This window comes from Lithobates pipiens, unplaced genomic scaffold (assembly GCF_037356315.1).
Source record: "Lithobates pipiens isolate NorthernLeopardFrog02 unplaced genomic scaffold, aLitPip1_a1.2 Scaffold_18, whole genome shotgun sequence".
NCBI lineage: Eukaryota > Metazoa > Chordata > Amphibia > Anura > Ranidae > Lithobates > Lithobates pipiens.
The window spans coordinates 443,122,505-443,194,593 of record NW_027507758.1 but is presented as its reverse complement, the minus strand read 5'-3'; the positions used below and the strand labels follow the sequence as shown (position 1 = coordinate 443,194,593).

At 45.5% G+C, this 72,089-nt stretch overlaps 1 protein-coding gene across 1 annotated transcript; it reads left to right on the top strand.

Moving 5' to 3' along the window:
- The first annotated feature begins 12,611 nt into the window (after positions 1-12,611).
- On the top strand, positions 12,612-41,062 carry SELENOT (selenoprotein T). Its single transcript, XM_077488182.1, has 6 exons — positions 12,612-12,805; positions 22,421-22,531; positions 29,204-29,330; positions 35,047-35,134; positions 38,613-38,768; positions 40,394-41,062. Exons 1-5 carry the CDS (start codon positions 12,657-12,659, stop codon positions 38,738-38,740), a joined length of 603 nt encoding a protein of 200 aa, XP_077344308.1. The 5' UTR covers positions 12,612-12,656; the 3' UTR covers positions 38,741-38,768; positions 40,394-41,062.
- The last annotated feature ends 31,027 nt before the right edge of the window (positions 41,063-72,089 follow it).

Below are 72,089 nucleotides of genomic sequence, written 5' to 3'. Positions count from 1 at the left end.
GCCTATTCCGAGTTTAAGGACATCTTCGATAAAAAGAAGGCTGACCGTCTACCACCACACCGACCATATGACTGACCCATTGAACTGCTACTGCTCTGAGATCCCTTTTGGACGAATATTCCCCTTATCCGAGACTGAACTAAAGACTCTCAAAGCCTACATTGACAAAAATCTTGAAAAGGGGTTCATTCAACCATTTTCTTCGCCAGCAGGGGCGGGTATTTTCTTCATGGAAAAAAAGGACGGATCCCTTAGGCCATGTGTTGACTACAGGGAACTTAATAAAGTGACAATCAAAAACCGCTATCCACTTCTACTCATCCCTGAGTTATTCTAGCGCTTTCCGATCTGCCAAAATATTTTCCAAATTGGACTTGCGGGGGGCCTACAATCTCATTAGAATCTGTGCTGGGGATGAATGGAAGACAGCCTTCAGATCGAGATTTGGCCACTATGAATATCTTGTTATGCACTTTGGCCTGTGCAATGCCCCAGCCACATTTCAACATTTATTAAATGATATCTTCAGAGACTATCTTGATGATTTTATAGTGGTATATTTGGATGATATCCTTATTTTCTCTGCTTCTCTTGAACTCCACAGGGTCCACGTGCGGAAAGTCCTCACCATCCTCCGACAACATCAGCTGTACCTTAAGGCGGAGAAATGTGAATTTGAAATAACTACAGTTAAATTCTTAGAATTCATAATTTCTACCGAAGGCATCTCTATGGACCCCCAAAAGATCAAGGCAATCTTGGAATGGCCTGCTCCAAGGGATAAGAAAGCCGTGCAAAGGTTTATAGGCTTCGCTAATTTCTATTGCAGATTCATTGCCGGGTTCTCTTCAATATTCGCCCCCATTACTTAGCTAACCCGCCCACACACCCGATTTAATTGGTCTCAAGAAGCCCAAGAAGCCTTTACCAAACTAAAGACTTTGTTCACCTCAGCCCCTATTTTACGGCATCCCGATCCAGTACTATCCTTTGTACTGGAAGTAGATGCCTCCGAGACAGCCACAGGAGCCATCCTTTCGCAACGACAAGGGCCTAAAGCTTTGTTAAACCTGGTGGCTTTCGCATCTTGGAAGCTGAGCCCACCGGAGAGGAATTATGACGTAGGCGACCGAGAACTATTAGCCAAGCTAATGCCAAGCGCTTATGACCCCTTCAAGCCCGTTGGGCGCTATTCTTTTCAAAATTTCAGTTCCATATCTCGTACCGGCCCGGATCCAAGAACAACAAATCGGATGCGCTCTCGCGCATGTTCCCTGAGTCCTCCCAGGTAACAGAGCCTAATACGATCTTGTCGCCCCAAAACTTCCTTATACTTCCACAGCCTGACTTAATTATGGCCATCAAAATGGCTTCAGTCCATTGCAATGACCCAGTCCTATCTACCTTGGATAAACATGACAATCTGTTTTGGGCCCGAAAACAAGGTCTTCATTCCCCTTGAAATTAGAACTCAAGTTCTAAGGACTTGTCATGATCACAAATTGGCCGGCCACTTTGGGACACAGAAAAAAGCGGAACTGATTTCTTGTTCCTTCTGGTGGCCAGGTTGGAGACAGGACTGCCAGACTTACATTGCCTCTTGTGTACTGTGCCAGAATAACAAGGGTCCCAAGATCAAGCCCTGGGGCCTGTTAAGGCCCTTGCCCATTCCTAACCGGCCTTGGGCAGATGTGTCAATGGATTTTATTTTGGAGCTACCGCCCTCGGAAGGATTCACCGCAATTATGGTAGTAGTCGACCGTCTTTCAAAGATGGCCCATTTCATACCTATGGTCGGTACCCCCTCTGCTCTGGAAACTGACAATCTCTTTATTAAGGAGGTTGTCAGGCTCCATGGGGTTCCCAGCAGTATCACATCAGATAGAGGTCCTCAGTTCATCTCTAGATTCTGGAGAAAACTCTGCAAGACACTGGAAATCAAGATCTGTTTGTCATCGGCATATCATCCCCAAAGTAATGGGCAAACTGAACAAACAAACCAAACCCTTGAGCACTATCTTCGTTGCTTTTGTTCAGGATATCAAAATGAAAAGGATCCAAAGGATCCAGGAGACCATACAGAAGGCCCAGGATGATTACAAGAAATACCATGATAGGGGAAGGAAGGAGAACCCTACCTTTAAAATTGGCGAGAAAGTCTGGCTATCTGCCGCTAATATTAAACTTCCTTATCCCACACGCAAGCTGGGTCCCAGATTCATAGGACCGTTCAAAATCAAGAGCGTAATAAATCCTGAACTATCTCTCCTTGGATCGTACAGGATACACCCTGTTTTCCATGCCTCCCTTTTTGAAGCCATTGGTCCCTAGTCCTTTTCCTGGAAGAGAAGTGCCTCCTCCTCCACCCATCAAGATAGATGGAGAAGATGAGTTTGAAGTGAAAGCTTTACTAGGATGCAGGAAAATCGGTAGGCAAATACAATACCTGGGAAAATGGAAGGGGTATCCTTCAGAAGATAACTCCTGGGAACCATCCAAGAATCTTCATGCTCCCAGATTAATGAATACATTCCATCAGCAACATCTGGAATTGATGGCTAGCTTGGGCGTCCGGAGGCCGCCCCTCGGGGGGGGCACTGTCATAATATGCGCACGGGTATGGCACTCTGGCGCACAGTTGTGCGCAATAGGGATGCGCTAAAGCGCACAAGCACACAGGGCGTGACCCCTCGCTGACCTATAACGGAAGTGAGGTCATCCAAACACACTGCTGGTTCGTCTTCAGCTTCCTGAGATTCCCACGTCTGCTCTTGTGATCTGTATTACCCGTTGTGACCCGGATTGCCTCATTGACCTTGCTTATCTTTTCCTGATCCGACCTCTGGCTTGACCTTGTATTCTTGCTTTCTGAACGTGTTTTACCCTCAGCCTGCATCTGGACTTACCTGCTATCTCCTGTGATCGACCCCTGGCTTGTCTTTGGATTACCATTATGTCTCAGCGTTCCTTGTACTTGTTGTCTTCTGATCTGGACTGTACCCCCGGCCTGCCTCCTGGATTCTGCCTTTGCCTTACTACCATTGCTTCTGGACCTTCCCACGGGACATCACCTATCAGCTCTGCTCAAGCTACATGCTGATCTATTAGCAAGTGACTGTCCTACTGGTAGTTTGTGCCTCTTGGTGCCAACCACCCTCTGTGCCACCTTCAGGGGTGGTCTGCGCCGAGTTGCAACAGCGACCGCTCTCAGCATCTTGGCCTCAGTGAGTACATTTATATGATAGAGGGAGGAGTGTGAAGAACATGAAAGGTGCTCTGTGGGGATAGGAGGATACCCACTCCACCTCCCTTCCATCCACTGGGTCTGGGGGAGTGAGTCCAGAGAAGGCCACCATGGGAGAGGGAAGCAGGAGAAGCTGTGTTGGATTCATAAAGCCAGGTTTCATTAGGAGTAAGTAGATTAAACAGGTTAGTGGTAAAGAGGTCATGGACAGAGGTGAGTTTTTTGCAGACAGAGCGGGCATTTCAAAGGACACAGGAGAAGGGAAGGCTGGTTTTGGAATGGAAACAAAATTGTATTAATTACTGCTGCTGCCAGAGGTCACAGGATGATGGGTGCCAATACAGTTGCAGTTAAATGATGGGGGCCAAGGGTTTGGGGATATATATACAGAAGTTAGGAGAAGCAGAAGGGTGATATGGATATTAAGGGACATGCCTCAACATTCTGAAGTTTTATTAGCATGTGGGATTATAATTAGGAGGAGGTGATGAGTGCAGTAAAAAGGGGAAGACAGAAGTGAGGGTGATATATACAAGCTGCGGGATGAAGGAAACAGAGTTTAAGGACAGATGACACAACTGTGAGAAGGAGAGGTGGAGAGCTGCATGGGGAAATGAGGTCACCCGTAATCTGTCTGGTGTTCTGCATAGTAGTTTGTTATAGATTTTCACTTTGTGAAATCGCTGAAGTGCAGAGCGGAAGTGCCACTTAACTAAAGACACTTTGACAGAAAACCCCAACATATGCCACCCAGCCATCTGCTTCCCCCATAAAGGTGGGCTAGCTTTATACTGTGGTGGGTGGAGGTGGAATTTGACAAATAATCAATCAGGAGTTAATAGGCACATACCTAGCAAAGCAAACTTAAAATCAAACTACAAAAAGACCAATAGAATGTGCCTGCTTGTTCTATAAATAGATTGAACTTGTTTGTTCTAAAATTATATTGTATGCTGATAGTTCTATACATTGATTGTACCCTACTGGTTCCATAAATAGATTGTACCCTGATAGTTCTGTAAATATATGTTACCCTGATAGCAGGGCTGGACTGGGACAAAAATTTGGCCCTGGATTTCATCCAGACCAGCCCACTTTAATTTTGAGTGTCCCCAACAGCATCCCCTTTACATCAGTGTCCCCAAAAGCACCCCCTTACATCAGAGTGTCCCCATCAGCACCCCCTTACATCAGAGTGTCCCCATCAGAACCCCCTTCGCTTTAGAGTGTCCCCATTAGCACCCCCTTACATCAGAGTGTCTCCCCTCTCCTCCCCCTCCCACGTGTACTCACAGTTCTGAAGGCAGCTTCTTGTTCCTCTCCCCAGTCATGTGATAAGTGATAAGGGGAGAGAGGAAGGAAAGTCTGCCGGCTGTCTATCTCCCCCTGCAGACTGGAGGGAGCAGAAAGCCTAATCCTCTCTCCAGCAAGTGTCAGCAGCTGCTCCTTGGTGACAGAAGTGAAATCACGACCACTCCTATCAGTGAGCAGCGGCTCCAGGACTTCGCCTGACCGGCCCACTGAGCCATTGGCCCACCAGGAAACTCCCTGTAGTCCCGATGGCCAGTACATGCCTGCCTGATAGTTCTATAAATAGATTGCAACTGTTTGTTCTAAAAATATATGGTACCCTGATACTTCTATACATAGATTGTACCCTACTGATTCTATAAATAGAGTGTACCCTGATGGTTCTATCAATAGATTGTACCCTGATAGTTCTATAAATAGGTTGTACCCTGATAGTTCTATAACCTGTTTGTTCTAAAATTATATTGTACCCTGATATTTCTATACATAGATTGTACCCTGCTGATTCTATTAATAGAGTGTACCCTTATAGTTCTACAAATAGAGTGTACCCTGATAGTTCTATACATAGATTGTACCCTGATAGTTCTATAAATAGAGTGTACCCTAATGGTTCTTTAAATAGAGTGGACCCTGATAGTTTTATAAATAGATTGTACCCTGATGGTTCTATAAATACAGTGTACCCTGAGGCCGCGTACACACGGGCGGATTGTCTGCCCAACTAAGTTCGGCAGACAATCCGACAGACAGTCCGTTCAAAATTTGCATGAACGGACTTGACCACACACGATGAGCAGACAGTCCGCTGAAAGCGTGCGTGATGACGTGTACAGCACGTACGACGGGACTAGAAAAACGACGTCCTATACACTGCAATGCAACCTTCGGCCGTGTAAACCCTTTCTGAGCATGCGCCATACTTAGTCCGTCCAACTTGCCTACACACGAGCGGACTGTCCGCTGAAACCAAGTTTGGACGGACAAAACCAAGTTTGAACGGACTATCTTACGGAAATTCCGTAAGACTTTGTTCGTCAGACTGTCCGCTGAAAAAGTCCGCTGCAGCCCACACATGAGCGGATTGTCCGCTGAAACACTGTTCAGCGGACTAAGTTGGACAGACAATCCGCCCGTGTGTACGCGGCCTGATAGTTCTATATAGGGATGAGCTTCGTGTTCGAGTCGAACATACGTTCGACTCGAACATCGGCTGTTCGCCCGTTCGGCGAATTCCGAACATTATGGGCCGTTCGCACCAAATTCGTGTGGCGCTCACGGCCCACAATGCACTGCGATGGCGCAGTGCATTGCTGGCTCATGATTGGCCAAGCATGCACTGTGACCCCGCATGCTTGGCCAATCACAGTGTCGGCAGCGAGGAGAGCCATGACTGGCCACAGGCAGGATGCCTATGGCCAATCATAGCTCAGGCTGTGTAGTACACGCCCCACACTATATAAGGCCGCCAGCGCAGCGGCCTTGTGTAGTGTGTTGGCGTCTGTAGCAGTTAGTGGGTGTTCTGTGTACCTTCAACACAGTATACACCGATCATTATCGGACGATTTTTCGTTCTTGCTCTTCTGTAGTGGTTGTTGTCTGCGTGCCCTGACCGCAGTATACACTGCTATATTCACCTATATAGCTAACTAGATTTCTCTTTTTTAATAGAGCTTGCAGTCAGTGTTAGGAGATTGTGCGTGCTGTCTATATGCTCTGAACCCAGTATACACCGCTATATCCACCTATATAGCTAACTATCTTGCTCGTTTTAAATAGAGCTTGCAGTCAGTGTTAGGAGATTGTGCGTGCTGTCTGCATGCTCTGAACCCAGGATACACTGCTATATCCACCTATATAGCTAACTATCTTGCTCGTTTTAAATAGAGCTTGCAGTCAGTGTTAGGAGATTGTGTGTGCTGTCTGCGTGCTCTGAACCCAGTATACACCGCTATATCAACCTATATAGCTAATTATCTTGCTCGTTTTAAATAGAGCTTGCAGTCAGTGTTAGGAGATTGTGCGTGCTGTCTGCGTGAACCCAGTATACACCGCTATATCCACCTACATAGCTCTTCTCTATGTGAGCCATCTGCCATCTGAAGGAGTTAGTGGAAGTTGTGTGTGCCTCCAGCACAATATATACTACCCAATTGCTGGTTTTCCCAACTCCGTGCAGGCCATTACCATGTCTGGAAGGCCAGCAAGGAGAGGCAGACAGGCGCGAGCCGATAAAAGAGGGCAAGCAGGCTCTGTGTCTAGAGACAACAGAGCTGGTCGTGGACGTGGTGCATTGTCATCATCAGCACGTGGCCATGGGACACGCTTGTCCTTCTTTTCGGCAGCTGGACATGTTGAACCGCAACATGCCAACGACTTGGTAGAGTGGATGACCAAGCCCTCTTCATCCTCCTCATCGTCTCTCACCCAGGCTCAGGGTACTAGCAAAGCAGCTGCCAACGCATCGTCTTCCCTCCTCTCAATGTCATCATCAGTGACTCCTTCCCTAGACCCACCACGTCCTCCTGAGGAGTCTCCTGAACTCTTTGAGCACAGTGTTGGGTACATGCTCCAGGAGGATGCCCAGTGTTTTGTAGGCTCTGATGATGATACTCAGCTAGAGGAAGGCAGTAGCGTGAATGCAGAGAGAGGGGATGCTCAAGAAGGACAGCAATCTGGCAGTCATGTTCCACAAGCTGCAGCATACTGCCAGGTTTGCTCCAGCGATGAAGAGGGAGGGGATGATGAGGGCACTGACTCCACGTGGGTGCCTGGTAGGAGAGAGGAGGAGGAGGAGGAAGAGAAGGAGGAGGCACACGTCCAACGAGGCAGGATGCCCTCCGGGGGCCAGCTTAGGGGCAGCACACCGACTCAATCACATCGCAGAGCTCCGCCTGTGCAGGGCGCTGCCTCTGCGCGTTATTCTAAAAGTTCTTTGGTGTGGGCCTTTTTTGAGACGAGTACATCAGATCGCACCGCTGCTATTTGCAACATATGTCTCAAGCGTATCTCGCGTGGCCAAAACATCAGCCGCTTGGGCACCACATGCTTGACCAGACATATGTTGACCTGCCATGCAGCTAGTTGGCAAGCGTACCTCAAAGACCCACACCAAAGAACAAAGCGGACCTTTCCTTGCTCCTCATCAGCTGGGATCTCCAACACCACTAGACCTTCAGTCCTCTCTGAAACCTTCTCTGAGAGGAATGAAGGTGTACAATTAGGTGTGTCCCAGCCAAGTGCTTCCGGGCACTCTGCTAGCAGTACACCCACGTCCGATTATAGCAGGCAAATGTCCCTGCCCCAGCTGCTGGACCGGCGAAAGAAGTTCACTCTCAGCCATCCACATGCCCAGCGGTTGAATGCTAGCTTGGCTAAATTGCTAGCACTTCAACTGCTGCCTTTTCAGTTGGTAGACTCGGCCCCCTTCCGTGAGTTTGTACAATGTGCGGTTCCTCAGTGGCAGGTCCCCAAACGCCACTTTTTCTCATGGAAGGCGATTCCGGCTCTCTACCGGCAATGTCCTTGCCTCGCTGGACAGGTCTGTCAGCGGTAAGGTGCATATTACCGCTGACTCATGGTCCAGCAGGCATGGACAGGGACGTTACCTGTCTTTCACGGCCCATTGGGTCACTCTTCTGGCAGCTGGGAAGGATGCAGGACAAGGTGCAGTAGTGTTGGAGGTTGTTCCGCCACCACGCCTCCAAAATGCTACTATTGGTTGTGACATACCTCTCTCCTCCACCCCCTCCTCTTCTTCTTCCTCCATGGCCTCTTCCAGTGCTCTGTCCTCAGAACCAGCGGAGCTCCGTAGGCGTTCCAGGGGCTACGCAAGTACGCAGGCAAAACGATGCCATGCCGTGCTTGCGCTGGTTTGTTTGGGGGACAGGAGCCACACTGGGGGGATGTTTTGTCAGCTCTGCAGGGGCAGGCCGAGAGGTGGTTGATGCCACGCCAGCTTAAGCCAGGAATTGTGGTTTGTGACAATGGCACCAACCTCCTCTCCGCCCTCCGACAGGGACAACTGACCCATGTGCCCTGTGTAGCTCACGTCCTTAACCTGGTGGTGCAGAGGTTCTTGGGCAGGTACCCAGGCTTACAGGATGTCCTGAAGCAGGCCAGGAAAGTCTGTGTGCATTTCCGCCGATCATTTAATGCCTGTGCTCGGCTGGCTGAGCTCCAAAAGGAGTTAAACCTGCCCAAGAACCGCCTTATATGTGACATGCCCACCAGGTGGAACTCAACGTTGGCCATGCTGCAGCGGCTGCACATGCAGCAGAGGGCCATCAATGAGTACCTGTGCGACTATGGCACCAGGACAGGGTCAGGGGAGCTCGGTTTTTTCTCACCACGCCAGTGGGGCATGATCAGGGATGCATGCACTGTCCTGTCACCGTTTGAGGAGGCCACAAGGATGGTGAGCAGTGACAGTGCATGCATCAGTGACACTGTACCTCTTGTCCACCTCTTGGAGCATACGCTGCGTGGAATAATGGACAGGGCACTTGAGGCAGAACAGAGGCAAGAAGAGGAGGACTTCCTTGCCTCTCAAGGCCCCCTTTACACAGACAGTGTTCCTGCTGTGCCACCCATCACACAGGAAGAGGATGAGGAGGAGGAGGAGGAGGAGGAGGAGGAGAGGAGGAGGAGGAGGATGATTGTGTCAGCATGGAGGTGGAGGCTGGCACTTAGCAGCAGCAGCAGTCTTGTAGGGATTATTTACAGTCCCAAGAAACCCGTGGACTTGTATGTGGCTGGGAGGAGGTAGCTGCGGATCATGTTGTCCTTAGTGACCCAGAGGACTCCGGACCGAATGCCTCAGCTAACCTACGCTGCATGGCCTCCCTGATCCTGCAAAGCCTGCGGAAGGATCCTCGTATTTTTCGGATCAAGAGAGGGACCATTACTGGCTGGCCACTCTCCTTGATCCACGGTACAAGGGTAAGGTTGCCGACCTTATCTTGCCGTCGCAGAGGGAACAGAGGATGAGACATCTCCGGGAGGCCTTGCAGAAAGGTCTGTGCAATGCGTTTCCAGAGACTGGGAGGTTACAAACTCCTGGTCCTGGACAACGTGTTGCTGAGGCATCGGTCAGAAGGAGCAGTGGAGAAGGTGGCCGTCTGACCGATGCTTTCAGGCAATTTTTTAGTCCGCAGCCCCAAGGTATGATCGGTTCCAGAAACCATCGCCAGCGTCTGATTTACATGGTGCAGGAATACCTAGGGGCAAGGTCAGACTTGGACACCTTTCCCACCGAAAATCCTCTGGCTTACTGGGTCTTGAGGATGGATCACTGGCCAGAGCTTGCACAGTATGCAATTGAGCTACTGGCCTGTCCTGCATCCAGCGTTCTTTTGGAACGCACCTTCAGTGCTGCTGATGGCTTTGTTACCGATCACAGGGTGCGCCTGTCCACTGAATCGGTTGATTGACTGACCTTCAACAAGATGAATCAGTCTTGGATCACCCACAGCTACCAAGCACCTGAAGCTGATGTAACCGAATAATTTTTTAGAAATATCACATCCCTTCAAGACTGCCTATGCTGATGCTGAGTGACTGTCCTGTTATGTTGATTGTCTATCCTCTTCCTCCTCCGCTGATATGTTGGAAGAACATTTTTGGTTCTGGGTGATGCCACCAGCCCAATTTTTCTGCCCCTGTTTAACAGGGGCGTTTAATTACAATTTTTGATGCAATGCTTTGCAGCAGGGCTCATTCCTGCACTACAACTAGAGTATATGGGAGAGGTTGCAGTGTCATGACAACCGGCACCAGTGCCTAAGGCACAATTTTTCTGCCCCTGTTTAACAGGGGCGTTTAATTACAATTTTTGATGCAATGCTTTACGGCAGGGCTAATTCCTGCACTAAAACTAGAGTATATGGGATAGGTTGCAGTGTCGTGGCACCAGCACCAGTGCCTAAGGCCCAATTTTTTTTGCCCCTGTTTAACAGGGCGTTTAATTACAATTTTTGATGCAATGCTTTGCGGCAGGGCTGATTCCTGCACTAAAACTAGAGTATATGGGAGAGGTTGCAGTGTCGTGGCACCAGCACCAGTGCCTAAGGCCCAATTTTTCTGCCCCTATTTAACAGGGACATGTAATTACAATTCTTGATATATTTCACAGGAGGGCTTGTTCCTGTGCCCACCCAGAGTAACTGTGAGGACTTATAGTGTTGTGGCACCAGCACCACAACCACCAAAGGTCAATTTTTCTACCAATGTTCAACAATGGCATGTAATTACAATTCTTGATATAATCGTTCACAGCAGGGCGCTCCAGCGCCCACCAAGAGTCACTTTGAGGGCTTACAATGTTGTGGCAAAACCAACACCTTGTTCCGCCATTTCTGCAGAGCATATAGGGCAGGCCCCTACTTTCAAACATCCAACTTACAAACATCTCCTACTGCAAACGGAAGGAGACAACAGCAAGTGAGATGAAAAAAGACGGACGACAAAACAAATTATACAGGGGTGATAACCCTTCCCTATGTTTTCCAAAAAGCTTAAAAATAGTTTTTTTGACTGGAGCTACACTTTAAAAATGTACTAGTTGAAAATTACAAACAGATTCAACTTAACACAACAAATCTACACAGTCCCTGTCTTGTTTGCACCGCCTGTATACTGCTGTTCTGTGTATATAGGGCCTGGGGGCCACACGTATTTCCTTTTTTTAATATGGGTACGGGGTTCCCCTTAATATCCGTAGAAGACCCAAAGGGGCTGGTAATGGGAAGGGAGGGCTACCCATGCCATTTTACTCAATGATTTTCAACCATATTGCAGGAACCAGATATAACATTAAAACCGCAAGCAGTTTTAAATGACGTTATTTCCGTTAAATGTCATTTTGTGCAGGGACTGTTCTAAACACGGGAAACACGTGGCACTTCACAGGCATACTATAGACACCCCACAGGCACGATATTTAAGGGAATATTTCACTTTTTTTTCATTTTAATTGTCATTAAAATCAGTGCTCCCGCCAAAACGGCCATTTTTAAAACTTTTTTTTGCATTGACCCATGTCCCCTGGGGCAGAAGCCATGTCCCCAAACCCTTTTTAGGACAGTATCTTGCATATTAGCCGTTAAATATAGCACTTTTAATTTTGAACGTTCGAGTCCCATAGACTTCAATGGGGTTCTAACGTTCGTACGAATTTGGGGTCCGTTCGAAAGTTCTGGTGCGAACCGAACCAGGGGGTGTTCGGCTCATCCCTAGTTCTATACATAGATTGTACCCTGATAGTTCTATACATAGATTGTACCCTGATAGCTCTATAGAGTGTACCCTGATGGTTCTATACATAGGGTATACCCTGATGGTTCTATACATAGATTGTACCCTGATAGTTCTATACATAAATTGTACCAATGATGGTTCTATACATAGGGTATACCCTGATGGTTCTATACATAGAGTGTACCCTGATATTTCTATACATAGAGTGTACCCCGATGGTTCTATAAATAGAGTGTACCCCGATGGGTCTATAAATAGATTGTGCCCGATGGTTCTATAAATAGTGCTTTTTTACCACTACTATTCCTTTATATTGGCGTTTGGAATTTACAAATGCAGCGATTTAGAAATCGGATGAAAGGTTTAGTGCTGGAAACACTTTATGATAGATAAAATGTGCATTTTATATACATCTATATAGAGCAGACCAAAATGAGGGACACATGAGGAGGACAGAAGGACACAGACACCCCTGATTTGGAGCAATGTCCCTCACTGGTAATCAGGGACAGTTGGGGGCTGTACCTTGCTGGTTCTTTAAATAGATTGCACTTGGTCCTGCTATGAATAGATGTTACCCAGCTTGTTTTAAAAAATGCTTTATATTGTTACTGAAGCTTTCAAGTTGAACTTGGCTTTTAAGACATAAACCCTGCTGCTACTAATTCCGAACGAATAACGAAATGTCATTTTCTACTCTTAGGACACACTATATTCCCACAGTTATCATGGCCGAAACACGCCGCTAGTACCGCCCCCTCCCCACACGTGACTCACTGTGCGGTGTACGCGCTGACGTCACGAAGGGCTGTACCCTGCGCTTGTAGTAGCAGTTGAGGTCAGGATGTCGGTGAGATGTGTACCGTGGTTGTTGCTGGTAAGCGGGGTACTGGCCGGCGTACTGAGCGGGGCCTCGGCGGACGGTAACGGCGTATCGAGCAAGAAGCTGAGGATGCAATACACGGCCGGCCCGCTCCTCAAGTTCCAAATCTGGTGAGTGCTGGACGCCAGGCCCTCTAATACCTCTCCGCCATTATGACAGCCTGGTGCTGAGTAATGAAGGCGGCTGGGAGCTTCCTCCTTGTATAGTAATGGGGGAGGGGAAGAATGGGCCTTTGTGCCCATCCCCCTGCCTCATGGATGAGGGTGATGGGAGGTAAAGAGGAACCTAACTTCCCCTTTGCTTTTTCCTCCATCTCCAGTGTGTTGTCTTAGAAAAAGGCAATTGGCTGCCCAGGGAACCCAGCTTTGTCTAGTGGGGTCCTCTTCATGGGGTCCTCTTCATGGGGTCCTCCCCCGCCACCTTCTTATCTAATGTCACCAAGAGCTGGTTGGCTTCTAACAATGCGCCCTATTAGTTCTGATGACCACAGATTGTGTTCAGGTTGTAGAAAGCTCACAGATGTGAGTTTGTCATAACGTAAACTGTTGTCAGATTTAAATGGCAGCCAAACTTTGGGTGGGGGGGGGGGGGGGTGCGCCCCTTACCTCCAGAGATACAAACCTTTCCACCATGACAGTCCTCTCCCCCTCTTTACATCCCCAAATCTCTGACACCGCCTGGGCTGGTCCTCTTTATATAGTTGAATGGATCTGTACTCCCAGCATCCCTGCTCTACAAATATGCCCTCGTCTTCAAGTCTATGGGGAGTTAGTGAAGAAGATATTGACATAGGGGGCCACCACCATCAGGATAAGTAAGCATTTTAGGGGGCAGGGGTGGGTCGGTGGTCATTTTGTGTAATTGTAGTTGTCCTTTAAATGTTTTATCTGTTCTCAAAGCAGATCCATACTGAAATGTTAAAGTGGAGTTTCACCCATTTAAAAGTCAGCAGCTACAAAAAGTGTAACTGCTGACTTTTAATAACCGGACGCTCACCTGTCCCACGGTCCAGCGTTACAGGCGCAGGAAGCCCCATTCATCTCCCCCCTCCTCTGAGCTGCCGGCATTCTAAACGTGGGCACCTGGCTTTACAGCTGGGAGTGCACTGCAGGAGCTGCGCTTGAATGGCTGGCCAATCTTCTGGGACCTGTGACGTGTCCCAGAAGATTGCAGGGATGGGGGAAGAGGTGAGCTTCCTTGCGGAGCCCCGGCAGGAAGTGGGAACCAGGTGCCCCTAAAAATAGGGTACCGGCCCCCCCCCCCCAAAAAAAAGACATGCCAATTGTGGCTTTTCTGGGCGGTCACCAACACTTAAAGCGGAAGTTTCATTTTGGGGAGAGCTCTGCTTTAACTTAAAACTAAACTTTGCCCAAAAGGGGAAGTTCTGTTGTTCCTCCTGTCACCCTCCTCTGCCACATTTGGATATTCTTTTTTTGTGGGGAAGGGGGGCACCTAGCTTGGACAGGTACCAGATCCCACTTCTGTTCTAAACACCTAGAAGATTCTTCCATCCACACTATTTAAGCCAGCCATAGACCGATTGAAATTTGGCCAGTTCAGCAGCAACCTGCCAATTTTTGATCCATCTATATGGGCAGGCGGTTTGTCTGAAGTCTATCCATCATTTGACTTCAGTACAACCAGAATTTTTTTTTTCCCCCTCATATGATCCCTGCCAGCAGCTATAGCCGCCAGCAGTGATCATTGTATTCCACCAGTGGGGAAGGCTCCCTGCTGGCTGAACACAATAGCACTGCGGGAGGGATTCCTCCATCAGCACCAATTGTGATCAAGCAATTTATTTCCTTCAACCTGTGTTTTGAAGGAAATAAAATTGCATAATGTATGGCCTGCCTTAGCATTGATTTGGGGAGGGGTTGTGAAGACTGATTTCTCTTATCCAGCCTGCAGGACTTTGTGAGAGAAATATAAAGTGTAAATGAAAACCCCCTTCGGTCCTTTCACATGGGCTTTGCTTAGCTGGGCATTGCTCCGCTGATCCCCACTGGATGAAAACAGATGGCCTGTGCATTTTTGTCCAATCTTCCAGATGGTTGTAAAATAGGTTCACCATCCGTCTGGACTTCAGACAGGATAGCAGTGGGTGTCAACGGACATGTCGCCGCTGACATCCGCCACTCCATAGAAGTGAATGGAGGCTCCGATCAGGTCCACCTGTCAGTTTTTTTCAGGTGGACCTGATCAGAAAGCCTGTGTGAAAGGGGTCTTAGGGTTAGATGATGACCTCCAGCTAGCAGGAGCATTATTAGTGTCCAATATAATTAGTGATGTTTAGATACAGGCAGTCTGAGAGACTAGCGGCATGATGGGAGTATCAGCAGGAAGCAACCAAATATGGCCGCTCCAGTGATGAGTAATTACTAAGTGTACAAGTCTTTTAATATGTTAATACAGATGGCACAAAAGCCCCTAACTCTAGTCTAGTGTATAGGACAATAAGTAAATCTCCTTAAAACAGGTACTTTTATGTCTCGTACAATCACTTATCCCAAAAATAAGAGCAGTATTCATTTCAGGGCAGTGGACAGAGCAATGGAAATCCTATTAACACAATGAGAGAGCTTACATTAAAATAAATGAAACAGGTTTCTTTTTAACACCCTTGCTGGAATAGAGAAGTGTGATAAAAGGCCTGGAACACTTGCACTTCATGAAGGTATTTTTTCATCTCCCATTGATGATCTCATGAACAGATGTGTGGGTCTATGTTCAGATGACATCTGTTGAACATGGACAAATCATGAGTTGATGTTGGCTGATCATTGGTTGTTGGTAGGGCTGGGGAAAAAATCGATTTTAATCTTGAATCGAATTGCAAATGCAAACTTTTTTTTTTTTCCTTTGAGTTTCTGTAGCAGGGGGCGTGTCCGGAATGGCACTTGACACTGGGAGCAGACATGTACACTGTGTCTGAGGCTCCCCACCCGCACAATCCTCCTATTATTGCCCTCACACACGACCCTTCTGTGTCCCCTAGCCTCTCTGGTGTGTGTGACCGTGTGCAGAGGAGAAGTTGAACAGTCAGCCACCCGCGACCCCAGCCGTCGCGGACTAGGCCGCAGCCGCGGCCTCACCTTAATAATCCTGCCGCAGCCGTGATTTATGTTATCAGTTCCTAGCAGTTAAATGGCTTGCATTTGGATTATTAATAAGAATTGTGCACAAAGGAATGTCAATGAATCTTCTAGGCTGTGAACAATTTAGTAAATAAATGATTTCTCAATTACTTAAATACCAACTTTCTTCCAAAATGTCAGTAAAAAAGGCAAGCTTGCATTGTTCTATAGCCAATGTTCTACAAAGCATCCTGTACTCTTTGTCCAGCGTGCCGTCTATTTCCCCGCTATCACTATAGTATACTAAGATGATGATATACCATATAATAAAATAAATTTGAATTGTAAATCAAGTTTTAATAAAAAAAAAATAGCAGCTTTTTTTTCTTTGGGGGGGGGGGGGGGGGGGTGAGGAATTACTCAGCCCTAGTTGTTGGTCACAGCATTGGAGGAATCCTGAAAAGGTGTATCAACCCTTCATCTCCCCCCTTATCCAATCCTATAGGGCTGCTAATATGCGAGTATAGGCCCACTTTATTAGCCATCTACATTTTTCAGACATTTGTAAAACCAGTTCATTATGTTTCATGAGATCTCTCTGGGTTCATAGAGATATATAGAAATAATAACAATTTGCTGGTAGTCATTTGTCCTGTCTAGGACAGCTGAGAACACAATATTTACATAAACAGACTAATCTCTCCATCTGTATATACATTGCATGTATATCAACATGGCTAGTTGCAAAACTTGACTTATTCTTGTTTAGTGAATGTTTGGACAAGAGGAGAAACAGTACACTGATTCTGGATTTGGGGGAGCGTGTAGTGCTATCTCTCTTCTACCACAATGCAACACTGGGTGCCTAGGTGGGCAGTCCCCTAGGCAGAGTAATGCCATGTGGGTTAGAGTCCTAAAGATGGTCATAGACTATACACATTTTGCTGGTTCCCAAATAACTGGTCACAATTCATTTTCTGGGTGGTTGTCTTCCTGCTTCTGCCTGACATCCTTCGATTGAAAAAATCAAAAGAAGCTGGTTATCAGTTGTCAAACGTGCATCCAATCAGATACAATCTCGGTATTTTAACAGCTACACTGTCAGAATACAAAAGCAGCAGCAGGAGATTAGTGCATCTACTCTGTAAAGCTGGTCGTACATTATACAATGTTCTTGTTCAATTTCTTTTAGATTTACCTTCATCTACGTATTGTAAGGGCCTGCCTGATGGCATACAAATGGAAAGTTTTTAAGGTTGGACCTCACATTATATGGTTTTGGTAAATCTAAAGGAAAATTGTACAAGACATTGTATAATGTATGGCCAGCCTTAGTGGCTGCATGGGGAAGACAAAAATCAGGTTTAAAGTGGGGTAGGGGTACACACTATAAGAAAGTCAAGAAAAATTCTGTATGAGGCACGATCATTTTCTTTTTTTTTTTTTCTTAAGTACTCACTGAATTTTCGAAGGGGCAAATTTCAAAATTTCTCTCTTGCATGAACAGAGCTACCGTTTTTTGTTTTCATATACGATAAGCCTACGCATGGTCGTAAACAACAAAAAGTCTATAGATTGTGAAATTTTGTACAATTAGTACCTCCTTGAGTTTGACCTGCTGTGAAACATCAAGGAAAAACGGATGATTGTTGGTCCACTTTTCTTAGTGTGTGCTGTGCTCAGCCCTGACCACCTCCTAAGTGAAGTCTAACCAGACATAATTGGAAATTGCAAAAGGCATTTTACCTTGATTTTGCAGGTGACATAGGCAGGATCAAAATATGTGGCTTGTAGGGGTGTTTTTGGATTCTGTTACTTTACTCTGAAAGTGAAAAACCAAGGTTCTCTTTATAAATGCCTGAATTTCTATAGCCATCTTTATTTTAAAATTGCATGTGTATTTTCAAAATCCTATATATTTTTTTTTTTTTTTCCATACAATCTATTTATGGATCATGATGGCAAAATACTGATTGATGCAATCACTGGTGCTGTTTTGTAAACTTGTCTCCAATATGGTTGCTAAGCTTCTGTTACAGGAACAAAAATATTTCTCTGGAAGAATCCACAAGAGAACAAATAGGAGCAATATAAATATGTAACACTGCTAAAGCACTCCTTCATTGCCAACAATGCCTAAATATTGAACTTTGTCTTTTATCTATGTGTACGTGTGTGTGTATATGTATATATATATTTTAACTGAAGGATTTTCTTTTTTTTTTACATCATCTTGGTATGCTGCTTTTGAAAGATTTGCCTGGAATGTTTTTCAAATTTTTTTTTTTATTTTCCAATTTACTTGCTATATTTTTTTGTTTAAAAATAAATCGCTAAGGGGGGACCGCATCCAATGAAAACTGTTAGAAAATAGTTTTTGACATTTGAGCAGACTTTAGCGGTACCAGAAAAGAACAATATATCGTTTTACAAAAATAGTTGTTTAAGGTTACAAAATGAATAAAAATATATATACAGAGTAAAAACAAGAGAAAATAGAGCTCTCATTGGTATAACCACAAGTCTATATGAAAATAGTAGTTTCCATGTTACTAATGAGTCAAAGGTCAATGTTTTCGCTATTGCTTCTTCAGGACCTATTTCCATTGACAAAGGGATTCTGTATGGGAAAGAAAAAAGTATCAAAACTTCATCGGACGGATAGCCAATGCAGATAAATCATATCAATATAAACCCCATAAATAGTATGGGGACAGTGGATATAGAGTGTGCCATTCGCATAGCAGAGGGTACACTCCCATGTGTGGCATGCCGTGTGCTGCCCGGAGGCAGCCAGATCAGTGAGACACTCCCTAGATCAAGACAATCAATAACATCTGATGCCCCATTCTAGGAGGAGGACAAAATGAAAATAAGCCCCCACATATACGGTATAGTGTGTGTGTGTGTGTGTGTGTGTGTGTGTGTGTGTGTGTGTGTGTGTGTGTGTGTGTGAGATATCAGACATCTTGACATAGTGCTCACAAAGCCAAAAAAAAGTCCACAGAATAACTGCACCAGGATCAGTTATAAAAAGTATGTAGAGCAACCCTCCTATTGGCTCCTATTGTGCAATATAAATATACAAGCTACTGATTAATACTTAAAATAACCTATCGTGTAATAAGGCAGAAAACAAATGGCAAAAGGTCAAATACCTAAAAAGAATGATTCTGGACAAAAGTCAGTAATCGGTTGGATTATGTAGGAACTTCCCAGTAGTATACAAAAGATCACCTAAGACCTACATGGACCAGGTAATATAACAGTTACCATTAATTAATAGTCCACTCATTGCAGACTTTAACAAAAGCAAACATCACTGCATTCGAAACTTGCCAATAGACTGGCATAAAATGGCATCCAATGATTTGCATTAGCAGGCATTTGGAATCGTCAGTGCTAGCGATGACTAGAGATAGAACTCTGCAGAGCAAAGTAACACACATTACTCCCCTATTAAGCTAAACCATTATGGTAGCCATGATTATGTCCACAATGAAAGTCCCAGTGTATATACTGACCTGCTCCTACGTGTGCTTGGATCAGCATGCCGCCACAAACACTTCCTGCATCTAAGCCTTAAGTAGGGCTGACGATTCGCACCACATGACAGCATAAAGCAGCTGACCATAATCGGCTGTGAGGGCCATAACATCCTGTGTAAGCAAGTGGAGCATTAGCATATGTTAAATGGGAAATCCCCCATATGCTAAAGCAATGGTACCATCCTATCCCACACATGCATCATGGGAACATCAGTGAATATCAAAAGCCAAAAGTGTGCTCATGCGCACGAGCATATAATATATATTTAAAAATTTGATACGACCAAACCATAGCCTGGGCAGCAACACACCACCACAGACATCGCAGGGCTGGGCAAATTGTGCCAGCCCCTATATAATAGGTCTGATATAGAGATGAATCTCATAATGGGATTCCTGTCTCTCCTACCACTGCAACACCACCACCTTGATACTGCAGGGGCTAATAAAAACCAACTGCAGCCAGATATTGTCCATGCCGGGGGGCCCCCAAAAAAAATAACTCGAAAGTGAACCCCGATCCAAAATGCATCCAGGGAACACCACGGCAAACCGCACATGAATACACTGAGCTAAAATATAGGGGATCAAGGCCAAAAAGCCCCCCAGTTCCATATTAAGCTAATGTTTGAAAAGTTGCACTGGTCATCCAAACTTCCCATATTTAAAGTGGTTGTAAACCCTTACAAACCACTTTGACCTACAGGTAAGCCTAGATTAAAGCTTAACTGTAGGTCCAAGAAATATCTCCCAAACCTATATGGTTTAGGACAAATTTGACCGAAGACGGGCACCGCTGTCTAGGGCGCACTGAGCGTGGCATCCTCGATGACGAAAATGCTGCGTGTCTCTGCTCCCGTGCGCATGCGTGGGAGTGACATCATCGTGGCTTCGCCGAATGACAGCAGTGGAGCTGCAAGACCCACGAGAAGATGGATGCGGCGGACTACAGGGGACATCGGTGACATCGCTGGCTCCTGTGTCAGGTAAGTGACACATAATGGGCTACTATGCGATGCATAGTAGTCCATTATGATTTGCCTTTGCAGGGAATGAAAGGGGAAGTAAACTCATCAGGGTTTACTTCCTATTTAATACCATATAGTAAAACATTTAATAACAAAGTCAAGTCTCAGTAATATAATACCTAATCGGCCTTCCTGATATAATCATAAATCTATTCGGACCTATATAGCCAGATGGGGGAGAGCCAGAGCCGTCATTATGTTGGAATTATTTTACCATACTTTCTTGCATAAGGAACAAAAACATGGACACTAATGTTTTTCCATGTATTTTCTTAATATTGGATCCCCATTGAGAAGATGCCGATGTGTTTTTATTTTTTTCCCCACCATATCATGGTTATTGGAGTAGGGTAGTGATCTTGACAGTATCTTCCTGTTTCTGTTTTTTTTTTTTTTTTTTTTTTTTTTTCTCATTAGAGGCGTCTTCCACACGTGTGTGTGTGTGTGTGTGTGTGTGTGTGTTTTTTATTTATTTTTTTTATTTCCTTTTTCCCTCTGCAGTAGGAAGCATGCCCTTTTATTGCATATAAATACATTCCAAGTAGAACTCCTAACGTGTTCTATATATTCTCAAATTTGAGCTTTTTGGCTATCACCATAAACGTTACATTTGGAGAGGAGCGAACAATGCCAGTAAACTTTTGATCAGGGTAATTTCTGTTGTCATTATGATATAAAAATTTATCAACAGTTGATGATAAATGGCTTCAGCCAAATACTAACCATGAGTGAAATACGTTTTTGTGCTATCATTCATATTCTCTGAGAAATGGCCAAGAAATCATAAATTCTGCCAGGTTATGTAAACTTATGAGCACAACTGTACCTAGAGCGTTTGCCACCTGGGGTGAACCCTATATCTGGTGCACCCCCCCAACTTCAAAATGTAAACACCCCACTGTGCCCCCTGCATACCACTGCACCTATGGACCCCTTTACATTATACAGTCCCTGCACACCGGACCCCTGCACGTTACACATTGTCCTTTCATATCTTACTGGGGCATGCATGCATGCATGCAGAGCTGAACAGAGGGTGGCAACTGCTGGAGTTAATGTTTCATATTAACAGGCTAATGATTGGTTGCTAGGACCATCTAGCAACCAATCGCCTGCTGGTTAACTTGAAAAGTTTAAGTCCACCAGTTTCTGTCTTCTATTTAGTGCTGCTCACTGTCTCTCGCCCCATGCTGTGAGTGGTGAAGTGAATCTTGTGGCCGGCCCTGGGTGTCAGTCACTCTGTCACAGCGTGCCACTCCCTGCCTTGGCTGTCACAGCACCACTGCCTGAGCTGTCACCACTACACTCACGGATGGGTGGGGGCGCCAGGCTGACACACCCCCCTGTTGGTAGGCCACTTGCAAGAGACAATGGGTAGCTGTAATGAGGATTGTTATGGACAACGCACCCAAAACAATCTGTTTTTGCATTCAGCAGTAATGCAGACCTTTCTGGTGAGATTCAGAATCAAGTGATGTTAAAGTGGAGGGCCACCCTAAAAATAAAAATGGCATTAATATTCTTAAATTAAAAAAACACATTTGAAAATTTTTTATTTTTATTTTTTTTTTTACTTGCCAGAAAACCCTGTTGCTAGGCAGTCTTCCTAATCTACCTCTTCCTATTATGCTGCACTTCCTCCTCTTTGACGAGCGGCCCGTTGCCTTCTGGGATGTGTGTCTCCCAGAACACAACAAGGCCATTCACAAAGGCACCGCGCGACTCGCACATGTGCAGTAGGAAATGGGCAGTGAAGCTGCAAGGCTCCACTGCCTGTTTCCCTTAGTGAGGATGGCGGCACCGGGACACAATATGAGGGGCATATCGGCCCCCGGGGGGGGGGAAGACATTGCGGGCACCCTGGACAGGTAAGTGTCCTTATTAAGTCAGCAGCTACAGTGTTTTGTAGCTGCTGGCTTTTCAAATGTGTTTTTTCTTAGTAGACTAAGTATTGAATGTGTATATAACTGTTTTAGAAGATGATTCTGTAAAAATCAATTCCAGCAAGAAACATGTCAGGGGTGGGGCACCATAACATAAATTGCTAATGAATTATATTTGGTTCTTTGCAGCATCTCCTGAGGTTATCGGCGGGTGTTTGAGGAGTACATGCGGGTTATAAGCCAGCGGTACCCAGACATCCGCATTGAAGGAGAAAATTTTCTTCCTAACCCAGTTTATAGGTGAGTATATGAGCACAGTCATGCATTTACTGCACCATTCTGTTTGTCTCTTAAAGATACTAAACTGCAATTGACACTATTTTCTGCTATGATTACTATAGAGGAGGTTCCTGGTTTATTTACAATAGTGTTTTTTTTTGTGGCAGATTTTTAGATGGAACTTTAGTCAGAAAATTAAGTCCTGCTAGATCACTTCAGGCTGGCACCTTTTGCAAGTATAGCTATGTAAAACAGTTAAAAGTACCTATACTGTTTAAAGTCTGGTAATGCACTCTCCCACTTTGCTCTTCACATGCTCAGTTGCTCTCTATATTTCAGCATTGTGCTAAAAATGTAGAGGCCGATCTGCTGACAACAGGTTACTGCTGCTCAGGGGCTTTAGGGTCAACAAAATGGCAGCCTCCAGCAAGCAGTAAAAGGAACAATGCTGAAGCAATTTACAGCACACTTATTATTGTAGCATAATTATTAATGTGGAATGTACTGTATGTCCCTTGACCACTTCAATACAGGGCACTTTCACCCCCTTCCTGCCCAGGCCAATTTTTAACTTTCAGCGCTTTCGCATTTTGAATGACTATTGCGCGGTCATGCAACACTGTACCCAAAAAACATTTTCATCAATCCCCCCCCCCACAAATGGACCTTTTTTTTTTTTTGTTGGTATTTGGTCATCACTGGGTTTTTTTTTTTGCTAAACAAATAAAAGACTGAATGTAAGAAGGGTTCCCCCCCCCCCCCCCCCATCAGGAGAGCAACTATTTCCCCTCTATTCGTGCCTTATCAGCACGAATAGAGAAAAAGGCGATAAACAGCACTTCCTGGTTAGTGTGACCAGCTGTGATTGGACACAGCTGATCACATGGTAAAGAGCCTACGTCATAGGCTCTTTACCTAGATCAGAGATGCAGTGCACCACTGATCGCTGTTCTGCGCACCCAAGCTTCTTATCCTGCTCTACATCATGAAGCCCAGTCAAGATAACACAACCACCCTGTGGCCATCATTCTACATAAGGTGGCCGGGAAGTGGTTTAACCCTTTAACGTTCTCCACCATTTGATAGAGCACATTTTGAGTCACATGACTCATTGAATAAGTGGACTTTAAAGGCTTAAAGTACAACTAAAGCCTCCTATATGACAGCCTTGAAGGGATATTTAGCTTAACCGCTTTCATTCTTTAAGAAAATCTGTTTCCATTTTGTGTCTCTAACATCCACTTCACGAATAGATATGCTCAAGTTAGTAATCTAGTTTTTGTTTTTCATGTTACTGTTATCATCTTTAGTTATTTAGTTTCTTGTAAAGCACATGATTTTTGAGAAATCACTAGTTTCACTTTTGTCATAGACGGTACTTGTATATGATTGGATAATCTGTATGACGCGTTCAAAGGGCGGTACTTTCTGAAATCCCATTTAAATATTCACACCAAAGAATAAAGATTAGATTTGCTCGGAGAGACTTTGTTGTTTTGTGTCATTGTCTCAATGGGCTATGGATTGATCGTCACATCTTACTAGAGATAATCGAAGGGTTAAACCACCTCTAGATAATCTGCATTTCCCTTCAAGTCTAAAGTTTGTTGTCCTCCTGGGCATAGAAGATGTATAACCTGAAACCTGGTTAAGGGGGGCCTCTGTTTCTCTGGCTATCCTTTCGCCCCCCCCCTTGTTTTTTTTTTTCCTTCCACCCACACGTTTTGGCTTCACTGGGAGCAGCTGGTAGGGTTCTCTACTAGATTTCTCTTCGGGCCCCTTGTTTGCATGTGCTGCTTCCAGACATAACCAAGCCACCTCCTTTCCATACAATTTACTAGAGCTGCACAATTCTGGGAAAAACAAGAATTACATATTTTTTGGCTTAGAATAAAGATCGTGATTCTTGTGGGCTAACTTAACTTTTTTTTTTTACAGCTGTCTGCTTGAGCAGGGATCTCTGCATAGAATTGGAAAGATGCTGTAAGATCACGAGGGAGGGAAAAAAATGCGTTCTTGATTCTTAACGATTAATCGTGCAGCTCTACAAAGTACATTCCTAGTCCGAGTGTTTGGGTGCATGTACTGTCTGCACTGTAGGGCACTTTTGGCAGAGGGGTTTGGTTTGTACGCTGGCTGTGTTCCTGTTTGACCGCATGATGCACAGGCATTAATCCCAGTAGGGATGAATTCATTTCCAGGCACTGGAGTCTCTCTGGTTCCAAGCCTCATTTTTGGCACAGGGGAAGTGCCTTAATTGGGTGTTCCGTCAAGCAATGGCTGCTGGGATGCCACAGGTGGAGGAGCTAATACTACATGGTGGTTTCTCCAATGCAGACTGCAGCTCAAGCAGATGCAGGTCCCCTTGGCATTAACAGGACCCGGGATTCACAGCTGGATTCATCTATTAGGTCCAGCAAAAGGAAAGGGGAGAAGGTCTTCATTCTCTAGCAGTAGGGGAACGTAGTAGATTAAATCTTTAGGGGTTAAATTTTTTTAGAGGATGTGGCAGGTACTTGACATTCAAGGTCAAGGGTCTGTTTTTTTCTTTTTTTTCTCCCATACAGGCATGTATTGGAGCTTAAGGTCACTTTTTCACACGAGTGTTCTGTCTTTTTTTTTTTTTCTTTTTTTTTTTTTTTTCTATCCATTTGTTGATAGATGAAAAATGGATAGTAATCCTTTCCTATGGGCATTCTCCTATTTATCTCAGTTTTTCATCTGATTCCGTTCATTAGTGTTCCGTTCGTTTGTGTTATGGTGTTCCATTTAAAAAAAATAAAATAAAACTTACAATGGGGCATTCATTGTTAGCTGTCTCTCCTGTATACTAAAGCCGGATGCTGGGAGCTGTTATAACTTTACAGGTTAGTTAGAATGGGAATAGGTTTAGGTATAGTTAGTATGTGATTGGAATGCTACTTTATGTGCTATGTTACATATTTCTTAACTGTACAGTACCTGTGGTTTAAAGGCCTTCAGGTTATTGGACACTGGCAAAGCTTTTAAGGACAGGACCCCTGGACCCCCCCCTCATAAATTAATTTCACTCTGTTAGTCCTCACTGACGTCTAATCTAACCATAGAAGAAATGCCTCCATAGTTATGTAGTCTGATTGATTGAAAAGACACCTAGTTCAACCAAAAACCTCCTGGATTTGGTGTAACCTTGGGAACCAGACCCGGACCCCACATTGTCGGTACGGGCCTGTAATTTTTGCTCTGAGCAATAGGTCCTGCATGCAGGATGCTACACAGGTTCAGGGCTGTGGTCCTATTCCTATGGAACCCAGAGGTAGGCCCATTGTGATGAGTGAAGCCTAGACCCTATATAGGGAGCAGCAACATAGACAAGGTAAGGCAGGGCCCCCCTGCTTGTTGAACCATTACTTTAGCCCCTAGTTCTAAATAGTATGCATTTATACCTTATGGCTGTGAAAAGCATTTGAAATGGATTAGCTTAATGGTTCAAGTTTGATGCTAAAACTTAACCACTCCAAGCTTAGTATCAGTTCGATGACCAGGTGTGACATCGCACCACAGGTTGCAGACTTTAACGCTACCTCCGTCTAGATCCCGTATAAGGTACTCTGGCATTTCCTTCTGCACTTTTGCTATGAGGATTTGCTACAGGATAGTCTTCACCCATGTTTCTGCACTATGCTTCCTGGGCACACTTGCCCTATTTTCTCACCCTACTCTGTGAGTACCCCACAGGGGAATACCCTCCTCTATAACAATGGTGGACACCAGGTGAAAGGTAGATGAGGCAAACACTTGCTTTGCCAAGGGCCAGTATGGCACTCCTTCCCAAAGTGACAATACTTCCCTTGCATCAGTGCAGGGACCAGTCTCTGCATCCGATTCTAGCTCTGTTTTAGGCAAGCAACCTACCAGGTTTTTCTACCCGATGTCGCCATTTGATAAAACCATCACTGTTCAGGCCTTAATGTCAGCCTTCTTCAGCTCCACTCTCTGAGTTGGATTCTTATATTCGAAATAGTTTGAAGAGGCTGCAGAACATTTCTCTCCACTTGGCTCCTATGCTCTTGATGATCGTGCTTTAAGCAATATGCTTGCAAAAGTAGATGTGCCTATTTCTGCTATGTATAAAAGCCTCAGCATTGTAATTTATTATCCTCCCTTTTGCCATGCTCTTTTGGGTAAAAAACACGCTAACTCAAAGACATTCCCTTGTTCACTAACAAATAGAATGGGCAGTTTATGATGGTCAGTCCAGGAAAATGATCAAACTCTATCCAGTGAAGAAATGGTCTGTTCCAGTGGCCTGCAGCCCTAAACATCTCTGTACCAACTGAAGATATTCTTTCAAAGATTCTGCTGAAAGAAAGTTAGATAAGCTGCTAAAGTAACCTTTCTTGACAAACTTGCTTGCCCATTCCCACCTACTCTCGACCTCTTCCTAGCAGGTTTACACCTGGGACTCTGTGCGGCTGTGGATGCCATGGTCCCTCCTGCCTAGAAGGCTTGTTAGGCACTTTGCTATTATTCCTCCTTCATCTCCGGCTGATTGTTGGATGACTTGCATTGTGCTGTTTTGCCTCACACTGACCAGGCTGATTACAGAGCGTTTTACATGCAAGTGTGCTGCTTTTTAATAAAGGTGTTTCCTGCTATTAACCTTAATGCCCTGTTTCCATTTCTGTTTCTTGCATGAGGGGAACCATTTTGGGTCTACCACAGGAGCTGGAGGGGGTTAACTCCATCCACCTATCCCACTGTTTTGATTTTGCACACCTCTGAATTGCGGACATTGGCCAGCACTGCAAGCAGCTTTGTATTGTAGATCAGAAAGCAGGCTTTGTATAAGGCAACACAGCAGTGCATTATCACAGGGCATTATAAGAAATTCAGTTCCTTGGGATAAAAAAAAAGTTACAAACTGATTAATAGGAGTAGTCGGAAACAAATGTAAATTTACCACTTCAGCTCCCGTAGGATTCGCCCCTATCTGACCGGGCCATCTTTTGCAATACGGCACTGCGTCGCTTTAACTTACAATTGTGCGGTCGTGTGACGTTGTAGCCAAACAAAATTTGTCTTTTTTTTTTTTTTCCCCCCCACAAATAGCGCTTTCTTTTGGTGGTATTTGATCACCCCTGCGGTTTTTATTTCACGATAGAAACAAAAATGAGCGAGAATTTTCAAAAAAAAGCACAATATTTATGCTTTTTGTTATAGTATCCCAAAAAATTTAAATAAATAACTTATTTTTTTTCCTAAGTTTAAGCCGATATGTATTCTACATATTTTTGGTAAAAAATCACAAAAATCGCATTTTGATTGGTTTGTGCAAACGTTTTATAGCGTCTACAAAATGGGATAGATTTATGTAATTTTTATTTTTTAGTAGTAATGGCGATCTTCCTTTTTTTTTTTTTTCTCCCCGGGACTGTGACATTGTGGCGCACAGATCAGACACTTGACACTATTTTGGGACCATTGACATACAGCGATCAGAGCTAAAAATAGCAATTGATTACTGTATAAATGTCACTGGCAGGGAAGGGGTTAACACTAGAGGGCAATCAAGGGGTTAGGTGTGTTCTAACTGTAGGGAGGTGGGACTGACTAGGGGAGAAGACCGATCAGTGTTCATACTTAGTAGGAACACACGGTCATACTTAGTAGGAACACACGGTCTGTCTCTTCTCCCCTTAGAGAACCAGGAGGCCTACTCAGACGTGCAAACTTATGCACTTCCGCAACCGTCCTCCCCCACAGCATGCCCGGCACCCCAAACCACCTGATACAGGCATCCTGTCTGGAAAAGCCTGTCCAATATCATTTTCCCCACTGATGGAACACTCTGAGCCTTTATCAGCGTGGAAGAAAAACAGCTCCTGTGTCTTTCTGCTGTTTCTACTGAAACTTACTCTCAGGTTAGAAATGATGGACCCAAGTTTCATCTACAGTCACAAACCTGGTGTTTACAAATCCTCTTTACTAAATGATCAGCTGTGTCCAATCAGAGTGTAAACAGGAAAAGCCATGTGTCGGCTTTCCCTGACGTCTGACAGACGTCATAGGAGAGTCAATCGGCTGCTTTCCCGTCGGGCTGTCTGCGCTAATTACTAGCGCAGAACACTAGAGATTGCCACCATGAATGCCAATCAGTGCCCACAAATGGTGCCAGCCAGTGCCTCCTTATCAGTGACATCTATCAGTGCTGCATTCTAGTCACACTGATGTATAAGTGCTGCATATTGGTGCCCATCATCGGTGCTTGTTGGTACCACCTCATCGGTTCTGCCTTATCGGTGCCCATCAGTGAAGGAGAAAAATTTATTTATAAAATTTTATAACAAACTTTAAATTTTTTGAAAATATTCAATTTTTTTTTTTCCGAGCAAAAAATAAACTCCAGCAGTGATTAAATGCCACCCAAAAAAGTGCTATTTGTGGGAACAAAATGATAAAGCCATTTGTTTGGGTACAGTGTAGCATGACCATGCAATTGTCATTCAAAGTGTGACAGCGCTGAAAATTGGCCTGGGCAGGAAGGGGCTAAAGTGTCTGCCTGGTATTGATGTGCTTAAATGTGGAAATAAATATGATTTTATATTTTGACCATAGATGTACTTTAAGCTCACTCGTTTAAATAATTTTTAAAAAGGGGAGTTTTATTTTACTATTCTCATCCCAGTGATATTTGCTATTTCTTTCTTTCAGACACCTTGCATCGTTCCTGTCTATCTTCAAGCTAGTATTAATAGGATTCATAATTGTTGGAAAGGACCCCTTTGCTTTTTTTGGCATGCCAGCTCCAAGTCTTTGGCAATGGGGACAAGAAAATAAGGTAACTGCTGCAGTATTTTGAAGAATGCCAGTGTGGACCAATTGAAAATTTGGAACAAAGCTAGACTGCAGGGAACAGAATGGCATCTGCTTCTGCCCTGACAATGCTGCCTGATTTCGCAATGAATCACAATAATTATGTCAAAACAGCTAAGTATAAGGTCCCATTAACACTAGAACTTTATATAAATCACAGCAGAACTGTGTGCTTCACATGCAGTTCTATTCAGTGCAATTTCAGCCTCTTTCATTTTGAATGGGCTGAAATCACACTGCACCAAAAGTAATGCATGCACTACTTTTTGAAAGTTACCATGCAATCCAGTGCGGGCAAACGCAGTGCGTTAGGGTGTGGTTAACTTATGCTGACCTCCACATCAGATTACAAGGCCTTTTTGCGATCAGAATGCGGTGCTGCCTTCCAGTGTGAGCGGTCCATAAGCTTTGCTGTTTTTCATGTTTGAAATAACTAGGATGATGTGATTATGATTATTTTCTTGCACCTGCAGAGTTTTAAAATGAAAAAAATAAGGTTAGGGATAAAACCATAGCCTGTTGGCATATATACATTGATGGTAATCAGCCCACTTAATATGCAGTAGTGATTTTGTTGCTGTAGTGAGTGGCAGTTGGGGCTTTTGCTATTGACAGGGGCGATTTCTGATATCTGACCAAAGACGACCCCCCCCCCCCCCCCCCCAAAAGGGCTGATGATAAAAAAAAAGATAATTGTAATTACTGGCACAGTTCACGCGTCTTCAGTGCTTTATATTAGTGCCACTGTCACATGACATAAAAAAAAAGAGTAGTTGGGGGTGCGGGGGAGAGTATCAGTACTTGTACTCTGTCTTAAAGTGGTATCGGTGCAACCCTAACTGTGATTATTAAATGTTTAGCTATGTGTCGGAAGTCCTCAATCTTACCATAGAAAAAGATAATTCCTATTTCTAGCTGTTGCATCATCTTGCCCTGTGCACATTCAGGCAACAGACATTAGCTCTGAGAACACTATATTGCTAATGCAAACCATAAATCTACATCCAGGGAAGTTTGCTTTATGATATTGTATTTCTTCATGCTTTTTCTTGTCCCACATGAACTACTGGTTTTGTCTGTTGCATTTTCCACTTGTCAGTTGGGCTGCTTTTGGACACCCCAGGGTTAATGAATGCTGTCATCTCTTGTCCTATACAATTGAGCAAATAGATTTTTTGACTCTGCAGTAAAATCCGTTTTAAGCTGGGTTCACACGGAGCAGATCCGTTGAACGGACTCCGCTAGCTCAGCAGGGGATCGCACCGTTGATCCCTGCTGAGCCGGCTGGGTGACAGGTTCGTCTCTGCTCACTGTGCAGGGACGGACCTGTCCGAGTCCTGCTGTTCTCTATGGGGAGATCGGATGAAAATGGGCCTCTCGCAATCTTTCCGTCTGTCCAGAGGTACGCGGCAGGGATGCCCGCTCTCCCCGGCCCTATTCGCTATTGCGATGGAGCCACTTGCAGAGGCCCTCCGCACTTCTCCCTGTGTCAGGGGGCTGCGGATTGGCTGGCTAGAGGAAAGGGTCACTCTATATGCAGATGACCCCCTGCTCTTCCTCAATGATGCGGGTCCGTCTCTTGAGGGAGCCCTCCAGATTCTCAACTCCTTTTCCGCTGTCACGGGCCTCAGGGTCAACTGCACAAAATCTCTTCTCTTCTGTTCCCTATAGACCAAGCGGCCTGTGACACAGCTCCTCCTAATGTTCCCCTCCAGTGGGTAGAGACCTTTAAATACCTGGGGGTCGTGGTCTCCAGACAGGCCTCGAACTACCTACCCCCTAAACCTCTCCCCGGTGATGCAGGAGAATCGGCAACGTCTGAGGGCATGGGAGTCATTGCCACTATCATTGATGGGACGTATACATTTGTTTAAAATGAAACTATTGCCCAAATTCACATCTTTATTCTGCCACTCTCCACAGTGGATACCTAAAATCTTTTTTTTCTTTTTTTTACATGTCTACACCGCCTCCTCGCCGCATTCCTGTGGGGACCTCAGTCCCCCAGATACAGCTGGACCACACTGACACGCCTGATCTCTCAGGGTGGATTGGTATGCCCGGATCTTTATAAGTACTATTTGGCCACCCAGCTAGTTACGGCTGCTTGGTGGCTCAATCAGGACATCTCCAACCCAGCTACCCAGATTGAGACAGCGGTCCTGGGATCCCTAGAGGCGATCAAATTTTTGTTTTTTCGGGGCCCCTGGTTGCTGGAGATGTGGTGGGATCCCTGGGGACTTCACCCATATCTTTTGGACCTGCCCAGCGATCTCCAATTACTGGACCGAGATTCTAGAATCTATCTCGCGGATCACCCTTTTGCCACTACCACCAACCATGGCTGTTTGCCTACTAGGCCTAGTTGAGCAATTAATTCCTACAGTGGCAGGACGTACACTTGTGGGACTCTTACTGGTTTTTTTTTTTTTATGCCCGCATAGCCATTAGCTGGCGCAAACCAACCCCCCCCCCCCCCCCTCTCTCTCTCCCTATGGAAGCAACTTGTCAACAATAACCTGTCTCTGTATAAAGACACATACGCCAATAGAGGTTGCTCCAACAAATTCGACAAGGTCTGGTCCAAGTGGTTGGCGGACCCCTCCTCTGCTTTGGAGGTCCCTCAGTAGAACTAGGGCAAGGTGGCTCTCATGCAGGCAACGCCTGTGCACACGGGAGGGGCCAGTTCTTACACCCTTATCGGCAGATGCTGTCTTCGTTGTCTGGAGATCCAGGGACCTGCATGGCTATCCACTTAACCTCACCATATGATGTATGCTGTTATACATGTACGACATAACTAAAATGGGGCTCCCACGGGGATCCCACCGTTTTTATGTACGACCAATGTTCTGACTAACCGTCTTTTTTTTTTTTTTTTTTCTCTTTTTGCCTTTGTTTTGTTTTGGTTTTTGTTTGTTATGCTGGATGGAAACCAATAAAAAAGATATTTAAAAAAAAATAAAAATAAATAAAAGGTAGGAAAAGCATGTCTCCTCCTAGTCACTCCCATCCCCACAGTTACAACACACTGAGGGAACACAGTTAACCCCTTGATTGCCCCCTAGTGTTAACCCCTTCCCTGCCAGTGACATTTACACAGTAATCAGTGCATATTTATAGCATCGATCATTGTATAATTGTCAAGTGTCTGATCTGTCCATCGCAGTACCGTTAAAAAGGCAGATCACCGCCATTACTAGTGTAAAAAATAAATAAAAATGCCATAAATGGTTTGCACAAAAGTTATAGTATCTACAATCAATATATGCTTATTGCGTTTATTTTTGGTAAAAAAAAAAAAAATGTAGAAGAATATATATTGGCCTAAACTGATGAAGAAGTTTTGGTACAGCGTCAAACGACCGTGCAATTGTCAGTTAAAGCGAATCTGTGCCAAATTGTAAAGTGCTTTGGTCAGAAAGGTGTACAATCTTCCAGGGCTGAAGCGGTTAAAATGAATGGGACTGTCGAGTTGACAGCGGGTCAGAAGGGCCACTGCGGGACAGATGACGGTTGCGCTTTAAAAAAATTATGTTTTAAATCAAGCCTTTTTACTAGTGCTTTTAAATCGACTTGAATTTAATCAAATCCACCCTTTACTGGTAAATCAAGAATCCTTTTTTCCAGCCAGTTTCCACCCTAGTTCTTGTCAATTTTTTGCTTTAACCACTTGCCAACCACAATATTCATGCATACCTTGTGGTTTACCAGGGTTATGGAGTGACTCGTTGGCAATGAACTCTAAACGGGGTAACCTATAAAAACAATTTTTAAAGCGTTGCCTATGGAGAGTTTTGGGTACTGTAGCTTATCGCCATCCCACAAGCGTGCACTTTTTTTAAACTGACATGTTAGGTATTTACAATTGGGGTATATATCTCCTCCGAAATAAAAACAATTGCAATGGTCGCCATTTTATTCCCTAGGGTCTCTGCTAAAGTCTGTGTGCATATTGGTAATTTGGGGGTACTAAGCAATTTTTCAGCAAAAAAATACTGATTTAAACGTTGTAAACAAAAAGTACCAAAAAAAGCCTGGTCTAAAAGTTAACCATGAAAAGCTGACTCCCATTGATTTGATTTTTCTCCTTGTCTGTACTCATTGGTAAGACGGTTACTTGTCTATGGCTTGACTTTTCTCCCACGTAAGGCCTCATGCACACGGACGTTTTTGCAGCTTAAAAACGCCTGTCCATGTTGGTCTATAGCTTCATGCCCACCTAGGCGCTTTTGAGCTGCAAATGGCATAGGTGTTTTTAAGCTGTAAAAAAGCCAGGACCAGTGCGTTCCGTGACACGGAGCTAGATCTGGAAAAACGCGTAACATAATTTCTTTGTTTTCTGTGGCATTGTGGGAAATTTGGGAGTGCTATAGCCAAGAGATGTTTCTTTAAAAAAAACGCTACTTAATGCTAAACGCGCAATAACGCCAATGTAAAACGTGGTAAAAATTTTGTTTTTTAACGCCGGTTTTTTCCAGGCGTCGGAGCTAGCTTTGCAGCCCGTTTTTTTAAAACGTCCGTGTGCAAGAGCACTAAGAGTTACACTTAAAGACAAAGTTTACTTTTGTTCACCCTATGTATCAATATAGCATTATTGTGCTTATTTTGCAAAAATAAAACCGCTTTTCATTAATTTTACATAGTCTTGCCTCACACTCTTCATAGTGGATTAAAAACGCTGTTCGATTTTTCTCTGCCTTACTTCCTGGACAGACTTTTTAGGTCATGATGCAAGGAGTTGACCAGCTGAGGGTAGATAATGCAGGGTGTGTGCTAATGAGATCAGCTGGTTAACTCTTTCCTGTGTTATGAACTAAAGTCTTTCCCAGGAGTAACTCTCCTTAAGGGAACATTCACAATAAATGCGGGTTTGAAATCATACAAGTTCAGCTGAACGTGCATGATTTTAAGCCCGCATTTAAGTGCGAGTTCGGTGGGTATATGAAAAACATATTTGCGGGTTAAAGCGGGACTCCGCGGTGTTTTTTTTTTTTTTTTTTTTTAAAGTCAGCAGCTACAAATACTGCAGCTGCTGACTTTTAAAATAGTGACACTTACCTGTCCAGCGCGCCCGCGATGTCGGCACCCGAAGCCGATCTCTAGATCGACACTCGAGTGCTGCCGCCGCCATCTTGGGTATGGGAATCAGGAAATGGAGCCTTTCGGCTTCATTTCCCGGTTCCCTACTGCGCATGCGCGAGCCGCGCTGCGCAATGACGGTCCCCGCTGCCTCTGGGATCTGTGTGTTTCCCAGCAGGCAGCGGGGCACTTGCGGAAGGGGGCGGGCACTTGCGGAAAGGGGCGTAATGTACGCCACTTTCCGCAGAGAGCTAGCCCGGAAGTGGGTGCAGTTACCTGGATTATCCAGGTAACTGCACCCCCCTGAAAGGTGCCAATTGTGGCGCCGGAGGGGGGGAGGAATCCGATGAGCGGAAGGTCCATTTTAGGGTGGACCTCCGCTTTAATGTACAGATGTCTATTGAAATTGCCCCCAAAAGTAGTGCTGCCATGTGATTTAACCTGTTAAATTGCACTGATGTGAACAGGGGCTCAATGAAGAACAGTAATAAAAGCCTGATGTGCGTTCTAATCCCTTTGCCATTCTAACCATAACGAGTTTGCCTTGTAGTTGTACTTTTAATAATCGCTGTTACCTTTTTGGATTGTTTTTTTGTCAGGTCTATGCCTGCATGATGGTTTTCTTCCTGAGCAACATGATTGAGAACCAATGCATGTCCACTGGAGCCTTTGAGATCACTTTAAATGGTAACTTTTCCAGTTTCTTTTTCTTAGTTGTGGCATTAAGTTGAAGATTTGCATAAGGCAGTTTTCATAACTCTATGTAGAAACAGTTTGCCAGAACTGATTTAGAATGGGTATACAGGTCTGCTTGAGCTTGAAAATTTCTTAGGCTTCATTTGTTCGGAAAATATGCAGTGTAATACAGATAGTATGTCAACATTAGAAGAACTAATTGAACCACTTGCTTACTGGGCACTTAAACCCCCTTCCTGCCCAGACCAATTTTCAGCTGTCAGCGGTGTCACTCTTTGAATGACAAGTGCGCGGTCTTGCTACAGTGTACCCAAATTAAAGGAAAGCCCATGAGACCTAGGGCTCCCCCTAATAGTACAGGCAACACGTTAACCCCCACCGGATAAAAGGGTGGTCCTCCAGGCCCCATGTCGGTATTAAAGTTTCCTCCTGATTGGGGGTTTCTTGGAACTGGCTCCCCTAGGTCTCATGAGCATGGCTCCTGTGGAGTTTTGGGGTGGTATTCCTACCACCTTCTTAGGTCCCAGAGTGGCACATCCATCAGGACAGTGAGCTTGTGGGTGCTGTCCCTGCTTCTCAGTGCATGGGGAATGCCAGCACTGTGGTGTACATCAGAGCTCCAGTCCGCAAGCCACATGGCTGCAGTTGGCTGTTCTCTCCCTGTTAAACAGCATGGCTGGAGACTGCAGGGGAAGATAGGAAGCCGCGCACGTGAAGGGGCAGAACTTATGTATTCCAAAATGGCCCACAGAAAGTACCCGGCGGGTTCACTTCCGAGGAATGCAATGTCATCAGCGGGCACTAGAGACACTAGTTCCTGTCTCTAAATATCTGGGGTAGGAATCTTAGTGAGGAAAAAGATCTCAAAAATGATGAAAACAGTGTCGGCCTTACAGAAGACCAATCAGTCGGTCTCACTGAGAGAGGTTTCAAGAGCAGTGGGTCTGATGACCTCTTGCTTTCCCAGTGTCATGGGCAAGATTTAATCAACACCAATTACAGCTGTTTCTACTAAGGAACTGGGACGGAGATGCACGTTCCCTGGAATCCAGGGTCTTGTTACCCTCCAGGGTAAAAAGAAGCTTGTGGAGGGACACACCTGCACTTAGCAAGAGGTTTACAGTGGTCCATTCCTATATCCCAGAGGATCACAACGAATGCGAGTTCCTGGGGATGAGGGGGCCCACCACAGAAACACAATGGCATAGGGAGAATGGTCCTAAAGGGAAGAAAGAGCTTCATCGAATCAGAGCTTCTAGCGGTTCAGAGAGCCTTGCAGGCATTTAAGGCGAAAATCAGGGGTCACAATCTCCAGATTCTATCCGACAATATCGATGCGGTTGTGTACCTCAACAAACGGGGTGGTATGTGGAGTCGGTGAATCGATGGCCACTCTTAAGCCTTCCCGCCGATCAGGCTAATTCTGGAAGTTTCTTCTAGAAGAAACAGATATTATACTTATAGCCCCTTTCTGGCCCAAGATGCCATGATTTTCCCTGTTGGACTCGGAGCCTCAACTGAGTCTTCTAAAGAGAGAAGACTTATCGCAGGGTCCAGTGTCACAGGTGGTTTCTTTTAAGCTTGATAGCCTGATATCTGAAGAAAAGATACTAGGCACCCAGGGGTTCTCTGACAAAGTAGTCAAGACCCTGGTAAATTGCAGAAAAGCAGTCACTAGAGCCATATATTCCAAGGTTTGGAAGAAATTTAACTCGTGGTTATCTAAAAATCAAAGATTAACGCCTGTTCCTTCAGTTTTGGAATTCGTTTTAAGAGGGTGTCGACAAAGGTCTTTCAGTTAGTAACTTAAAGGTACAGGCGGCAGCTATCTGTTTTTTCTCCAATTTTCCATCTTGGAAAATCCCACTATAGCTAGATTCTTTAAATCCGTTTCTAGATCCAGGCCAGTAGTGGTTAGTTGTCCAACCTGGGACCTGTCCCTGGTGCTTCAAACTCCGGTAGAATTCCCTTCTGAGCCCCTAGAGCAGGGGTGCTCAACCTGTGGCTCTCCAGCTGTTGCAGAACTACAAGTCCCATCATGCTTCGGCTTTCGGGAGTCATGCTTGTGTAACTGTCAGCCTTGCAATGCCTCATGGGACTTGTAGTTCCTCAACAGCTGGAGGGCCACAGGTTGTGAGTACCCCTGCCCTAGAGGATATTTCAGTTAAGTTACTTACCTTTTTAAAAACAAATTTTCTTATGGCAATTACATCAGCTCGTAGGGTGAATTTTACAGGCCCTATCAGTGAAAGGAGCCTTTCGTCACAATTTTAGATTTTTTGAGAATCGGGTTGTTTTGAAAACTGATCCATAATTTCTGCCTAAAGTGACCAGTACATTCCACAGATCCCAGGACATTGTACTGCCAACTTTTTGTAGTTCGCCAAAGGGCGACCAAGAAAGAGAGAAAATTGTAGTTTTTTTTTTTTTTTTTTTTTTAAATGTGAGAAGAATTCCTCTTGTCTACCTTGAGGTCATCAAGACCTTTAGAAAAACAGATGCCTTGCTTGTCCTCTTTTCAGGAGCACACAAGGGAAAGGGTGCATCTAAAGCCACCTTGACTAGATGGATAAAGCAAACTATTTCTGAAAATTACAAAATTAGGGAAGTTCCTCCGCCTTCTGTCACTGCGCACTCAAGAGCCTTGTCTGCGTCTTTGGCTGAGAGGGCTGGAGCCTCACTGGAAAAAATTTGCAGGGCTGCCACATGGTTCCGTTTTTCAACCTTCATTAAACATTATCGCCTGGATCTCCTATCTGCTTAGGAGCAAGCATTTGGCCGTAAGGTCCTTTTGAAAACGGGTAATTTTTTCTCATACGCTGATGGGCACTGGTAGCTGACACTGGTGGGCACAGAAAATGCAGATATCCCTCTGACAGAAGCCACGGCTGCACAGCGCGAGGGGAAAAAATATACAGATTACCGAGCTTCTATTTACATTACGTGATCGGCTGTCATTGGTTGACAGCTCATCACGTGGTAAGGGGCCAGGATCGATCCCTTGCTCAGATCTGATCAGCCGAGTCTTGCAGACTCAGTGATCAGAGTGCGATGCGCAGATATTGCTTGCTCGGGAGAATGTCCATGGATGCCCTCCCCGGCAATCAAGGCACACGCTGTAGCCATCTTTCGGCTATAGTGTGGGCAGCAAGTAGTTAATGCTGTATGAACTGTACACTGGTGTATTCTGGTAAGTGACGAATGTAGTGCAAAGGTAGATTCAAGCTAAAAGCTTCCAGTTTTCACATTTTGCCCTCCAATCAGTGTAACTGAGGTTGATTAAATTTATTTTCTAGTGTTATGCTTGTTACGCATTAAAATATTAGGGATCTCTGTGCAAGTCTGAGGGCGTTTGTAGGCATTTTGTTCTAATGCACGTTTTACAGGAAAGTCTCTCAATGCAACCTGCGGGAAGTTTTAACAAAGCCATAAGACCATCATTGTTTGTTTTGTTTTTCCCTTTCCACAGATGTTCCTGTGTGGTCCAAGTTAGAATCTGGACATATTCCATCAGTGCAACAACTTGTCCAAATAATTGACAATGAAATGAAGCTAAATGTTCATATGGATGCTATTCCTCATCATCACCGCTCCTAGCCACATTTTTCAGCACCAAATTTATTTTGTAAGTATTCACCCCTTTCTGTGCAAATGCTAAAAATGTACACTTTGAACATGATGCCCCTAGAACCCTTAGGGCCCATTCACACTGCCCTCACACTAAACCAGAATGGTTTAGTGTGGCATCTGTCTGTTACGGGCATCTGTCTGTTACGGGCTACAGTGATTGCTGTGCGTTTTTATAAAAAAAATGTTTTCAACTTTATTGGAAATTCCTAAAATAACACATCATTCATGTCACGGCACAGCAGTGTGGTGTGTTGTGCTGCTTTGCGGTGACCATGCCGTGCCATCCAGTGTACTGCATTAAAAATGCAGCAGGTCTGCTTTTTATCGCACCTTTTGTCGCGTACCACACTAATGGTGATTGGCGTCCTTCTAGTAAGAAAAAAATGACAGTCACCGCAACGGTGTGAATGGGTTCTGTAAATGAAAAGACCCTGTATGGCAGCTGCATTTTTTTTTTATACTCTATTTTAGTGCTTTCAAACAATCTTTTTTTTTTTTTTATTTTTTTTTTTTTAAAGATGAGGTTGTGTCTAGTCAGTACCATATGTACCTGCAAAGCAACAAAAATCTGCAATACTATAAGTTTAGAGATAATCTCGAATCATGGGCGTAGTACTATTGATCTGTGCTGCGATAACCAGTATGTGCGGTGCAATCCTCGTTTTCGAGCATAGGGTCAGTATGAGGCCCTTTAAAAAATGTTTTAATTAATATTTAATAAACTTAAATTTTTTATTTCTTTACGGTTGCAAAGCCTATGTGATTTGGACTTTAACCCCTTGCTGCCGAGCGTACGCAGATGTGCGTACTCTGCTTCCGGGGGTTATACCAGGATGATGCCAGCACCTGCAGGCATCAGCCCGGTACCGTTTTTCAGAACGGGCGATTGGCTTTGCAGCCATAACCGATGCGGCTAAAAGCCGGAGGAGCGGGAGGGTACGTCGGAATGGTCATGAAAGGGTTAAAGTCACTTTCGCACACTGTTTACCCAGGCCAGAGTGGTTGGGTTTTGACAGTTGAGCAGAGCACTTCTTGATTCATACAAACCAGGGGAGGTCAGCACATGTAGGTTAACTGAACTCATATCACTCTGTTATAGCAGTCAGGCATTGTTTGCATTCAGGAATAAAAGGGTTAAATGAGCCCTTGACGAAAGAATAAAAGGGTTATTGCATTTTCAGTGTGTGTATAGATTTTGATTTGTTGCTATGTGAAGCGAACAGCAATGCGTGATAGGATTTTCAGCGGTTTCCTGCTGTGTTGTGAACAGAACCAATGTTAAGATAAAGCAGTACCAGGAGTCGCTGGGGGATTGTACTTTGTTCAAGGGCATCAATATTGATTTGAACTGAGATAAAAGAAATAAAGCTCAGTCTTTGAACAGCATGCATATGTAACAAGTAATTAAGCACCATTGTAGCTAGGATGTCAAACCACAGAGGAAAAATAAACTCAATACATTTGCATTAATCTTATCGCATTTATATCCAAATAAAAACATTGCATATGTATTTTCCGCTGAGCAACATGAAAATGTTATATTTGCCTTCTACTGGGAATCTTTTCTGTCGGGATCTATAATGACCATTTATTAAACCTCTTTTTTGCAATGTCTTCTAGGCATGATGTGGACTTTTAACAAGGTGTCAGCGGGGCTGGTGTTTATGAAGGCCTGCTCTGAAGACAGTTCATGTTGGTGCAAGCTGGATGTCCCTCTGCCGTCTCGTTGTGCCTTTTGAAGTTCTAAATGCAAGATTTTCTGTGTGCTGCCCTCTTGTGGAATTTTACAGACAGTGCAATGATATACTGTGTAGTGTCATCCCAGATTTTATTTGTAAGCCATTATTCCACTGTTCCGTACTTCACATAATGCTGGCATTAAAAGGTTTCTTCTTTCTTTTTTTTTTTTTTATTCATAATTTACAGTGTTTAGAACTTATGTAATTTATGTTTCCACCTAAGACCTTTTTGTCTATCTAATTTTGATAAAAAATCTGTTCTTTTTATAGTTTAAAGTGATGCTCTGACTAAATGACTCAAATGTCCCACAGCCGTTAGCCCTAAATGTGTAGTTCTTTAAATGTTCTACTGATAATAAAAATTATATTGCAGATCACTAAGTTATTCTAAATTATAAGCAAAAATAGCAATGTAAGGTATATTGGTGGCTACGCAAACTGAACTTCCAGCTGTTTGATGTACTCAACTTAGAGTTTTTAAACTGAGCCTTTATACCGGACCTCTAAAGAAGATGCAAATTAAGTTAAATAAACCTATCATTACAGTAAATACTTGTGATATGTCTTTTTTTTTTTTTTTTTTTTTTTTTTTTTTTTTTGGATCATTCCTGTTGCATGTTAGAGCCACTAAAGTACTCTCAAAGGGAATCCCTATATATTTTTATCTTTTAATTTTGCTCAGCAAAGCAGTGGTAATTGAAGCAAATATTAAAGAAAATCCCTAAATACACAGTTGAAATATGGTTTCTGTTTTTTTTTTTTTTTTTTTTTGTCAAAGGATTAGTAATTGTGGTCATAGCCAGTCTTGTGATTTATCAACTTTGCACACTAGACAGGCAGCATGTTTATTTTTTGGTTCAACAATTAGTGGTTTTACAGAAGGTGTTTTTTTTTTTTTTTTTTTAGTAAAATTTTTTTTATTTATAATCTCAATGCATTCTATGTATTAGTAAAAAAAACTTGTGTGCAGCAACCGCTCTAGCACCCGCCCAATACTTACCTGAGCCCTGTCTCTGTCCAGTGATGTCCATAAGTGTCTCAGCTGTCCAGGACTCCTGATTGGCTCCATGCAGTGGAGTCTGTTTTAGAGGTGGTTTATATAATGTTCATGAGCATTTTGACCACTCAGCAAATGGGGGTCATAGCTCTCTGGTAAGCCTTTGTTATATGGCACAGTGGTGGAGTTCATTGTTGGGCACATTTGTTTGAAGACTACTTTGTTTGCTTTATATCACATTATGGCACAGGAAAAGGTGTAGGATTATTGCTTGGACTTTGACCCCCCCCCTCCCTTTTTTATTTTTTCTCCTCCTCCAATGCAGTGTTGTCCTGTTGAGATCCTATTCTCGGCTACTACTTGGCCTAGGTTTATGTCTGACATTAATAGGAAGCTCTTCCAGGTTCAGCCAGCAAGCCTTCAGGTTAGACACTGCTTGGCCTGCCCCTCTCCTTTCCTGTGAATGAAAACCTCCTTTGAGATTTATGATATGCTTTTCTTGATACAGCACATGATATTGGCTTTAAGACTTTACATCTAATGTTATCTGAACACAGAGGCGGCTCTCTAATTAGGCAAATTAGGCGACCGCTTAAGGCCTCGCACTCACAGGGGCCTCGCGGCCGCTTAATTTGCCTGCGATCAATACTACTGCCACCAGCGGCTCTGCCTCTCTTCCCCTGCCGCCGGGACTCCATGGCCCCGGGGCGGACTGACCAATCAGGCACTGCCTGAAGGCCCCCTGGGCCAATCATGGAGCATCCGGGACTGGTGGCAGCAAAGACCTCTAGACGTCAGCACCAGACTCCAGGTGCGATCTCAGCAAGGCATGCGGGGGTAGCCATAGGTCTGTGCCGCTCACCCGTGACCTGACCGCCAATTCAGCTCAGCAGCTCAGCCAGGGACAGAAGTTACACAGCAGCGCAGCCCCCATGACTGTGAAGGGGAAGGATCCGATCTTCTGATGCCACCTGGAGAGAAAGTAAAATGCCGGACCATGCAGCCCTCCTGCGCTCTTGGATAGGAGGAGCGGCGGAGCCGCTGCATATAGAAGAATTGCTCTTTCCATATTCCTCCTAAAGCCACTAAATGTTTGCGGGGGAGAGCTGAAACGAGCGTTCACCGGCTGCAGGAGGAATATGGAAACAACAATTCTTCTATATGCAGCGGCGCCGCCGCTCCTCCTATCCAGCTTTTTTTTTTTGCTGCCCCCTGGCTCCACCCCCCACGATCTCCTCCCGCCCGACTCTGTGCTCTGTCTCCACCCCCACACTCTCGGCCCCCCCATCCAATGCTCTCTGTCCCCCCGTGTGCTCCCTTGTTCTGCCCCATGATCTTCCCATGCTCTCAGTCCCCCCATCTGCACCCCACCCCACCATGCTCTCAGTCCCCCATCTGCTCTCAATCATGCTCTCAGTCCCCCCCATCTGCACCCCACCCCACCATGCTCTCAGTCCCCCATCTGCTCTCAATCATGCTCTCAGTCCCCCCATCTGCACCCCACCCCACCATGCTCTCAGTCCCCCATCTGCTCTCAATCATGCTCTCAGTCCCCCCATCTGCTCCCCACCCCACCATGCTCTCGGTCCCCCATCTGCTCTCAATCATGCTCTCAGTCCCCCCATCTGCTAACCACCCCACCATGCTCTCAGTCCCCCCCCATCTGCTCTCAATCATGCTCTCAGTCCCCCCATCTGCTCCCCAACCCACCATGCTCTCAGTCCCCCATCTGCTCTCAATCATGCTCTCAGTCCCCCCATCTGCTCCCCACCCCACCATGCTCTCGGTCCCCCATCTGCTCTCAATCATGCTCTCAGTCCCCCCATCTGCTAACCACCCCACCATGCTCTCAGTCCCCCCCCATCTGCTCCCCACCCCACCATGCTCTCTCCCCCCATCTGCTCCCCACCCCACCATGCTCTCGGTCCCCCATCTGCTCTCAATCATGCTCTCAGTCTCCCCATCTGCTAACCACCCCACCATGCTCTCAGTCCCCCCCCATCTGCTCCCCACCCCACCATGCTCTCAGTCCCCCCCATCTGCTCCCCACCCCACCATGCTCTCAGTCCCCCCATCTGCTCCCCACCATGCTCTCAGTCCCCCCATCTGCTCCCCACCATGCTCTCAGTCCCCACATCTGCTCCCCATCATGCTCTCAGTCCCCCATCTGCTCCTCACCCACCATGCTCTCAGTCCCCCATCTGCTCCCCACCCCACCATGCTCTCATTCCCCCCATCTGCTCCCCACCCCACCATGCTCTCAGTCCCCCATCTGCTCCCTACCCCACCATGCTCTCAGTCCCCCTTCTGCTAACCACCCCACCATGTTCTCAGTCCCCCCATCTGCTCCCCACCCCACCATGCTCTCAGTCCCCCATCTGCTCCCCACCCCACCATACTCTCAGTCCCCCCATCTTCTCCCCACCCCACCACGCTCCCAGTCCCCCATCTGCTCCCCATCCCACCATGACCTCAGTCCCCCCATCTGCTCCCCACCCCACCATGCTTTCAGTTTCTCCATCTGCTCTCCACCCCCACCCCACCATGCCCTCAGTCTCCCCTTCTGCTCTCCGACCCCACCCCATGCTCTCAGTCCCCCCATCTGCTCCCCACCCCACCATGCTCTCCGTCCCCCCATCTGCTCTCCACCCCACCATGCTCTCAGTCCCCCATCTGCTCTAAACCCCACCATGCTCTCAGTCCCCCATCTGCTCTCCACCCCACCATGCTCTCAGTCCCCCCATCTGCTCTCCACCCCACCATGCTCTCAGTCCCCCCATCTGCTCTCCACCCCACCATGCTCTCAGTCCCCCCATCTGCTCCCCACCCCACCATGCTCTCAGTCCCCCCATCTGCTCCACATCCCACCATGACCTCAGTCCCCCCATCTGCTCCCCACCCCACCATGCTTTCAGTTTCTCCATCTGCTCTCCACCCCCACCATGCCCTCAGTCTCCCCTTCTGCTCTCCGACCCCACCCCATGCTCTCAGTCCCCCCATCTGCTCCCCACCCCACCATGCTCTCCGTCCCCCCATCTGCTCTCCACCCCACCATGCTCTCCGTCCCCCCATCTGTTCCCCACCCCACCATGCTCTCAGTCCCCCATCTGCTCTAAACCCCACCATGCTCTCAGTCCCCCCATCTGCTCCACATCCCACCATGACCTCAGTCCCCCCATCTGCTCCCCACCCCACCATGCTTTCAGTTTCTCCATCTGCTCTCCACCCCCACCCCACCATGCCCTCAGTCTCCCCTTCTGCTCTCCGACCCCACCCCATGCTCTCAGTCCCCCCATCTGCTCCCCACCCCACCATGCTCTCCGTCCCCCCATCTGCTCTCCACCCCACCATGCTCTCCGTCCCCCCATCTGTTCCCCACCCCACCATGCTCTCAGTCCCCCATCTGCTCTAAACCCCACCATGCTCTCAGTCCCCCATCTGCTCTAAACCCCACCCCACCATGCTCTCAGTCCCCCCACCTGCTTTCCACCACACCATGCTCTCAGTCCCCCCATCTGCTCTCCACTCAACCCCATGCTCAGTCCCCCCACCTGCTTTCCACCCCACCATGCTCTCAGTTCCCCCCATCTGCTCCCCACACCACCATGCTCTCAGTTCCCCCCATCTGCTCCCCACACCACCATGCTCTCAGTTCCCCCCATCTGCTCCCCACACCACCATGCTCTCAGTTCCCCCCATCTGCTCCCCACACCACCATGCTCTCAGTTCCCCCCATCTGCTCCCCACCCCACCATGCTCTCAGTTCCCCCCATCTGCTCCACATCCCACCATGACCTCAGTCCCCCCATCTGCTCCCCACCCCACCATGCTCTGTTTCTCCATCTGCTCTCCACCCCCACCCCACCATGCCCTCAGTCTCCCCTTCTGCTCTCGACCCCCACCCCATGCTCTCAGTCCCCCCATCTGCTCCCCACCCCACCATGCTCTCCGTCCCCCCCATCTGCTTTCCACCCCACCATGCTCTCCGTCCCCCCATCTGTTCCCCACCCCACCATGCTCTCAGTCCCCCATCTGCTCTAAACCCCACCCCACCATGCTCTGTCCCCCCCACCTGCTTTCCACCCCACCCCATGCTCAGTCCCCCCACCTGCTTTCCACCCCACCATGCTCTCAGTTCCCCCCATCTGCTCCCCACCCCACCATGCTCTCAATCCCCCCATCTGCTCCCCACCCCACCATGCTTTCAGTCCCCCCACCTGCTCCCCATCCCACCATGCTCTCAGTCCACCCCACCATGTTCTCAGCCCCCATCTGCTCTCTGCCCCCCCATGCTCACCACTTCACTTTGCTTTCCAGCTCCCCCAGTGCTCTCTGCCCCTCCCTAGTGCTCTCCACCACACCGTGCTCTCCAGTTCCCCTGGCTCCGCCCCCATGATCTCCTCCACCCTCTCTGTGCTCTCCACCCCACCATTCTCTCTGTCCCCCCATGTGCTCCCTTGCTCCACCCTCTCTGTGCTCTCCACCCCACCATGCTCTTGGTTCCCCCATGTGCTCCCTTGCTCCACCCCCTATGATCTCCTCTGGCCCGCTGTGATTTCCACCCCACCATGCTCTCAACCCCCAACTGCTCTCCACCTCACCTTGCTTTCCAGCTCCCCAAACGGTGCTCTTCAGCTCCCCCAGTGATTTTTGCCCCCTCCCATGTGTTCCCTGGCTCCCCCAGTGCTTTTCACCGCACTGTGATCTCTGGTCCCCCCACAGTACTCTCTGCCTACCTCCCATGCTCTCCACCCCACCATGCTTTTTAGTTCCCCCCCCCCCCCCATGCTCTCCGCCCCTCCATGCACTCCACCCCACCATGCTTTCCAGCTCCCCCTCACAGTGCTCTTCAGCTCCCCCAGTGCTCTCTGCCCCCCATGTGCTCCCTGGCTCCCCCCAGTGCTTTCCGCTGCACCGTACTCTCTGTCCCACCACGTGCTCCCTGGCTCCTCTCCCCTAGTGCTCTCCACCCACCATGCTCCTCAGCTCCTGTTCTCTCCATTCCCATTCTCTTTGCCCCCCCCCCCCCCCCAGTGCTCTCTGGCTCCCCCAGTGCTCTCTGCCCCCACACCAGTGCTCTCTGCCCCCACACCAGTGCTCTCTGCCCCACCAGTGCTCTCTTGCTCCCCTAGTGCTCTCCAGCTCCCCCCCTACTCTCTGCCCCCCTGCTCTATACTCACCTAGTGCTCTCAGCCCACCTGCTCTCTACCCCCCCGAGTGTTCTCTGCCTCACTCCCATGCTATCCGATATCCCTGTGCTCTCTCTCGGCCCCCCACACCCCCCCCCCCCCCCCGCAGCTCTGCAAGGTTCCAGTCTCCTTTCTCCCACCGGCTGCTGCAGGGGATCTGTAAGGATGGATAGTGAGGAGGGGACCAGTCTCATGGACTGCTCAGTCTAAAATACCTGGGCCCCTTTTTTTTTGTCCCAGTCTGAGCCTGGTGGGGAAGGTGAGCAGCATTGGCAGCAAGGACCCAAATCCCTGGAGGGAGAAGAGCTCTGAAGACCTCCCAGGACCGGAGGACAGGCTGACTGGGGTCCAGAAACCAAAGACGAGCAGAAGGTGCTGGTGACCAGGGACCACTCAATCACACAGCAAACATCCTCTGGAAGGAGAACACTGTCCCCACCCAGAACAAGAATGGACCCTGCATGCTGCTGGCCATCATGAACATCCGGCTGGCTTGGAAGGTACTGTAACAAGCATCACACCAACCTTCCCACAGACAGGGACTGCAGACTGGGACATGGGGCACAGGAGAAGCTGCAGACAGGGACAGGGCTAGGGATCTCTCTATCACCCCTCTCTCTTTCTCACCTTCCCTTCTCTCTCCCCCCCCCCCCGGCATTGGCTGCATATGTCTGATGGGTGCCCTGGAAATGATGCTGATCACCTGTGTGCTAGATCTGTGCATCTTTTTGCAGACAATTTTTATTTTTCCCATTATGGGCGTGAGTGGGGCCTTATGTCCAAGTTTTGCCTAAGGCCTCACAAAGCCTAGAGCCGCCTCTGTCTGAACATATAAAGTTAAAGCTTTAAAGTTGTTAGTCAAATGTAGAATGTCTAAACTAAATGCAGCTCCCATATTTTTGTCCTGGCACGTTCAGGTCGTCTTTGTAACTAAGCAGTCCAGAGATCAGAAATGTGCTTTTAGCACTGGATCAATATTTGGTTTTTGGACTAATGTGTTTTTATATTAATGCAATGGGTCTAAAAACAAAGTCATTAAAGCTTACTGACAGGTTTATTATTTATTATACAGGATTTATATAGCGCCAACAGTTTGCACATCACTTTACAATGTTGGGGCAAACAGTACAGATACAATTCAATACAGGAGGAATCAGAGGGTCAAGTGATACAAAAGGTAATAACTGTTGGGGATGAATTGATGGCAAAAATAAAAATACAGTTGGGTGGAGGCGGATAGTCCTCTCTAAAGAGAAACGTTTTCATGGATTGCCTAAAAGTGGATGGAGTAGGATCATTTTTGCAAAAGCCGCTGTCACCAATATAAATGTTAGGAGATTACATGTGTAACTGAACTGTATTCACCTCCACTTTGTCAAGGGGATACATTTTAAAGAATGAGAAATATTGTTATTGCTGTATTCAGTTTAAATAGACCCTGCCCCAAGACCATTAATTTCTAAATCTTTCCACAGGATTATACATATGTGGATTTTATGTATTTTAGGCATGTTACAATAGGTTTATGTAGAGATGTAGTTATTGTAAATAAAAGTTTGACGAGAGGGATGGGGCAGGTGAGTTGCCAACACAGAGTAGTTGGACACTGCCAGAGGGAGAGGAAAGAGCCCTAATGATATGGCAGGAGAGAAGTGGGATGTTGGCACAAACCGAGAACAGCTCAGTCACTGTGCTGGAACAGTGATTGCGTTCCCAGCACAGAAATCTCTGCTAACTTGGAGTCCTATATGCTGCATGTAGGCATTAAAGCCCACCCTCTTTGCCACTGCATGCATGTGTTATGTGGGCAGCAAGAGTTTAATAAAGTTTATGGAATAGAAAAACGCTAGTATTTAAAATGCTTTTGGATTCTTTTACCTTCCATTTTTCAAGTTGGTGACAGGGTATCTTTTAAATGGAGCAGTAAGTGTCTGACTTTCCAGGTAATTGAAGTTTTGTTCCACCCAAAATTTCTTCTATTGCAATATAGGAGAGTTTAACCTCTAACACCATAGATGGCATCTTGGGTTTAAAGTTATTTTTTTTTTTTTTTTTTAGTGTCTGTTTTTATTGCTACTTTCAAAACTGAAATTGTATTTCTAGTAGTCCTGCATACAGAGAATTTTTATTTGCTGTAGATATAGATAACTGTGGTTTAGTAACTTTGTGACCTTGACAGCAGTACGTCAACAATTGGGTCAAAGCGGAAGTGTAATAACCGTTTTATAGCAGTTAATGGAATATCCTGCACAAAGCTACTTGACATTGTAAACTATTGAATGCTCTTCTTAATGGAAAGACAATGCATGATTTCCAAATCAAATTTTATTGATCTCATAATTTCCTAGCAGATTAATGCTAACAGCAGTGTGTCAATGGCTGTGGAAATGAACCTTTTATAAAATTATATTAAAATCTCTTATGTAAACATTTGCTGTACTCTTTACAATAAATATACCATAGTGAAATAGCTTGGGAAATCCCTGAGAGACATTCTTGATGTTCGTGTGCCGCTAGCCTGCATTTGCAGCTAGTAGTGTTACCTTTTCACTGACTGAGCAGTGTATATATAATTGTTTTTGTGTATTCTTATGAAATATTTTTGTATCAAATAAGTACTGTCTGTATTTATGAAACAAAATTATTATGTAAAATACATATATGTTAAAAGAACATTTTGACTCAGTCATTGTTTCCATTTCCCAGGTGTTCTATTCCAACATAAAGATTCTCAGTGTCTTTATTAGCCCACCCCCCAAATCCAAAAAGGGTGTCCATTCAGTCTGAGATAGCCTCTTTATGCAAGAGGGACCGTTTTGTGTAAGGCAGCTGGTCCATCAGAAGCGGGCTTTTGGCGGACAAGCATGCTTTAAAACCAGCAGCCGACCAGCGCTATGAGAACGCTGACCGAAGTGTTCTGCCAGCCCTGTCAGAACACAACAGCTCAGCGGAGATCACTGTACCAACATATGATCGATAGTACAGCGGCACCGACCTGGAGCTGTGTTTGTTTTTTTTTTTTTCCCCCAACCCAGAAAATAAAACTTAAGGTGTACTAGGCTTAAGGCATTTACAGGTCGTAAGCTACCTAGAAGACCCTCTGTTAGGTAGCAGTCACTTGTTGTACTCGGCATCCAATATCGACGTAACTCTTCAGACACTGGGTGGCTACTGAATGTCCAGAAAGTGGCACCAGTTTGAATTCATTTACTGGAATATCATGGTCTCGCTCTAAATGCAGCCCTAGCCAGAGACTTCTTACATCAGGACAAACTGGCAAGACCTTGGTCTCAGATTCAGCAACTCTAGTTATGCTGTCTACCTTTCAAAGTCGCATGAAAGTGCCTTTACTCTTGGATTCAGTGAGGTAATACCCTTACACTAGCTTGAGAACTGGCTAGTGTCCCAGACCTTGAGAGCAGACAAGTACTTTCTCCCACTCAGGTGGCAAGTAGTTGTAACAGAATCAAGCCTAAGGCTAGAAAAAAAAGTACTGGTGCAGGGCTGTTGGGTGCAAAGATTCCAGTCTGTTGCCAGATTTCAGGATCCAGTGGCTGCAGCTGCAATGGTGGCTCTGTGGCATCGGTTCTCTTTATCCTTTGCCATCATCTGGCTTCTGCTTCAGCTACATTGAAGTCGGGAGCATCCTAGTGAGCCTCAGATGAAAGTGTGAAAGTCCGAGGAGAGCTTTCATGCTGGAGCGGTGCGCTTGCAGGACGGTCAAAGTCCTGCAAGCCGCATCTTTGGAGCGCTGTAGGAGTGTTGTATTTACCGCTCCTAAAGTGCCCCTTCCCATAGAAAACAATGGGGCAGCGTGGCACACCTGCCTGCAAAGCGCTGCTGCAGCAGCTCTTTGCAGGCGGTTTTAACCCTTTTTCGGCTGCTAGCGGGGGTTAAAACTGCATAACGACAGTAAAGCGCTGCTATACTTACCGCCAGCTCCCACAATGCCCCAGTGTGTAAGTAGCCTAAAGTTTTTAATTGAAAGATTTGTACAATAAAATATTGTAAAGGGCATCAACAATTAGGCATTGATTGTGTCATCAAGTTATCACAGTGATAACCTCTAAATTCAAAGGGTCCTATTACAACTACATGCCAACACGAATAGTTGCTGTAATATAGGTAAGTAAATGTGAAAACAGTGATTACACCCAGGTAGGAACCAGCACAGATCAACAGAATGGAAACAAGACAGTCAAATCTGGGCACTGGAGATTACATTTGAATTACAAATATGCTAGTACTTGGCTATGTTCCAGTCAGTAGAAATGTCACAAAAAAAGAGTAGGGGGACTATTCTAGGATCACACATTATTTAATCCGTAGCTTTGACCTCAAGGTATGCATTTCTAGTTTTATATGCCATCTTGCAAGCCCATATATTGGGAAATGTATCTTGGTTGTGTACGTTCTTATATTAATCTTCAACCTTTTCAAACTGTACTTATAGAAGGGGCAGATTTTGTTTTTCCCAGCTCAAAGGTATAGATGATTTAGCTGCAATCAATGGGTGGCGTTTTGTAATCACTTATTTTGGCTTGGTGGAAGGCCTGTACAATGAAAGAACACGTCAGGGTTTTACTGGTATGAAGGAACCTTGGCTCTCCTGGGAGTACTTTAAGTAATGAATATTTGGATATTGCCACCAAAGCTTGGCAAATGTTTCATGAGCTGGGAAAGTTATCCAAAAAAATAATATGGTGTGGGTGGGTAGGTGGAATGTAGTTTTGTTGGGGTATAGTAACACATGAGTTTTAAATTCATACCCTCCATTTTAGAGCTAATGGAGAAAACGTGAGTTGCAGGATTGTATATTTTGTTCCTTAGATAATGGCTGTTTGAGATTTTGCATCACCTGGGAGATGTAAATTTGGGATATTACAGTTGCTTTATACGGCTGTGCAACACAGCGTGAAGGAGGCTGATAGGCAGAAGATAGTCTCTCTATTGTCTTTTGGGTTGAAATAATGTTGGGAACATAGCAGTTTCGTAACAGACTGTGTGAAATGTGAAAAAGTTATCAAACTAGTCTATCTATTAAAGGCTTGTTAATTTAGTCCAGGGTAAAAGAAAAGGTGACCTAGTACTGAAAGACAAGTAAAAAACAGAAGGCACTTCTAAGTGGGGTATTTATTCAGAAAAAGCAGTTAAAAACCACTTACAATGTAGTAGATCAAATAAGCATCTCAGCATAATAGGCATCCTGTAGAGTCCTTCGCCTCTAAGGGGAGAGAGAGCTAGCCCGCAGCTGTGACAGGAGAGGGAGAAGCGAGGAAGCTGATGTCAACGGTCGGTAACGCGTTTCAGAGCATGAGCAATTCACTCCTTCATCAGACCTATGCTCCTGTGTATAGAATCTGCATTTATGCAGCCAGAGGGAGGAGAAGAGAGGAGGGGGATGGACTAAATGGGAGGTCTATGTGTCACAGAGCCAGCAATGGATCTGAAAGCATTAATTACTAAGCCAGTGGTCTGAATACATTGTTAGCTCTAATTATACCAAAGGAGGAAAGGTAGTGAAAATAAAAGCAGGTATTGATAAATTATAATCCAAATAACCATGTATAAAAAGCCTGAATATGGAGTGTGTCCACTGGTATAGTTACACATGCATATATCTAAGCACATGTTTAAACATTATGCACAATTAAAGGAACCAGATAAATTCAACAATAAAATACACCTGGATAGATAAAAGTGAATGTGCGCTTATGCATTGGTCACAAATATGCGACTTGACATGTATGCAGGCATAGATGAATCCAAAGGATTGTAGATACCCCCATATACTAAAGAGCCAATGTCATCACGCAGTAAGGAAGAGTCAGTGGATTCAATGAGGGAATAAAACAATTTAATGGGTACATACATTGGGGATGTAAGACAGTGCATCAATCACATATATGCAACTTAATATACATGCAGGCATTGTTATACTGAGCCTAAAGGAACATATCTTAAGGATTAGGCCGTGTGCCCTCAACATGGGGGGTGCCTTGGGGAAGGGGGGCCGTGCGGCCCCGCACCCCAAAGCAACTTGTCCCCATGTTGATGAGGACAAGGGCCTCTTCCCGACAACCCTAGCCGTTGGTTGTCGGGGTCTGTGGGCGGGGGGTTTGTCGGAATCCAGGAGCCCCCTTTAATAAGGGGCCCCCAGATCCCGGCCCCCCACCCTATGTGAATGAGTAAAACACAACACAAGGGTTAAAATAGTTTATTGCACAGCTCCGGGGGTCTTCCATCTTCGGGCGTCCCTGTCATTGTGAGCAGAGACAGCGACGAGGCAACATCTCCTGAAGAGAAGAAAAGAACAGAATACGGCGATAGAAGACCGTAAAAGTAAAAGAGCTAGAAGAAGGCGCGGTGGCCCGGCAAGAAGAACCGAAGAGGGGGACAAGACCCCCGAAGTCGGAAGAAGAGGGTGGCAGTGAAGAGGAAAGCCGAGCTCCTCCTAGTAAAAGAGCTAGCAAAAGAGCAGAAGATAGCGGAGGAGTCCGGCGAGAAGACCCCCGAAGATGGAAGACCCCCGGAGCTGTGCAATAAACTATTTTAACCCTTGTGTTGTGTTTTACTCATTCACATAGGGTGGGGGGCCGGGATCTGGGGGCCCCTTATTAAAGGGGGCTCCTGGATTCCGACAAACCCCCCGCCCACAGACCCCGACAACCAACGGCCAGGGTTGTCGGTAAGAGGCCCTTGTCCTCATCCACATGGGGACAAGGTGCTTTGGGGTGGGGGGGCCGCGCGGCCCCCCCCTTCCCCAAGGCACCTCCCATGTTGATGGCACACGGCCTGGTACGGCTCAGGAGGGGGGGGGGGCGCTCACTCGTCCCCACCCCCTTTCCTGGCCGGCCGGGTAGCGTGCTCGGATAAGGGTCTGGTATGGATCTGGTGGGATCGGGATCTCGGACATCTCAGATGAATAGATGGGCATAACGTTATAGGTGTAAATAGCTATACATGGCTATAAAGTTACAGTATCGTGCTAATCTCCAGCTCCTCTTCCATACCTCCTGGAGATAGCACATTGAGGGCATATATCCAATATGTATCCCTTTGGCAGAGATGCTGGAATCTTTCTGCCTCAGGAGGCTACCTGGAACTGCTTCAATGATCCAGACTTTGAGGCCTGCTATAGATTTATTGTGGTACTCGGTAAAGTGCCTGGGGACACTATGCTTGACTTGCCCTCAATGAACCGGCCGTGTTCTCCAAAATTGCGCATACGGTTTGGATACGGCTGATGCTGATGTGTCAATAATCTAGTACAGTTCACTGGAGGACATTTCCTGACAGAAGCACCCTATTCTTTTTTCTTTAGTACTGGAAGTATAGGCCAGTTTTAGAAACGTTTAAAGCAGGTGTGGACAGGGCCCTTAATAGCAAATGTGGATATTGTCAGGAAAGAGGAGTTTGCAAAGAGGTTTCTGTATTATTTAGGCATCCTAGTTGCAGTCAGATTTTTTTTATTGCATTTGTACATAATTTATTTACTATGTTCAAGATATTGCACATTTATACAGTATTTCACATTGCCACTTCATGGCAGCAGGTGGCTCCTATTTGGATATTTACCGGTCTTTTCTGAGCTGATTGATAATCTAAAGAGAAACAGCTTTTGCCGCATTCCTGTTTAAGAAAAGTAACAAAGCTATGTTTATACATTAAAAAAAAACAAAACCTATGCGTCCTCTACGCCCCCAATGCCCATCAACATAAATTCTTATCTAAGGTGTTTTCCCGTTTGTTTAAGACACCCCCCGGGCTCCTGGTGATAGGGGGGGACTTCAACCTTACTCAGTCCGCACTCCATGATCGCCTGGTGGTGGGCCTTCGGACGCCTCAGGCTAGGACCCTGAGAGACTCCAGGCTCTTCCGCCAAATTACCAGACGGCGGGGTCTTTTTGACGCCTGGCGAGCTTTGCACCCGCAAGACCGCCAGTACACCTTCTTCTCCGCTCCCCACGGCACGCACTCGCGCATTGATAACTTTTTTGTTAATAACACGACACTGCGGGCAGTCCAATCTGCAAATATACTCCCCATCTCCTGGTCAGATCACGCCCCCATAACTTTGACTCTAGCGCTAGACTCCCCCCTTTATAAGCCCTGCACCTGGAGGCTGAATAATTATCTCCTACAGCATGCTCCGGCAAAGGCAGAGCTGGAGTCTTCGCTCCGGCACTACTTTGTTGAGAACGACACCCCAGACATTTCACTTCCTACCCTTTGGGCCGCCCATAAGGCTGTCATCCGGGGGCGCTGTATAGCTCTGTCTTCAGCCTTGAAGCGGGACGCACAGGCCGCCAGGTTGCTGGCGGAAAAGCGACTTAAGACCCTTGAGGCCCGTCTCTTGGTCTCCCCCTCCGTCCCCACCCTTAAGCAAATCGTCCAGACTAGGCAGACACTTCGGGACCTGGCGTTGGGATCGGTTGAGAAAGCTCTGGTCCGCTTACGACAACTGTACTATGACAAGGGGAACAAGGCGCAGTCGCTACTGGCCCGGAAACTGGCGGACCGTACGGCGACCTCTGCCCCAGCCCAAATTAAAAATAAGGGGGGGGACCTTTTGACTCACCCCCAGGCGATAGTAGATGCGTTCGCGGACTACTATACTGACTTGTACAACAGACCGGACATCCCCCACAATCCCCCGACCTCGGACCAGTCCGCCCGCATCACCCAGTACTTGGACAATATAGTCCTACCCCGTCTACAGGACGCGGACCTCCGAGAACTGAATGCCTCTGTTACCGAAGAGGAGCTCTTGGAGACTGTGAAGACCCTCCCCGCCCACAAGTCCTCGGGACCGGACGGGCTCCCCTATGAATATTACAAGGCGTTTATACCCCTCTTAAGCCCATACATGACCAAGCTTTTTAACTCCTTTCTTCAGCAGACCCCGGTCCCGACCGACATGCTAGGCTCGTTTATCTCCCTTATTCCCAAGCCAGACAAAGACCCGACTGTTTGCGCTAGTTACCGACCTATAGCCCTGCTGAACGCTGATTTGAAAATTTTTACGAAGCTCCTAGCGAATCGCCTTAACACAATCCTCCCTTCCCTAATACACAAGGACCAAGTGGGATTTGTCCCCTTGAGACAGGCAGGGGACAATACTAGAAAGATCATTGACCTTATTGACGTGGCGAATAGGGATAACCTAGAATCTCTGGTTCTCAGTTTGGACGCCGAGAAGGCGTTTGACCGCCTCAGCTGGCCTTTTATGGAGGCCACGCTACACCGCATGGGCTTTAGGGGCCCGTATCTGCGAGCGGTGCGGCACCTCTACACCACCCCCTCCTCGCGGGTTAAAACCCCCTTCGCCACGTCCTCTACTTTTGCTATAACTAATGGCACCCGCCAGGGCTGTCCGCTTTCTCCTCTCCTTTTTGCTCTCTGTGTGGAGCCTCTGGCGGCTGCCGTTAGAAGCAACCCCGATATTCGGGGGATCCCGGTCAGGGGCAAGGAATTCAAGATTTCGCTCTTCGCAGATGACGTTGTCCTTACCTTGGCTCAGCCCGGGATCTCACTCCCCAACCTCCACTCCGAGCTGGACCGCTATGGGGAACTCTCCGGCTACAAAATTAACCCGTCCAAATCGGTGGCCCTCCCCCTAAACATGGGGGCGTCTGAGACGACTCGCCTACGCTCTGCTTTCCCGTACAAATGGGAAAGCTCTTCCCTTAAATATCTTGGGGTCCTTCTTACACCATCATTCCACTCCCTGTATCAGGCTAATTTCCCCCCCCTCTTTCGGGCGATTAGGGATTTACTACGTAAATGGAAGGCCCACCACATATCGCTCATAGGACGGATCACGTCTATTAAAATGGTGATCCTCCCCAAGCTCCTGTATCTGTTCCAGACGTTGCCGATCCCAGTCCCGTATGCACAGTTACGCGCGCTCCAGAAGGACCTGTTGAAATTCGTATGGAATTACAGAAAACACCGGGTCCCGAGCTCTGTCCTGACGGCCTCGCGCTCTGACGGCGGTTTGGCGTTCCCCGACCTAGTCCGCTACTACCAGGCCACTCAGCTGCGGGCCATAGCCTCCTGGTTTCCCCAGAAGTCTTATAATAGGTGGTCGGAGATTGAAAAGATCTGGCTGGCCCCTATACACCCGAACAGTTTCTTATGGGGAGCGAGGATTGATATAGATTCGGGTCGACTACTGGGGCCGATGGCCCAGCTTCGTCTCCTCTGGCGGAAGCTCTCCCGCGATCACAGCCTCCACTCGGAGTTCTCCCTACTGACCTCCTTCCTCTATAACCCGACTCTACCGACCAGCTTGACCCACCAGATGTCCTGGCCTTGGGCCTCGCGTGACCTGTTCCACTTGGGGCACCTAGTGGACCCCAGAACACGACGGCTGTTGTCCTTCTCGGAACTCCAGGCTAAGCATGACCTCTCCCATCAGACGTTCTACAGCTACCTACAAATTAGGCACTTTGCACAATCTAGGGCCCCTCACCTACGGTTCTCCCCGCCCTCTCCCTTTGAACAGATAATCCTGGCAGGACGGGATCGTAGAGGGTTGATTTCAGACATATACCGCGTCCTCAACACATACCATTTTCAAACGAAGGGGAAGCACTCCTACATGAAACGCTGGGAGGGGGAATTGGGTGAGGAGCTCCCCCTTGAGACCTGGCAGGGGGTGTGGCGCCAGGCAGCCAAATCCTCTCTGTGTACATTGTACAAAGAGAATTTCTACAAAATTCTTTTCTTCTGGTACCAGACCCCGGATATTCTCCACAGGATATACCCCTCTACCTCGGATCGCTGCTGGCGATGTCTGAGGGAGCGGGGCTCCCTGTTCCATATCTACTGGGCCTGTCCCCTGATTGCCCCATACTGGCTTATGACTCGTGAGCTGCTCCAGCGTCTATTCGACGTTCCTGTACCCCACTCCCCTAAATTCTTCTTGATGGGCCTGTCCCAACCCGCTCTGACTAGGCCAGGCCGGAAGCTCCTTAGGCACATCCTGACAGCGGCCCGCTGCCTGGTAGCCCTTAACTGGAAGAATCCATTGCCCCCGTCTAGAGAGGCCCTTTACTCTAGGATCAAGGACGTTGAGCTCATGGAGAAGATGACTGCCAGGGTGAGAGACAGGATTGAAGAGCATGACCTGGTCTGGGGGAGATGGCGGCTGCTGGAGGATTGATGGCGAACCGGTGTGGACATGGTGGAGTGGACCGTTGGCACTCTATTTCCTTTTCTCTGTTTTCCCCTCTTTCTTCCCTTTTCTCTCCTCTTCTCTCCTTCACTCTTCTCGTTCATACTACTGATGGTCCTTGTTTTGTTTTAAGTTTGGCATGTAAGCTACGCAGCGGACCCCGGGTGGCCTTTTGGTTTCCAGCACGGATAACTGACTTTTGGTGTCTGCCGTCCTGCTGTGCACCCTGGGTCGGTTGGTTTGATCCCGCTGTATTTCCCGGTACTGTACTTTTATGCACTGCCCACTTGCGATGGGCCTCCTGTATTTTGGAAGCCATGTTACTATTGCTGTATGCCTGTACTACTACTTTTGTTATGCGACCACGAAAACTTAATAAATTGTTACCGTATATACTCGAGTATAGGCCGACCCGAATATAAGCCGAGGCCCCCAATTTACCCCCAAAAAACTGGAAAAAATTATTGACTCGTGTATAAGCCGAGGGTGAGACATGCCTGTCCATCCCTGTGTGTCCGTCCATCCCTGTGGGTCCATCCATCCCTGTGTGTGTGTCCATGCATCCGTGTGTGTGTGTGTGTGTGTCCATGCATCCGTGTGTGTATGTGTGTGTGTGTGTGTCCATGCATCCGTGTGTGTGTGTGTGTGTGTGTGTGTGTGTGTGTGTGTGTGTGTGTGTGTGTGTGTCCGTGCAGCCTACCTGTGTCCAGCCTGCCTGTGTCCGTCCAGCCTGTGTCCGTCCAGCCTGCGTCCCGTCCAGCCTGCGTCCCGTCCAGCCTGCGTCCCGTCCAGCCTGCGTCCCGTCCCGGCCCGGCCCGTCCCGTCCCGGCCCGGCCCGTCCCGTCCCGAGCCGAGCCTCCGTCCTTCAGCTCTTCGTCGGCGGCCATTCTAGGATTCAAAAGCCGCGCCTCCGTCGGTGATAGGCGGAACACTCAATTTCCCACTGACTGCTGTTCCGCCTATCGGATGTCCGTGATAGGCGGAACACTCAATTTCCCAGCAGCCTGTGTTCCGCCTATCACGGGCATCGTCTCATCCTCGTCCGTAGTACGAGGATGAGACGATGCCCGTGATAGGCGGAACACAGGCTGCTGGGAAATTCAGTGTTCCGCCTATCACAGGCGAAGGCGGAGGCGGAGGCGCGGCGTTTGAATGTTAGAATGGCCGCTGTCTGTCTGCTCGATACGCTGATCGAGCAGGCAGACAGCGATGACTCGAGTATAAGCCGAGGGGGGCACTTTCAGCCTCAAAAAAGAGGCTGAAAATCTCGGCTTATACTCGAGTATATACGGTATTTGGAAAAAAAAAAAAAAAAAAAAATATTTATTTCAATGTAAAAAAGATCTAAACATTCATTTAAAAAAGTAAGTAAAACAAAATTGACCTCAAAGCTTCAAATTTGAAATGGGCAGTCCAAGGTTACAGGAGTAGGTTGCCTCACCAGAGGTCTACTCTTTTCTGGTGTCCAAGGGCACTCTATTAAAAAAAAAAAAATCCAGATACATTTGCAAGCACAATGGGGAATACAGTATGTGTAAATTTGTCATGTACAGTACATTTTAGAGTTTAATTAACCTTGTTTTATGTCTGTATCTGGGGTTGCTTGGTAATGCATGTTCTGTGCAGCCTTGACCCTGTGTTAGGGACCTTGGGTTGTGAGCTCCTTGAGGGTAGGGACTAATGTGAATGTATATGTAAAGCTCTGTGTAAATTGACGGTGCTATATAAGTACCTGAAATAAATAAAAATAAGCTCTCCAGCCCCTCTGACACTCTAGGTTCAGACATGTTGTGTATACCCTTAAATGACACACAGACACAAAGCAAGTAGTTTCAACTCTCTGATTTTACTTATTTGAGATGGGTTTAAATCAGCAGTGTGCACCATTGTTCCAGCAATGTGTACAAGAGCCTCGGCTCTCCCTCCTTAATGGCTATGACAACAGCAGGAGCCATTGGCTCCTGCTCCAGACAGTCACAGTCAGTGAGCCAATGAGGAGGCAGAGGGGGTCGGGCCGAGCCACGGCTCAGTGTGTGAATGGACACACACAGCCACAGCTTGAGTACCCCCATTGCAAGCTGCTTGCTATGGAGACACTTGGAGGAGGGAGGGGCCGGGAGCACAAGAGCAGAGGAGCTGCTCTGTGCAAAACCACTGCACAGAACAGGTAAGTATGATGTGTTTGTTATTTAAAAACAAAATTTTTTAATATCAATTTAAGGATTGGTAAACTGTAATATATTCTGCTCTATACTGGCCTGTGGGAGTCAAGTGGAACCAGCACATTGCAGTAAGGCTTCATTTATACCAGTGCGTTGTGGGAACCTGCAAAAAAATTTGCACTTTTTTTGCAATGCACACAAATGCTCTGCCGCTTAATTCTTATTGGCACCCCTATGCACCTTGCTAGCATGCACACATCTGCGCATGCCGAAACATATGGTACCATAGTCTTACGAGTATTGGTGCGGTGTAATTTTTAAAATGTGTCAGGGACTTTTTTTTTGCATGTTTCTTGTGTGTAGGACTGCCCATTGAAGTTTTCGGGCAGCCCTAAATGTGATGGGTAGGGAATACACAAAAAAAGTATGCACTTTGTCGCACCTGTAAGATGTGAATGGAGCCTAACACTCAACTCAGCAGAGAGTATGACTGCAGTATCTAAGCAATACACACAACTTTACTAAAATGGGAATAGTAAAAGACAGCACACCAGGTGTTGTGTGTTAATGCAGATCACAATGCACACACACGCCAGTCTGACCTCTCATTCCATACTTCATATTGCTCCTGTATCATTGGATAATACAGCATCCATTATCACCTAAATAATAGAAAGAGAATGACAGCAAAGTAACAACCTATATGAGTATAGTTCACTATAAGCTGTAGTTCCTTAGTCCTAGGTAGGATTCAGTGTGCACAGTGGACAGACTCTAAAGTAACCCCCCATCCCAAAGCACCTTTTCCCCATGTTGATGAGGACAAGGGCCTCTTCCCGACAACCTTGGCCGTTGGTTGTCAGGGTCTGCGGGCGGGGGGCTTATTGGAATCTGGGAGCCCCCTTTGATAAACGACGACGACAGAAGACCGGGCCACCGCTAGTATAAGAGCTGGATGAAGAAAGCGGAGGCCCGGCAAGAAGAACCGAAGAGGGGGACAAGACCCCCGAAGTCGGAAGACGACCCCCGGGCGACGACGAGGAAGAAAGCCGGGCTCCTCCACTAGTAAAAGAGCTAGCAGAAGATAGGAGAGGAGTCTGGCAAGAAGACCCCCCAAGATGGAAGAAGACCCCCGGAGCTGTGCAATAAATTATTTTAAACCCTTGTGTGGTGTTTTTCTTTTACATTTTTTTCACCAGGTGAATGGGTAGGGGTACTTTGTACCCCATACTCACACACATAGGGTGGGGGCTCGAATCTGGGGGTCCCCTTATTAAAGGGGGCTCCTGGATTCCGATAAGCCCCCCGCCCGCAGACCCCGACAACCAATGGCCAGGGTTGTCGGGAAGAGGCCCTTGTCCTCATCAACATGGGGACAAGGTGCTTTGGAGTGGGGGGGCCGCAGGGCCCCCCTTCCCCAAAGCACCCCCCCATGTTGAGGGCATGCGGCCTGGTATGGCTCCAGAAAGGGGGGGTGATGGCTCGTCCCCACCCCCTTTCCTAACTGGCCGGGTTACGTGCTTCCCCTTTAAGTCCATACCAGGTGACGGGGCCAGCGACGTGTCAATCTCGCCGCCGAAAGCGGCGACATTGACCTCCTGCGCTAGTCCCGTCCACCTGGAGCCGCGTTCAAAATGAATTGTCCACCGGACAATTTTTGAGTCAAAACTACTTTCTAAGTCCGCTAGACTTTTGGGGGAAAAAAGTCCGCCGGAGCCCACACACGGGCGGATAGTCTGATCTTGTGTACGCGGCATAAATCTACTTCCATCCTCATTCAAAGACTATTCTATTTAACCCTGTAAAGAAAAGATCTGTATATGTACCTATTCTGAAGCTGCTCTGCTCAATAACTCAAATACAGTGCTTTGGAAAAGTATTCGCCCCCCCCCTGAAATTTTCCACATTTTGCTCATATTGCAACCAAAAACGTAAATGTATTTTATTGGGATTTTATGGGACAGACCAACACAAAGTGGTATATAATTGTGAAGTGGAAGGAAAACGATAAATGTTTTTTAAAATGTTTTACAAATAAATATGTGAAAAGTGTGGCGTGCATTTGTATTAAGAGTAAATACTTTGTAGAACCACCTGCAATTACAGCTGTAAGTCTTTTTGGGGATGTCTCTACCAGCTTTGCACATCTATTGAGTGACATTTTTGCCCATTCTTCTTTGTAAAGTAGCTCAAGCTCTGTCAGATTGGATGGAGAGCATCTGTGAACAGCAATTTTCAAGTCTTGTCACGGATTCTATATTGGATTTAGGTCTGGACTTTGACTGGGCCATTCTAACACATGAATACGCTTTGATCTATATAATTCCATAGTAGCTCTGGCTGTATGTTTGGGGTTGTTGTCCTGCTGGAAGGTGAACCCCTGTCTCAAGTGCAGACTCTAACAGGTTTTCTTCTAAGATTGCCTTGTATTTGACTCCATCCATCTTCCCAGCAATTCTGACCAGCTTCCCTGTCCCTGCTGAATAAAAGCATGCAGCCACCACCATGATTCACGGTGGGGATGGTGTGTTCAGGGTGATGTGCTTTGTTAGTTTTCCACCACACAAAGCGTTTTGCTTTTAGGCCAAAAAGTAAAATTTTGGCTTCATCTGACCAGAGCACCTTCTTCCACATGTTTGCACATGGCTTCTCACAAATAGGACTTCTTATGGCTTTCTTTTAATAATGGCTTTCTTCCTGCCACTCATCCATAAAACCCAGATTTGTGGCTTGCACGACTAATAGTTGTGCTCTGGACAGATTCTCCCACCTGAGCTGTGGGTCTCTGCAGCTCCTCCAGAGTTACCATGGACCTCTTGGCTGCTTCTCTAATTAATGCTCTCCTTGCCTTGCCCGGCCTGTCAGTTTAGGTGAACAGCTATGTCTTGGTAGGTATCTCAGCCTGGGGGTGAGATGTGGGGTCTTATTGGCCCCATATCTCACTGCAAAGAGGACCTGTCATGCCATATTCCTATTACAAGGAATGTTTACATTCCTTGTAATAGGAATAAAAGTGATCAAAAATTTTTTTTTGGGGGGGGAAAGTGTCAAACTAAAATAAAAAAAGTAAAATGAAGAATAAAAAAAATTAAAAATTTAAATCGCCCCTGTCCCCGTGTGCTCGCAAGCAGAAGCAAGCACATACGTAACGGTGTTCAAACCACACATGTGAGGTATCTCTGCGAATGTTAGAGTGAGAGCAATAATTTTGGCCTTAGGCCTCCTCTGTAACTCAAAACATATAACCAGTAAAAAAATGTAAAGCGTCACCTATGGGTATTTTTAAGTAGCAAAGTTTGGCACCATTAGGTATCTATTTATTCGGCATAACATCATCTTTTACATTATGCAAAAACATTGGGCTAACTTTACTTTTTTTTTTTAAACCACAAAACATTTTTTTTCCAAAAAAATGCATTCGAAAAATTGCTGAGCAAATACCGTGCGAGATAAAAAGTTACAAAGGCAGCCATTGTATTCTCTAGGGTCTTTGCTGTAATTTTCTAGCAAATAAATGATGATTTTTTACATGTAGGCAAGAAATGTCAGAATTGTCCTGGGTGTTCCAGAACGCCTGCAGGTGCTCCCTGCATGTTGGGCCTCTGTATGTGGCCACGCTGTGTAAAAGTCTCAAGGAAAAAATGACAACTTCAAAAACCTCACCAGGCATCTTTTGTAAATACCTTGGAATGTCTTCTTTGCAAAAAGGGGTCATTTGGGGGGTATTTTTACTTTTCTGGCTTGTAGAGTCTCAAGAAATGAGATATTGGCACCATAGCTTGTGGACTCTATAACTTTCACAAAGACCAAATAATATCCACCAATTTGTACTTATTTTTACCAAAGATATGTAGTAGTATACATTTTTGCCAAAATTTATGAAGAAAAATTACTAATTTGCTAAATTTTATAACAAAACGAAGAAAAAATGCATTTTTTTCAGATTTTTCGGTCTTTTTTCTTTTGTAGCACAAAAAAACCTAGCGGTGATTAAATACCACCAAAAGAAAGCTCTATTTGTGTGAAAAAAGCCCAAAAATGTCATATAGGTATAGTGCTGCATGACTGAGTAATTATCATTCAAAATGTGAGAGCACTGAAAACTGAAAATTGGTCTGGTTAGGAAGGGGGTTTAAGTGCCCAGTGGTCAAGTGGTTTAGATTAAGTTACACTCAGATGGACTCTATTTACTAATTAGGTGACTTTTGAAGGCAATTGGTTCCCCTATATTTTTGAGTAAAGGGGGCTGAATACAAATGCATGCCACACTTTTCAGGTAATTATTTATAAAAAATAATTGAAAACCATTTATCATTTTCCTTTCGCATTCGCAATTAGGTGCCACTTTGTGTTGGTCTATCCTATAAAATACCAATAAAATGCATTTACGTTTTTGGTTGTAACATGACAAAATATGGAAAATTTCAAGGGGTATGAATACTTTTTTAAGGCACTGTAACTGGGTTTTACCTTCTCTTGTTTTTATTATATTTTCCAGAATAATGTATGAGGCTGTCATCTATGCATGAAATAGACCACAGCTAAACACATGCTTTTATTGCTCTCTTCTTCCTTGCGTGGTTGCTTAGCTATAAATCTCTATTGACTGCTTGCGTATGAAAATTGTAATTGATGACATTTGCATGGCCTGTCATTAGATGTGTGTCACTGTCAATAGATGTTTTCAGCAGTATAGCTATTTGAACAAATATAAAACAGTAGAAGAAAAGATAACATTATTCCTAATGTGTAAACAAGTCATGCCTACTGTCAGGATCATCGGGTTCAATGAATTCTAATGGTTAAAGGGAAACAAACATCATAATCTCAGAATCTAAATTTTGTGCTCCATATATTTGTCACCTTCTCTCTTCCCTAGTCATGTTGTTCAGCAATCTGATGGGTCACTAAGAGAAATCAAAGTTTTGCCCCTTGTGTCACTGTTGATTGGACAATAAACAAACTTCTAGGATTTCGCTGACAGCCCTGTGTAATGCAATGGAGGTTCATTTTCTCACATTTCTGGTCCTCTTTCTCAGTCCAAGTCCTGGTGTGCTGCAGATTAAGGTGCATATGAATACAGACTTCAAGTACTTACAGTGCCTTGAAAAAGTATTCATACCCCATTGAAATCTTCCACATTTTGTCACGTTAAAGACAAAAACGTAAATGTATTTTATTGGGATTTTATATGATAGACCAACACAAAATGGTATATAATTGTGAAGTGGAAGGAAAATGATAAATGGTTTTCAAAATGTTTTACAAATAAATATATTAAAACTGTGGCGTGCATTTGTATTCAGCCCCCTTTACTCTGATACCCCTAACTAAAATCTAGTGGAACCAATTGCCTTCAGGAGTTACCTAATTAGTAAATAGAGTCCACCTCTGTGTAATTTAAACTCAGTATAAATACAGCTGTTATATGAAACCTTTAGAGGTTTGTTAGAGAACCTTAGTGAACAAACAGCACCATGAAGGCCAAGGAACACACAATATACATCAGCAATAAAGTTGTGGAGAAGTTTAAAGAAGGGTTAGGGTACAAAAAAATATCTCAAGCTTTGAACATCTCATGGAGCACTGTTCAATCAATCATCCAAAAATGGAAAGAGTATAGCACAACTGTAAACCTAAGCTGACAGGCGGGGCAAGGAGAGCATTATTCAGAGAAGCAGCCAAGAAGCCCATGGTAACTCTGGAGGAGCTGCAGAGATCCACAGCTCAGATGAGAGAATCTGTCCACAGGACAACTATTAGTTGTGCACTCCACAAATCTGACCTTTATGGAAGACTGGCAAGAAGAAAGCCATTGTTGAAAGAAAGCCATAAGAAGTCCAGTTTGCAGTTTGCGAGAAGCGGAGGACAGAGGAAGAAGATGCTCTGGTCAGATAAGCCTAAAATTTAGTTTTTTGGCCTAAAAGCAAAATGCTACCTGTGGTGGAAACCTAACACTGCATATCATCCTGAACACACCATCCCATTTCACTGTGAAACATGGTCATGGCAGCATCATATTGTGGAGATGCTTTTGTTCAGCAGGGACAGGAAGATGGATGGAGCCAAATACAGGGCAATCTTAGAAGAAACCCTGTTGGAATCTGCAAAAGACTTGAGACTGGGGCAGAAGTTCACGTTCCAACAGGACAACGACCCTAAACATACAGCCAGAGGCTACAATGGAATGGTTTAGATCAAGGTATATTCATGTGTTAGAATAGCCTAGTCCAGGCCTAAATCCAATTAAGTATCTGTGGCAATCTGAGAGAGCTTGAGCTATTTTTCAAAGAAGAATGGGCAAAGATATCACTCTCTAGACGTGCAAAGCTGGAAGAGACATCCCCAAAAACACTTGCAGCTGTAATTGCTGCAAAAGGAGGTTCTGCAAAGTATTGACTCAGGGGGGCTGAATACAAATGGACGCCACACTTTTCACATATTTATTTGTAAAACATTTTGAAAACCATTTATCATTTTCCTTCCATTTCACAATTATGTGCCACTTTGTGTTGATCTACCACATAAAATCCCAATAAAATACATTTACGTTTTTTGGATGTAACATGATAAAATGTGAAAATTTCAAGGGTTACAAATACTTTTTCAAGGTATCGTATAATCAAAAAAGAAATGTGCATGAGCTGTGACCTGGAAAGAAAAGAAGATTCCCGGTCATGAAAATCCTTTTCTGTAACAACATGAGGTGAAATTGAAGGCTTGGTTTGTCAAATTACGAAATCAATGGTGGCACTATCTGATTTTCAAAAGAAAATTTGTCCCGAATTTGACCCAGGTATGGCCAGCTTAAAGGCAAACATTTTTTTTTTAGTTTTGGATTGAATGGAGAGGAATAAGAACGCTTTCCAGTTTTTATAGTTGTCTGCGCCCCCGTAGGGAGATTCTCCTTCTCTATTTGTTCATTCACCATTATCATTGAAAGCAAAATAAAATCCCACATTTTGGGTTGTCCCCAGAAAAGTAATAGTGGGGAAATTTTCCAATGGGGACACTAGTTAATTTAACCTGGGGGTCCCCAAGAAATTACCTTAGTTTGCAGGGATTTCCTTTCACTTCCTGTTGGGAAGATCTCTGGAAAGGGACACAGAGGGCAAAAAAAGTCTGACGGTCTATAACCCTCCTTAAATTTAAGAATTTTTTTTTGACTATAGTGCAACTCAGCTCACCACTCCAAACAGGAGACTTGTTTGGCCCTAATGGCTTGGTGGCCAGCGGTTTTCAGACATCAGGTCCCAGATACTCACGTAAGGGTGAAGTCTCTCAACTCCAATCCTCAAGGTACAGCGACTCTCTCTCTCTAAAGCTCAGTCTCTGAGTGCAACTCTGGAAGACCTGCATGCAGGTCTGTCCCCTCTTCCTCGTAGAGATAAGCGGGTACCACAACAGGTCCTCATAGCTCCTCTCCTGATGGCTCTGGTCTTGGCAGGCTGAGAGCGCAGATCTGGCTAGACTGACTCACTATTTACAGAATTGCCCTGGAACCAGTGTGAAGCTCTTCTCCTCTCAGATGCAGGCTGTGCTGGAAATTAAAGTCCACAGCCTGCCAGCCTCCAATAACAAGCATTTTCCAGCTCCCCTTTAAGAACTATAGTTCCCATGGTCCATAGCACCTGCATAGCAATCCTCCTTCTTCCTTGGATTGGTTCTGATGCCTCCTGCCCTCTGATTTGCTCCCTATCACTGTTTCATAAGGGGAGTGGTTGAGCTTTATGTGGAGGATAGTGCACTGACCTAGTCAGCAGATTTAGTTACCCCTGTGTACACAAGCACATATTCTTTGCTGCTGGTAAGCTGCTTTTTGTATGAGAGTTCTGCATCAAGCTCTGGAGCACTTTCATTGCTGTTTTTTTTTGTTTTTTGCACTGTGAGCACTTTATTGCTCCTGGTGGAGTTAGGATCTTACATACATTTTAAATTTATTCATTTGCACATTTGGCCTTGCATTTATTTGTATATTGTTTGGACTACATTATTGATCTTGGATACTATTGATTCTAATTTTATTCTATTTTTATTTTTATTTTATTTATTTTTCACAGATTAATTTTGCATTATGACAGTTTGTGACACTTTTATTACTAAATATTAGTTTGCACGCATATGTATACATTTTTAGTTCATGCAAAAGCTTTTAAAAGAACCAGTACATCTTTTTTATTTATATATATTAATTGGTTTTGAGTTCATGCATATGAAATTTTGAGAATTTAAAGAGATAAGCACACCTATAAATGTAGTATATAACTCTGATGTAACCTGCTGAGCTGCAATTTACTTTTTAAGTATGATCAGGTTTATCCCTAAACCTGGTGGCTGATTACTTATGCCCGTCTCTGGAAAAATGTTTCAGAAAGTGTGGGGGATCAATCCCTTTAGGGTTAGTGCTACATCAGAAAGTTGGGAGTTATGCTGCGGTGGTGGGTGCAGCTGCCATTTTCCCTGATAGTCCCACATTTTGAGAAACTGATAGCAGATACTAGATAAAAGAGGAAAGGGGGTTTGGGACTTTTTATGAAACCATGGCCTGGCAAGGCCGTGTGCCTCCACCCCCATCAATTTGATAAGGGAAAAGGAAGGTTGGGACTTTATATGAAGCACATGATTGCAAATTAGTAAATTGGTGAATATAACAAGATGTTTATTAGTTCATATACATGACGTACAGACATAATCTTAATGTCAGGTTCTGAAACAATTAAACCAGTGTAGCGCCTACCCCGACTTTCTGGGAGCTTTATGGTGACTAATGGGGGTAGAGAAGGCTGGCATACATCCTCAGAGTACAGGCTTTTGGGCATGGTAGGATATGAACCAGAAAGAAGTTGGGCGCCAGTCACTTTTATGCATAAACAAAAGAGAAGTTTATTTCTAAGAACAGGAAAAATATGAGAGAGAGGGGAATAGGGCAAAGGATACCCTTAGTAGTGATCAGCAACAGGCAGATTGTCAGACTCCTTAGACAAAATAGGTGAGATACGGCAGACAGCAGTACAGGAATAAGAGCCATTAAGCTGAACCAGCACATCTATACTTTGTCGGCCAAGCTGTCTCCTCTGTGACTGAACTTTACTCACTGCTTCATGCACTGATTCCCTTGGATGAGTTCTCTCTGAAGTCCTCCCAGCCACTTCATAGCCTCCAGCTCATGAAAAGTCGCCTCTGGTGCTTCCTTAGAACTCCATCCCTCTAGAATCATTTTCGGATATTTGGCAGGCTTTTCTCTGCATAAACTTGAACATCCGGATAGGCCTCGGTTAGGCCTAGCAGCCGGCAGCCACCTAGATAGGCCCCAGGCTTTGGGCCTAGCAGCCAGGAACTCTACATAGACCAACCACCCAGGCTGTAGCCCTGGGCAGGAACACATTGCCTGACTTCATTCTTTTAGATAGCTTTTCCCAGCATGCTGAGCCACAAGTATGATTGGCTGAGAAAGGTATGTTTATCATAACCTGAACTCCACTGTAACTCATCACTCTAATGTCAAAGGCCACCTACTGACAGAAAGGAGAAGTTACAACTTAGAATGGAATTAACAGAAGCCATGTAATCACTAAATACTACACATTAGCCAGGCTGACTACCACCCAACATAACTAAATTTACCTGCAGCACTGTTTGAGGGACAAGGGTGCTACACTAGGTAACATTGGTATCAATTAGTATCACAAGGTTAAAATTCCTCAATTCACCAAAATTATTATTATTATTATTATTATTATTAATATACAGGATTTATATAGTGCCAACAATTTGCGCAGTACTTTAAAATGAATATAAGTACATGTACATATTGCATGGTAATGCATGCATGACCTGTGGCCTCACGAATCCCTATCATAATTGGTAGGGGTTTGTGCTAAATACCATGAAAATCCGATAAGCACATGAGAAACTGGCAGCAGGAGAATCTGACAGTATTCATCTCAAGCAGAACAAAAATCTGTTTCTGTTCATCAGTTTAGATATTTCATGATTTTCTGGTACTTGTTGATCCATGTAATCTGCTGATGCTTTATGTAATTTATGAAAGACTGGACTTTATACTTAGCAGTGGTGTTCTGCAAGCTTGCCCATCTGATGCCCAAATAACAAGAACCAACCATAAACAAAACTTTTTAATTTTAGCTGTATTGGGGAAGGCATTGCACAATAATGAGTTGCTACTCAAATGACATAATGAAGTTTTAACATAAAGCATATAGGTTATTAATTTTGCAAGGACATTTTCCTTTAGCTTAGTGAAAGTGGTCAAGGTTCACTTTGCAAAGCATGCTCACGTACAAGGGCAATGAAAACAAGTGCTTTTGCTTGCACATGATTGGATGATGGAAGTCAGTAGAGTTTCATTCCATTCACTAAGCTAAAAGAAAATTCCCTTGCAACATGAACAGCCTAATTTACTTTAGTAATTTAACCACAATGAGGCTTATATATCAAATCGTTAGTATGAAGAACTGAGGGAATCCATAGTAGAGAAGGATCTGAGGGTTTTGGTAGATCATAAGCTCAATAATAACACGCAATGCCAAGCCGCAGTTTCCAAAGCAAGCAAAGTCCTTTCTTGTATTACGAGAAGTATGGACTCCAGAGAGAGAGAGATATTATTTTATCCCTGTACAAATCATTAGTAAGACCTCATCTGCAACATGCAGTTCACAAAAAGGATATGAGGAACTGGAGAAAGTGCAGAGAAGAGCAACCATTTGATAAGAGTCATGGAGGAGCTCAGCAGTGAGGAAAGATTGGAGGAAATGTATTTATTCTCTCTTTAGAACAGGAGATTAACCACTTCAGCCCCAGAAGCTGTTACCCCCCTTAATGACCGGTCCATTTTTGGGATACGGCACTGTGTCACTTTACCTGACAATTGCACGGTCGTGTGACGCTCTACTCAAATAAAATTGAAGTCCTTTTTTTCACCACAAATAGAGCTTTCTTAGGGTGGTATTTGATCACCTCTGTGGTTTTTATTTTTTGCGCTATAGAAAAAAATGACCAACAATTTTGAAAAAAAACCTATATTTTTTTCCTTTTTGCTATAATAATTATATAAAAAAAAAAATCTTCATCAGTTTAGGCCAATATGTATTATTCTACATATTTTTGGTAAAAAAAAATCGCAATAAATGTATATTAATTGGTTTGCGCAAAAGTTATAGTGTCTACATTTATGGCATTTTCATTATAATTTTTTTTTTTTTACTAGTAATGGCGGCAATTTTTAGTGGGACTGCGGCATAGCGGCAGACAGATCGGACACTTTTGACATTTTTTTGTGACCAGTGAGATTATTACTGTGATCAGAGCTAAAATAACCACTGATCACTGTATAAATGACATTGGCAGGGAAGGGGTTAACACTAGAGAGCAATCAAGAGGTTAAGTGTTCCCTAGGGAGGTGTTTCTAACTGTGGGGGGAGTGGACTGACTGGTAGTAGAGAGAGATTGCTGTTCCTGATCACTAGGAACAGATGATCTCTCTCTACTCCCCTGTCAGAATGGCAATCTGTTTGTTTACATTGACAGATCCCCATTCTTGCTCTCTGTGGAGCAATTGCGGGTGGCCGATGGACATCGCGGCCGCCAACGCGCATTGGCTGCTATAGCCATTAAAGGGATCAGTACGGCGATTTGCTCAGCCGAGCCATTCTGCCGCAGTATAACTGCGGCAGCTGGTCAGCAAGCAGTTAAGGGGGATATGATCAACATGTTCAAATACATAAGAGGTCCATATAGTGAACTTGTGTGTTGAGTTATTCTCCTTAAGGTCTTTACAGAAGACAAGGTGGCACTCTATGTCTGGAGGAAAAGAGACTTCATCTCCAAATATGGAAAGGTTTCTTCACAGTAAGAGCTGTGAAGATGTGGAATAGACTCCCTGCAGAGGTGGTTGTGACCGGCTTAGTGAATTGCTTTAAGAAAGGCCTGGATTCTTTCCTAAATGTACATAATATAACTGGATATTGACATTTATTGGTAAAGTTGATCCAGGGAATATCTGATTGCCTCTTGGGGGATCAGGAAGG